This window comes from Phoenix dactylifera, chromosome 16 (genome assembly GCF_051530095.1).
Source record: "Phoenix dactylifera cultivar Ajwa chromosome 16, Ajwa_hap1_PhDact_Kaust_v1.1, whole genome shotgun sequence".
NCBI lineage: Eukaryota > Viridiplantae > Streptophyta > Magnoliopsida > Arecales > Arecaceae > Phoenix > Phoenix dactylifera.
The window spans coordinates 9,252,584-9,324,672 of record NC_143205.1 but is presented as its reverse complement, the minus strand read 5'-3'; the positions used below and the strand labels follow the sequence as shown (position 1 = coordinate 9,324,672).

The 72,089-nt window shown below is 40.9% G+C and overlaps 3 protein-coding genes, 3 long non-coding RNA genes and 1 other non-coding gene across 11 annotated transcripts; 3 read left to right on the top strand and 4 right to left on the bottom strand.

Moving 5' to 3' along the window:
- Window positions 1-10,729: 10,729 nt before the first annotated feature.
- LOC149751111 (uncharacterized) lies at window positions 10,730-11,696 on the bottom strand. Its single transcript, XR_016398611.1, has 2 exons — window positions 11,584-11,696; window positions 10,730-10,905 (listed from the first exon to the last, which is right to left on the bottom strand). It is a non-coding gene; the product is annotated as an uncharacterized LOC149751111 (long non-coding RNA).
- A 17,825-nt stretch (window positions 11,697-29,521) lies between these two features.
- On the top strand, window positions 29,522-46,013 carry LOC103723377 (uncharacterized). Of its 5 annotated transcripts, XR_016398680.1 has the most exons (5): window positions 44,130-44,144; window positions 44,221-44,329; window positions 44,809-44,935; window positions 45,174-45,465; window positions 45,578-46,013. It is a non-coding gene; the product is annotated as an uncharacterized LOC103723377 (long non-coding RNA). The 5 variants fall into 5 exon arrangements; XR_016398681.1 differs by lacking the exons at window positions 44,130-44,144; window positions 44,221-44,329 and adding an exon at window positions 29,522-30,016; XR_016398678.1 differs by having other exon boundaries at window positions 44,087-44,144; window positions 44,221-44,935.
- On the top strand, window positions 30,032-33,154 carry LOC149751110 (uncharacterized). Its single transcript, XR_016398682.1, has 2 exons — window positions 30,032-30,841; window positions 32,123-33,154. It is a non-coding gene; the product is annotated as an uncharacterized LOC149751110 (long non-coding RNA).
- LOC120105456 (small nucleolar RNA R71) lies at window positions 35,283-35,392 on the bottom strand. The gene has a single exon (XR_005507856.1). It is a non-coding gene; the product is annotated as a small nucleolar RNA R71 (small nucleolar RNA).
- Window positions 46,014-48,394: 2,381 nt separating the features above from the next.
- LOC103723376 (uncharacterized) lies at window positions 48,395-50,643 on the top strand. Its single transcript, XM_008814268.6, has one exon. The coding sequence runs from the start codon at window positions 48,595-48,597 to the stop codon at window positions 50,473-50,475; it is 1,881 nt and encodes a 626-aa protein (XP_008812490.3). The 5' UTR covers window positions 48,395-48,594; the 3' UTR covers window positions 50,476-50,643.
- Window positions 50,644-51,429: 786 nt separating this feature from the next.
- LOC103723382 (uncharacterized) lies at window positions 51,430-51,939 on the bottom strand. The gene has a single exon (XM_008814277.2). The coding sequence runs from the start codon at window positions 51,937-51,939 to the stop codon at window positions 51,430-51,432; it is 510 nt and encodes a 169-aa protein (XP_008812499.2).
- An 8,938-nt stretch (window positions 51,940-60,877) lies between these two features.
- Window positions 60,878-70,140, bottom strand: LOC103723375 (DEAD-box ATP-dependent RNA helicase 7-like). Its single transcript, XM_008814267.6, has 14 exons — window positions 69,406-70,140; window positions 66,548-66,682; window positions 66,312-66,452; window positions 66,088-66,199; window positions 63,714-63,784; window positions 63,467-63,621; window positions 63,266-63,377; window positions 63,013-63,114; window positions 62,831-62,891; window positions 62,578-62,749; window positions 62,394-62,490; window positions 62,201-62,295; window positions 61,822-61,955; window positions 60,878-61,337 (listed from the first exon to the last, which is right to left on the bottom strand). The coding sequence occupies exons 1-14, from the start codon at window positions 69,955-69,957 to the stop codon at window positions 61,120-61,122; spliced, it is 2,157 nt and encodes a 718-aa protein (XP_008812489.3). The 5' UTR covers window positions 69,958-70,140; the 3' UTR covers window positions 60,878-61,119.
- Window positions 70,141-72,089: the final 1,949 nt, after the last annotated feature.

Below are 72,089 nucleotides of genomic sequence, written 5' to 3'. Positions count from 1 at the left end.
CACCTCAAGGGGGTGATGGATCTTGCCAGATTTACGCAGAAACAACGACAATGAAACTACACTGCATTTGATGTCATATTTCTCTCTCAGTGATGTAACTAAGCTGCAGCACCTGGATCGAATGATCACACCCAAGAAATCATCCTTTATGGTACCAATGCAGAACTGCAAAGGCAAAAAGGCAAAATAATTTACTCCAAAATCAAGGATTAAGAGTAGTGCAAAATGTTGAAGCCTGTAAGGAATTGTAATATAAGTGCATCACATGGTGTTGATCACTTGAATATTTTAGGAAAATCAACAAAAGATACTTGTGTATCTGTCACGCCCCGAGCCCGAGGCGCGGCAGACGCCGCACGCCCGTACGGTGGGCACAGGCGTGCAAGGCATCGGATCATATCAAAGCAGATACAAATATTCAAAACTGACATAATTATTTAAATTGTTCAAAAGCGGTTTTACAAAATTTCAATTAACAAATGCTTACGTAAGTCAAATACTTTCATCAATCTAACTAAAGGACTAATAACTGAAGGAATCGTCGGAAAATCTAACGCACTCCCCAATCCCGTGCGATCAAGCCTCTGGATCTGAAAAATGAAGAAAACAGAATAATGAGCTACACTAGCCCAGTAAGCAACAAAATACCCCAGAGTGGGGTCAGAGCATATCAGATCAAAATACAGGATAATGTCTGGAATAAATCATAAATAACATCGTTTTGTTGTTTTCAAAACTTATTATCATTTTTCCAAAAACTCTTATACCAGAATCTCAACATAATAGGCTACGGCCACGTAACCCAGTGGCATGGGTTGCACAGAGTGCCAGAAACCACTATTGTTAGTCACCGGTGGAAACGGTGTCCAGAAACCACTATTCTAATCACCGGTGGCGCGGTGTCGAAACCGGTTCCTCACAGATTACAAGTCGACAGGTCCAACGTATAATCCCCATTGGCGGGGCCAGAACAGAACAGAACAGATCATAGCCATGCTGAGAATGCATAAATATAAAAATAGATTTCATAAACTGTACAGGCATGTTTCACGGAATTCAGAGCATATAATAAAATTTTCAAATAAAATTTAATATGCCAGACCCATTTTACTAAACACAAAACATATTTCAAAATTTAATCCAGTAATAAATTACTTTACCAAATAATTTGGAGAAATGCACTTTGAAGCATTAAGTTACTTACCTCTTCTCGCTTAACCCTTACTTCAGATAGGCGGATCAGGTTCACCTGTTTAAATTTAATTAATTCTTTGTTAATTTCAGAGCTAAGCAGAACTAAAAAAATAATACTATTGTACATGGCCCAACAGGGCCCAGAGTTGGCCCATAATGGGCATGGCCCGATAGGGCCCATATCGGACACGGCCCAATGGGCCCGCATAGACCCGACCAAATAGGGCCCCCAAAGTTGGTCTCTAATGGATTATTTATGTAATAATCTTTCTTATAGGGACCAAACATAAATTATAGAATACCCTTTTGTGAAATAATATACTGTCAAGGGCTTATCTGTAAAATTCCATTTATCGGCCAAATGGATTCGGATTTCGGGTTCTGGGTTTCAAGTTTCGGGTTTCGGGTTTCGGATTTTGGGTCTGAACTGGATTTCGGATTTCGGGTCTGAACTGGGTTTCGGGTTTTGGGTTTCGGATTTTGGATTCGGGTTCGGGTTCCGGGTTCGGGTTCGGATTCCGGGTTCGGGTTTAGAGTTGAACTGGGTTTCGGGTTCGGATTTCGGGTCTGAACTGGGTTTCGGGTTCGGGTTTCGGATATGAACTGGGTTTCGGGTTTTCTTTTTTTTTTTTTTTGTTTCGGGTTTCAAGTTTGAACCGGGTCCAAGTTGGGCCCACGGTGAACAGGGCCCAACGGCCCATCATACTGCTCACGGCCCACATGCAGTGGGCCTTCTTCTTCACCGAGCTCCCCATGAACAGGGGAGATGGGAGAACGGGAGAGGAAGAAGAAGGGGCCGGCTGGGGGGGGGGGTCAGCCAAGGCGGCCCGGGGGCTGTTGCCCGGCCGACAGCCGGCCGACTGCAGTGGCGGCCGGCAGCTTCTGCGACAACGGGCATCGAGGGAAAACCGAGTGATCTCGGTTTGGGGCCAAAACAAAGGGAGAACACAAGGATGTTTAGCAACGGAATAAAGAGAAAAAGAAGGGGCTTACCTGCGGTCGACGGAGGCGGCAGATCCCGGCCGCAGGTGGCTCGATCCGGCGGCTAGCAGCGGCGACGGTGGCGTTCGAAACCGAGATAATGGATCTCGGAACAGGGGATGGCCGCGATGGGGATCCGAACGGCGCTCGGTCGGGAAGAGGACGCCGGTCACTCGGGAGGCAAGAACAAAGGAAGAAGAGGGAGGAGAGGGAGGAGAGGGAGAGGAGGAGACGGAGGAGAGGGAGGAGGAAAGGGGGGTTTTATAACCCCATTTCAACAGCTCTCCGCCGCGAAAATCGCGGCGGTGGGGCAAAATCAACGGCCGCTCGTGCGGCCGTGGGGTGGCCGCGGAATGACCGCGGGGCTGCCGCGTAACGCCCACGGCGCCCCGCCCTCGCTGCGCCCGAAGAAGCCGGAGGGGATCGCGTCTGCGATCCCCTGCTCTGGCTCCTTCCAAAAAAAAGGAAAACGGGGCTGAAGTCGGCTGGGGCTGCCGACTTCAGCCCGTATCTCACAGTATCTATAAAAGAAGGCATGCAGAATCTGCATAAAACCAGATTTTTAAATGACCAAATCATCAAACTGGATTATTAAATGAAACCAAATCTATACATCCATATGACCTTCAAGCCAAATTGGCAATATTCATGGAGAAATAATATTTACAAGCTTCAAATTCAATCTTACATGGTGAAATTGCTGTCATGAAGATTGGATGCCACATTGCAGACACCAATCTTGATGTGCAAATAGAGATGGAGCTGTTCGCTATCAAAAAATGCAGACGGTAGCAACAGCAGTAGCAAAGATACCAAGAACAGCAAATAATATTTACAATATTAATAATACTTATTATAGTAGCAGTACTAATAGTATTATAGTTGGAATAATGAGAACAATATTAGATATAAATAATAAATCAATTATAGAGGTCGCGGTGGCGGGAATTAAATAGTATTAGAAAAATATGAAATTGTAGTAGCAGCAATGCAAAGCTGAAGGTTGTGCAAAAACAAAGTTATGGAGTGGCAGGGAGTTAGAATGCCAACTTCAACCATTTCCACAATGCTTCAAAAGAAAAATGTTCACGGACTGCTTGCTACACAATAAGTTAAATGAGGTATTTGAAGATTTCTGCAATATCACCAACATCCAAAATCCATTTGTGGGAATTAACAATTGATTTTTTGTATTCTTCATCCATGTCATTATTTATAATTACATGTTTCTTTCTAACATGTAAATTGTGTAATGCTTTTATAAATATGATCAACTTATTGATGCATCAACTATTTCTGCTCTACTTCCTCCAACAACTACTGGAAGAATTTATCTAAAATCTCCTTCAAAAAGTATGGTCTTCCTAGCGAATGATTTTTTTATCAATATCTGAATCTCCCATTTTCAAAATATCTTTCAAATATCTATCAGGTGCTTCATAACAATTTCTATGGTTCATTGGGGCTTCATTCAAAACTATCAAACTTATAAATTTAATTAATTTTGAAAGTTGAGTTCCCTTTTATATGTTGAGCAGTCATCAACATGAATTGGAATCTTGAATCTTGAATGTGCCGTTCGTTCACCAGGTAATAAAGGTGATGCTATTCCCAAAGAAGCAATAGTTCGAATAATTTTTTCATCAGAACAAATTTCAAAATTATTATTTGCTAAAGATAAGTTTTTCCATTCCCTCCATGGTCATTCAAAAAATAACTCTCCTTTGTTTTCATTTACAGCATTCAAAACATCATCATAAATAACCTTTTATTCATCATTTAATCCCTTGAATAATATTGACTGCTTTCATTGTTCTTCATGCACATTATAGTCTAACTCTTCTCTCAATAATTTATTATTTATTTCTTCTGTTATGATTCTATTGGGAAAGATTATGATCTGAATGAGGGCAGAAATTTTTGTTGAATAATTTCTCCAATTCAAATAAAACATAATTTTTCAATTGTGATTCATAAATTTGTAAATTAGACAGTTCTAAAATATTTCTTAACTTGCAAATAATATCATCTGTGAATAGTCTCCAATGTATTTCTAATAATTTAGTTGGATCAGCTACCTCGCAGTAAACAATCAAACACTACAGGAATAGTAACATTTGCCGGCGTTTTTCTTGACCTTTCCCGACGCTTATTAGCGTCGGCGAAAACCCAGCCGATGCAACAGCAAGCGTCGTAGATGCGTTGCCTATACCTGAGTGGAAAAGGTTTTGGCCGACGCAAGCGGAAAGCGTCGCCAAAGGCCAAGATTTACCGACGCTTAATAAAGCGTCGGTGTATCTTGTTTTGCCGACGCAATTTAGCGTCGGCATAGACCATCACGCGGGCTAGCCGGTGTTGCTGGGGTGGTTTTTGCCGACGCTTATAAGCGTCGGCTAAACAGTTTCAGCCCGTGCCACATGTGGTTTTTAACGACGCTTTAAAGCGTCGGGCATGAAATTTTTTTTAAAAAAAAATTAGAAAAACACATGCTTGTCATAAATCAGCATTTACATCAATATGAACCTGCATTACATTTACATCAACACAAATATTCAGATCATTCAAAACATTCATATTGTCATATATAATTAATAAGTTTAGAATTACAATGTACTTTGAAAAATATAAGAAAGATACATAGAAAACTCCTTAAATAACAGTCTAAAAAGTATCACGGACCGGATGTAGCGCCATCATTATCTCTACGAACTGTTGAAGTATCAGGAATCTACAAAAAAAAAAAAAACTTTAGAAGTTAGGAATATGAAAATCATTAACTCATGCAAAATAAATGATAATTATGTAGTCATCAAATATATATAGTTATTTACCTGAGGAGGGAGAAATCGCTGTAACATAGATGAAATATGCTCAAGCTAAGACTGCAAAGTTTGTTGGTCTGCTTCAACTCCGCCAACTCTGCCTGATGGCGATCCTTTATATCTTCAATTGTTGTCCGAAGTCTACTAACTTCTGCATTGCTACTGCCTTCTCCAGCATTTCTTGTATACATGCCCACTGCAGACAACTGAGTGGGGGTAACTCCAACGCCATAACCCCTCACTCTACCATAACGCTCTGGGCCCAATAATTCAGCGAGCACCTGAGCTTCGACATGACTGGTCGCGTTGGATGATGATGACTCCCCGACGCACTCTGAAATAAGAGTTGTTGCCCTGTCCTATATCTCTCAAAAGAAAAGGTCATATTAATGTATGCCAATAATATAACTAATAAAAATATCGTTGAAAGATTCAAAGATGAATACATACAACTATATCTCTTGACTCCTCCCGAACAAAACTGCCATCTCGGTGGGTGTGAGTCATCTTATAAAACTCCACCTTACCAGGCTCCCTTCCATTATCATCCACCTACAACAAAAGATATATTGGCAAGCTAGTTATCATGATACATGCTATATGATAGAACAGTTTAAAATAGTTTCAAAAAGTTTCAAAAAAACTGACGAATTCAGCTCTACGTCGAGCATAACTCATCGAGCCTGAAGTATGAGGAACAGTCTGAGAGGCTCGTGTAGCTCTACCAATGTTGGAATATGTCTTCCCAAAAAAGGAATAAACAATATAAATTTGTAATCTAAATTATTAATAAATATAATATAAGATATTGAAAAAAATATACACAACCTGAGCTTTCTCGGAAAACCAATAGTGGACAAGCTCCCTCCACTGATGAGGGATTATATCAGGAGGATAAACACGGGCAACCTCCTCTTCTGTCATACCATCATGCTTCCAATCCGCCTTTAACTTGGCCCTATATTCTTTCCACTTGCGATTGACGGACTTCAGCACCCAATCATGACTCTCTTTAGGGAGCAAAAACTTTTTCTACATCAAAGTAATTAAAGAATGTTATAACAATGTTAAATCAAAAAATAAAATTGTGATAGTAAGCAAATTCAATTCTTTACCTCAATAACTTTAAGAAGCTCAACCTTATACGAAGGAAGCATTTCATTCCATTTCGTATAGTTGAGCGGACACAACTGACCCTTCCGCGCAATCGATCCTAGAAAAGTCGATAAAATGCTTGCAACCCTCCTGATGGGTTGCCCCAGTACATTGCAATGTACCACGATCTTCTCATCCTCACGTAGGCTCCACACGTCCCGTGCTCGAGTGGGTCCTCGTGTCCTCCTCACTCTCCCCAGTCCATCTATAAAAATAAAATAAAATATCCTTTAATTAAAACATTAAAGGCAAATGATTTAATATAATTAGCTTGTAAAAAAAATTAATATATAAAATTAAATCAAATTACTCTGGATGTGCACGTCATCCATGTCTGGACAATCAGCAGGTGACACGTGCTCAGACTGCGACTCGTGCTGAGTATGAGACTCATGCTGAGCATGGGACTCGTGCTGCTGGGGCTCGTCGGGTTGCTGGGACCGCAGGGACTGATCGGAAGAAGATCCCACGGATGTGTGCTGAAACTCAACATCTCTGAATCGTTTTTCTCGCAGCATGTTGTTACCTAGTATGCACAAAAATAAGCAATATTAGTTAAATAATATAAAATCTAAATAAATTGCTAATTAATTCAATGCCAAGGCTGAATGGTAAAAGAGTTTAAAAATTGTTTGCACTGACTATCACCCACCCTCATAGGCAACCCCCATCACCAACAATATAAATAGATAGCTGATTTAATGTTCAAATTACTTTTATATCTGCCAACAGAATGACAGTCAATCATATGTGATTCGAGCCTATAAAATAATGTCTATGCAACTGATTCAAGCTCCTTGTGAGTGGATAGTGTTTGGCTTGACTCTTAGCTTTTTCAAGCATCAATCGGATGTAAACCAGCCAAGCTTGATCTTGGCTTCTAGGCTTAAAATTGATATCAAGCCAAGTCGAAGCAAACCCCAGCTCAATCCTTGTGATGGCTTATCTAGATAATATAATGGTTTTATATGTTTTCATTATGCATGGCTTTCATTATCTAACTTGTGATGCGTCAGCTAGTTATATACTTATGATGGTTTAAAAGATCATAGTCAATATTTGTGTAAAGATGACCTTGAGTCTGATACCCAGAATGGTTTTAAGGGTATCAACGCATTAGAAATAGGCCGATATTCTGCTTGGCTTGAACCTAGGCTTGATCAGCTAGTTTTAGTTACATTTCTAAGTCAGTCACAGTCAGGGGCTAGGGGATCAGTCATGTGGAGCTCATCCTCATGTACTCATTTTCTGATTTCCCATTGATTAGCCTCATTCAACTATTCCCTCATGGTTTTGGCTGCTTTAAATTCTGAAGTCTTCCAACTTAAACCAGTTGTTCAAACACTCTTTACTCGAATTTTGCTTGTAATGCATATGCTGTTTAGTTTTCACCAATTGTTTTTATGGATTCAAGGTTATCAACATTCCTAAGCTCATCCAAATGATCAACAGTCCCGGTTGTCTCTGTCAAGATTTAGATTTTGCTGCAGCTGTATTAATGGGCAACATTTACAGGAATATTCTACTTCACTTAGCGAAGCAGCGACATCCCCCTTACGTAAATTTAAATGATAAAATTTAGCTTAGCATCTTTCCCTCAAATAGTTAATGTCTTTGGGATGGTTACAATTTTGGTGATACACTTATTGTGAACAACAGTATGTCCATATGTTTGGTGATGCGCTAAGTTTTTTGATCCTGGTTGTTGATCTTACCATTTAAGTTACATGCAGAGCCTTAGTACCTGATTTCAGGAATAAGACAGTGAATCTTTTGAAAAGCATGACCAATTATTATAAGCAACTACAAGATGCTGTGAACTCAAGTAATTGAAGACATTGGGATTTGAAATCTGAGCATCTTACTGTTTAATATGTTAAGTTTTTGAACACTTGCATTATATGCCACAAAGGCTAGAATTGTATCATAGCTAAAGTAACAAGATTTGACGTTATATCAAGTGTTCATGAGGTCTTCGACATGAATATTATATAGCTTCATCTTTCTGCCTTTCATCCAATATTTTGGTTTTTAGTTTCCAAACAGCTTCCAAGTCTTCCACATTCTAGATATCTCATTCAACTTCAAAAAGAAAGAAAATAGGATGCTGAATATTAATTTACAGCGTAATATCTGTTTATTAAATTAGAACAGTTTCACTTAAACAACCAGAAAACTTGATCCAGTTTGAAACTTGCAACATATATATTCCCCTCATACATGCACATGCCTGTTCTATGAAACCAAAATAAGTATAGGGTAATACCAAGAATGATGCATGAAAACTACCATTACAGAGATGGATGTTCTTACCAAGAACACAGAGAATAGTATGCATCTAACCTTGCTTTGTTTCTAATCCCAACCTTTTGTGAGATTTGATTGTCTTTGCTAGCATACTTCCATTAGCATTACTCAAATTCAAGAAATGCAGTAATACCCGATAAAATTTTTTTGAATTACCTCTGTCTCAGGCAGAGGGAGATGGGGTCGGCTGGTCGGCGCCGCAGAGGAGGGAGGAGGAGAGAAGGGTGCGGACGGTCGCTCGGCGCCGGAGAGGAGGGAGAAGGAGAGGAGCTTGCCGTCGGACATCGCTCGGCGTCGGAGAGGACAAGGGCCGGCCGCTCGTCGTCGGAGAGAAGGGAGGAGGAGAGGACCTAGGGCTTGATCGATCGGGATGCCAAATGAGGAAGAGGGGGCCGGCCGCTTGGTTTTGTTATTAATTTGACTTTTGACGACGCGTATACGCATCGTCTTAGATTGCAATTACGACGACGCTAATAAGCGTCGTCTTTGCTTAAAAAGCGTCGGCTGTTCCTGTAACATTACGCCAACGCTCAAGAGCGTCGTCTGTTCTGGAGAATTACCGACGCTTAGTTAAAGCGTCGGCAAATCTTGGCCTCATTCAATTTTTTCCCGATGCTTATACCTAGCGTCGGAAAAAATGCGTCGGGAAATGCCATTTTTCCTGTAGTGAAAGTAACAAAAAGTTATTGTAAATCGGATGTTGTTGCCCAATGAGAAGCTTCATCCGTTGCTTCATACCATTCTTTATCATTACGCAACAAGCCAAACACATTACATGCATATTGAAATGTAGGATGCACAATATCGTTTACAATTTTGATTTCATCATAATTTTTTGGTCCTTTGATGATATTTAAAAGCATTATTAAATAATACAATTCACCCAAACTGGATGAACATAAACAATTCTTCCAATTCATTTTTTTCATTTTCTTCTAGTCCAGATTTTATCCTTAGAATTCCATACTCATTTTGTGGGGAACCCCATATGAGTTAGTTCTCGAGCATCTTCAGATGTCTCGTTAGCTTGCATCAATTCTATGAATACTATTTTTTTGCATCTTTCTTTTTAAGAACGGCTGTCAAATTTTGATTCCCATGATAAGTAACTACATTCATGAATGGGAGATGTACAACCAATCGTTCAACTACTAGCTCTCCAAAGGGAATATCAAACTAAAATAATCTCCATACAGCTTCATATGCCAATAAATATATACAGTTTAGATAGATCTTAATCTCATCAACTTGTTCATATCGCTGCTCTCCAATACTATCATTAATCGGCATATTTTCTGTTATTACAACTTTTATCCTGTCTGCACCTTTGTTGACATGTTTAAACAAAAATTTAATAATCCTTGATTGATTGCACCACTCAATATTAATATGTGCTCGATAGCATATAACCAGATCCAAATTATGCTTTTAGGATGACAAATCTATTATCAAGCTTCATCCCATTTTTTATAACATATTGTCCATCATTTCTACTTCTATAAATGGCAAATCCATTTTCATCTATTGTTGTTTGTCTGAAATTTTCTTAAAAAATGTCTTGAACAGTGTTATTTCAACATGCATGGTGATTTAAGATTAGCTAATCCACATGGACCATGCATCTTAAATTTTGCAACACTTTCATATCCCATTGGATCATTATTTTTGTTAGATATTTCTGTACAAATTATAGAATCTATGATCCCTTGCTATTGGATATCTGTGTTCTGGATCTAACCAAAGCAGGATATGAACATGGGGCAAACCACACTTTTGAAACTCTATTGTGTATAAAGTTGTAGGTAGTAAAAAGATTCTATAAAAATGTTAGTTAACTACAAATATGCCAATAAATAAATGCTAAGTAATTTGTTATAACAGATAGAAATATACCTGCCACAGTTTTTTTTCCGAAATGCTGTCTTTTTGTAATATCCAAAATTAATTCTTCGAGTTTTATTTTAAAAACTTTATTAATAATATAATATCTATCTTCATATCTTTGATCAGGAATTAGGTTCAAAGTAACTTGAATTTTTAGTCATTATGCATTGCAAGTAAATGTGATAAATAAAAAAAGAGGTCCATATCATCTGCAAATAGTTATTGCATCTTGATGGTTTTGAATCATATATCTAGGACTACTGATAAAACTTGCTGGTATTATGATTCTGTCACGCCCCGAGCCCGAGGCGCGGCAGACGCCGCACGCCCGCACGGCGGGCCGCACAAGCGTGCTAGGCATCGGATCATATCAAAGCAAATACAGATGTTCAAAACTGACATAATTATTTAAATTTATTCAAAAGCAGTCTTACAAAATTTCAAATAACATATGCTGACGTAAGTCAAATACTCTAATCAATCTAACAAAAGGACCAATAACTGATGGAATCATCGGAACATCTAACGCACTCCCCATTCCCGTGCGATCAAGCCTCTGGATCTGAAAAATAGAGAAAATAAAATAATGAGTTACACTAGCCGAGTAAGCAACAAAATACCCCAAAGTGTGGTCGGAGCATATCAGGTCAAAATACAGGATAATGACTGGAATAAATCATAAATAACATCGTTTTACTATTTTCAAAACTTATTATCATTTTTCCAAAAACTCTGATACCAGAATCTCAACATAATAGGCTACGGCTACGTAACCCAGTGGCATGGGTTGCACAAGGTGCCAAATCCATTATTTTTATCCACCGATGGCAGCCGGTGTTGCACAAAAGTGCCAAATCTACTATTTTTATCCACCGATGGCAGCCGGTGTTGCACAAAAGTGCCAAATCCATTATATTTACCCACTGATGGCAGCCGGTGTCGAAACCGGTTCCTCACAGATTACAAGTCGACAGGTCCAACGTATAATCCCCATTGGCAGGGCCAGAACAGAGCAGAATAGATCATAGCCATGCTGAGAATGCATATATACAGAAAAATAGATTTCATAAATTATCCAGTCATATTTTGCGAATTTCAGAGCATATAACAAAATTTTCAAATGAAATTTAACATGCCAGACTCATTTTACTAAATACAAAACATATTTCGAAATTAATCCACTAATAATTATTTTACCAAATAATTTCGAAAATGCACTTTGAAGCATTAAGTTACTTACCTCTTCTCGCTTAATTCCTACTTCAGATAGGCAGATCAGGTTCACCTGTTTAAATTTAATTAATTCCTTGTTAATTTCAGAACTAAGCAAAATCCAAAAATAATACTATTGGACACGGCCCAGAGTTGGCCCATAATGGGCATGGCCCGATAGGGCCCATATCGGACACGGCCCAATGGGCCCGCATAGACCCAGCTAAATAGGGCCCCCAAGGTTGGCTTCTAATTGGTTCATTTATACAATAAAATTAATTGCAGGGACTAATACTTAATTTACAGGGTACTATTTTATAAAGCTCGAGTGGGCTAAATAAAATATAGTTGGGGACCTTTATGTAATAAATCTTTTCTATAGGGATCAGATACAAATTACAGAAGGTCCTGAAATAACATAATGTCAAGGGCTTATCTGTAAAATTTCATTTATTGGCCAAATGGGTTCGGATTTCGGGTTCCGGGTTTCGGATCCGGTTCGGGTTCCAGGCTCGGATCTGAATAGGGCCCAAGTTGGGTTTCGGATTTTCTTCTTCTCTCTCTCTTTTTTTTAATAAAAAACTGGGCCCAAACTGGGCCTACCGTGAACTGGGCTCAAGTCGGGCCCACCGTGAACTGGGCCCAAGTCGGGCCTATAGAGGTTCAGCCCACCTGGGCCCATCCGGACTGGACTGGGCCCAAGTTGGGCCTGCAATGGATAGGGCCCAGCTTGGCCCGTGATGGGCCTCTTCCTTCCTCAAACCCCCCCCCCCCATGGACAGGGGGAGTAGGAGAGATGGAAGAGAGGGAGAGGGCCGGCGGGGTGGCCGGCCTGGGTGGCCGAAGGCCACCCCTCGGTCGATGGCTAGCCGGCCGCCATGGCGGCCGGCAACTGTCGCCGTGGCCGACGGGAAGGAGAAGCAACCGAGATCATCTCGGTTGCTTGGGTTGAAACAGAGGAGACCAAAACCCATGAAAGCAAGGAGGAGGGAGGCTTACCGGCGGTGGCAGAGGTAGTGGGAGGAAGATCTCGGCCGCCAGTGCTCGATTCGGTGGTCAAGCGGCGGTGGCGGCGCTCGAAATCTAGAGGATGAATCTCGGAACAGGTGGTGGCCGCGAGGGAGTCCGGGCGGCGCTCGGTCGGGAAGAGGACGCCGGTCACCAAGGAGAGGAGGAGGAGCGAAGGGGGAAAGAGGAGGAGGAGGAGGAGGAGGAGGAGGATGCGGAGGAGAGGAGGGCTTGGGGGTTTTTTATCACCCCTCGCGGCGACTCTCCGCCGCGTGAATCGCGGCGGCCGAGAGGATTCCGCGGCCGGGATTGGCCGCGGATCGGTCGGAGGGAGGGCGCCGCGGGATCCCCGCGGCGCCCTTGCCTGGTTTGTCCCCGGAAGAACCGGGGAGGATCGCAATCGCAATCCTCTGTTCCGGCCTTCCTAGAATGGGGACGGGGCTGAAGTCGGCTGGGGCTGCCGACTTCAGCCCCATATCTCACAGATTCTTTTTCCGATTGTATTACCATCAACACCATCTCTGGCAGTTGCATCTTTGATACCTTTATAAATTTCTGATCTAAGATTTTTTTGTTTTCTTCTAATCTAGTCTTGCCTTTCATTTTCAATGCATGAAAAAGCATCAACTATATTTTGTTGGAATAATCTTCCTCCACTTATCAATAATTTTCCTTCATTTACTCTTTGTTGCAGTCTATAAGCATAGAATTCTCTCATGATTATACGCTGCCTCGTCATTGAGTATTTGTGTAAACAACTTTTTTATTTGATGTTAATTCTAAAACAATCTTCATCAAATGGAAATAAAATTAGATATTGCATAGCCATAAAGCTAAGATGTAAGTCACTGATACATTTTAATCCTTCTATTTATATTCCACAACAAAATCAAGTTGACAATCTACCTGATCTAGGTCATTAATAATTAAACCTGCTATTTTAGGACACAAAGGAGCATTATAATATAAACTGTCTCTTTCGCATCTTCCTGCTAATTTTAATTGTATTGGCGATAATTCTGACTACGGTCTTTGGCCTTTCTAAAAGCTTTAATGATTTAATTTTTACAATCAAACATCTTAATTAATCGTTCTACAATGTCTCGGTCTATAGCTAATGAATCATCATCTGAGCTTAATGCTTGCATTAGTAGGAGGTGCACTTTTTCCTCTCGGCAACAAAGTAAATAGTGGTTTATACGTTCTTTGTACCAGAACAAAGCTCCACGAAATTGACATTGATATCCAGAGGCAGTCCGACATCTAATAGTTAATTATACTTTCCTACACCCAAAAAAAAAAGAAAATAATATTTTTTTTTAAATATTCCAACATCAAATGAATATTATAAAAGAGAATCTATCAATGTTAAATGACCTACTCAGATATTTAGAGGAGGATGTACTAGAGCCTGGTTGATGAAACAATTGCTAATCAGATGATATAGCAACATAATTTTCATTTCCATCAACTATGATTTTTCAAGTAAGAATAAACCTAAACATTAATAGATATTATAAAATATGTAAATTAATTATTTACTTTTGAAATGATTAAATTATACTTCATCTATCACTAATACAAGATCTTCTTGCAGACAAATACTGTTTGAAACGATTCTTGTATCTTAATATGCAAAACATGTCATAAATGCGTTCCTTCTATTATATGAAAATTAAAGGCTAGAATAATATATATTAAGATTTTTGGCATCTCCATAAGGTGTCACAACCTTAATCATCCATAACATTACCAAAAAAAATGCGTATTGTGCCGGCTAAAACCTATGAACAACAATGATGTCATGCCTAGTAGACCATTTTTTGAGACAAGCCCAATGAGATAACTAAGTGATATATATTTATCATTCACAAGGATACCAATTAAGCTAGTAAAAGATATTTATTAAATATTAGCCTTTATAAACTAAGTTAATGCCATATCTTGTAAAAAAATAAATTATATGGAAATACCATAAATACAACTATCTCGTGAGACCTATCTCCGAAATTGATAACCATTAATCCACTACAGGAAAAAGGACCTATCCCGACGCTTTTTTGGACCTTTGGTGATGCTATTTACCGTCGGCTAAACTACCGCCGATGCAGCGCCAAGCATCGGCAAAGCGTCGGAGATACCAGAGTGGCAAAAGTTTTTGCCGACGCAGAAGGAAAGCGTCGGCAAAACCCTGGCTTTACCGATGCTTATATAGCGTCGGCGATAGCCTGACGGACAATTTCGTCACGGGTTTCCTGCTGGTTTTCCCCGACGCTTTGTAGCTAACATAATCGTTTGAAGCGTCGGCATAAGTGTGCCGATGGTGCCACGTCGTAAAATTTTTACAACCCGGATATAGTTCTTTATCACAATCTTTCAGCAAGTTATGATATCGAGTTGTGTTATCTTCAGAGTCTATAGGTTCCTCAACATGTATAGATTCAGTAACGATATGCTCATCACCTATTGGAGCTCCTTCTTGCTCTCTACTAAAATCTGTTAAATTTCTAATATTATGTTCAAGAGCATCTCTGAGTAAGCCCCTCATATCATCTTGTACAACAGGATTTCTGTCTGTGTTACTAGATCCAATACTAGCAGTGTGTTCTATAATTAAGGGTTGGTTAGATGAAGATGACAATTTAGACGTTCCATGAAATATCCATTCTGTATAACCCTTCAGAAAATCATTCCATACCAAATGTTCTTCAACAATTTGTGGAGCGATAGCATAACAATTTACACATTTTTGATATGGACAAAAAATATTCCCATTCATTTCAGATTTCTCAAAAGCAAATTTAACGAAATTCTGAACTCCATTTAAATATTCGGCACTGGATCTCGACTTATTTATCCAACTTTTGTCCATTCTATCAAAATACTGATTGAACTGCAAGTAATATAAAAAAATAATAAACGAAATTAGGGTATGAATCACCAATACGAACTCATGGTACAAAAAGATCTTGGCGAATTTTATTAATACAAAATATAAGATTTCGAGAAGCATATGTTGTTCAGTAATTTGATCCAGAGCGGTCGAACCCCAAGCTAGATCATGAAAGATGATCAGGCAAAATTTTGGATCCAAACAATGCAAAAAGCTGTGTTGTCTCAAAACACCACCAAACATTCATAAGCTATCAAAACACTGATTCCACCATGTGAGAGTTTGCTATTGTGATAAAGTAGATTCTTGATGTGTGAGAGGGGGACTAAATATTTAGTGTAGTATTAACTTTTTCTTCTTTTCTTCTCTTCCGAGTGTATAACAGAGAAGTGGTATTTTGAATGACAACAACTATCTGTTTCTAGTACCATCTTCTCTGGCTCCAAATTCCCTTTGACAAACTCATCAAACTTATTAATGTGTCTCAGATATTGCATATGGGGAAACTTGTATTCTCTAATGCTGATAGTTTAAATCTATCCATGATGTTATCCTATAAGTTAGGCAAAAGAGATAACTTTGTACTTTAATTGGTGGATGAGGAACAATGTGCTGTTCCATACATGCTCAGAAATATTCGATTTAGATAGGAAAGTGAATTTGGTCCATATCCATTGCACAATGGCTTCCCTTTTCATGGAATCGATTCTAGGACCACCTGGTATTGGTTTTTTCCCTTTTTCGGGTAGGTTTCCAGTTAATTATATGTGACTTATGTTGGCAAATATTTGGTAATGAAACTTAGCTGCTGTGCAGGGGGTTTTTAAAGAGGGGAAGTATGAAAACTGCTTAGGCATAGCAATCGGTTTCAATATGACTGCATAGGATCAGTATATTTGGCACAAGAGGCACAGAATTAATTAGAGACTTAAAATGATGTAGACAAACTTATGACTTTGGGAATCTAATTGGGTTCACATTTTTATCCTTCTCTTGCTGATATACTAATTGTTGCCCAAGGTGACAAGCCAAGAGGGGGGGGGGGGGGGTGAATTGGTTTCTTTTACTTTTAACTATCTTACTTGTGTTAAATGATGAGTTAGTAAACTTAAACAAATCACAATACAAACAACAAGAAGTATAGTGGTTCGGTGCTCTCCTTAGCACCTACGTCCACTCTCCAAGCGACCCCTTGGGAATTCACTATAATCCCGCGGATTACAGTTGGATTGTTTTCCGGGCTCACAATCCAAAAACCTTTATACTTTGGTTTTCCGGGTTCACCAAAAACCTATATTGGTTTTACGGGCTCACCAACGAACCTATGTTGGTTTTTCGGGCTCACCAACGAACCTTTACAATCGGTTTTCCGGGTTCACCAATCAACCTATTCCGTTGGTTTTGCGGGCTAACCAACCAACCTTTACAAGTAGTTTAACAAATAAAGGAAGAAGATTTAAACTCCTAGATGAGCAAATGAAACAATATAATCAACAAAGAAGAGTTTAGAAAGTATTTATCGCTTGATGTGACTTCTCTCTTCTTTGTCAAGGATGCTTCTCTCTTTAAGGGTGGATGGAGCTCTTGATGACTCTTTGAATCTGCTCAACCACTTTTCTTTGATTCTTGAATGAAGCACTTGGATGAAGAAGATTAGGGCACTTTCTCTTTCTTGTGTACTCTTTGATATTCTTTGGAAAGGATGTTCTATCTGATGAATAGTGCCACTTTAAATAGTTTCCTACATCCATTGGACAAGTCCCAATGGTTAGAATTCAAAAACTAGCCGTTACTCACTGTTGGAAGGACAAAAAGTACATCTGCAGAACTAGCCGTTATGCTTCTGCCCGTGTTTGGGTCGGCTCAACCTGTCCTTGGGTCGACCCAACTTTCACTTGGGTCGACTCAAACTTTCCTTGGGTCGACCCTCTCAGAAACACAGAAACTTGCAATTCAGCCTTCCTTCACTTGGGTCGACCCAACCTTTCTTTGGGTCGACTCAAAGTTCAGTTGGGTCGACTCAACTTCTTCTTAGGTCGACCCTAACAGGGTTTTCAGAGAACCTTTTCTGTCTTCTGTTCTGTCTTGCCTTTGGGTCGACCCACTCAGGGTTTGGGTCGACTCAAGCTTGGGTCGACTCAACTTTATCTTGGGTCGACCCTCTCAGTAAATCCAGAGAACCATTTTCTGAGTTGTTTGAGGATCTTGATGTTTGGGTCGACTCATGCTTTCCTTGGGTCGACCCAACTCACTGTTCATCTGTGCCATTTTTGCAGAAGTGTGCCAAATGCTTTCTTGATGTGCCGGGGTCGACCCAATCATCCTTTGGGTCGACTCAATCCACACTTTGCTGCATCTCAAGGTTAGATTCATTCATATAAACAATGAAATGTATCTATATCAATTTATACAAATATACTGAGAGTAATAGACTTATAAATGAAGTATCGATTTAACTTATAACATACTCTAGATAATTGCTTGTTAATCATCAAAATAACACTATCATCCTCAATCTCCCCCTTTTTGATAATTACAAAATAAAGAGTATGAGCCTATTGATACTTATCTTAAAATTAGTTTTAAAAGGGCTTAACTTGCTGAAATTCAGCTTTTCAAACTATAAGAGTGAAGTCTCCCCCTATATCATTCAAATGTTGCCAATTTGACTTTTTGAATTGCTCCCCCTTTCATTTTTAATTCTTTAAAGATGAAACTCCAAAAATTTGAGATAAAACATGAGTTTCAGGTTATGTATCGAGGTGTGAAAGGTGCGTGCCAAATTCTGAAGTTCTATGTGCCAAATTCTGAAATTTGATAGAAATATTTGATTTGATCATTTTCATTGTTACAAATTGCTCCCCCTTGGATGTATATGATTTTCAATTTGTTTTACAAGTTATTTCTCTTTCTTTCTTTACTTCTCCTCTTATTGCTCTATCTTTACTTCTCCCCCTATTACTCTTTCTTTACTTCTCCCCCTTTTTGTTATCATCAAATGGGTGCATGGGAAAAGACACAATAAATAACAAACATTCAAACTTCATTGATCAAAATAGGAACATCTTAGTACATTCATGTCAAAAACAAAAGCAAATACAATGTTCCTCAGTCAAAGTTTAAAGATACATAATAAACACAAAATACATATGAGAACTAGATATCTAGCCTAGGCTCTAAACAGAAATGCTAATATCAGCCTAGGGAGTATCTAATGGCTGGGATCTAGTCCTCATCCTCCTAGTGTACGTGGTGAGGGGAGGTCGAGCCTGGTGAGACTGTGTCTGGCGTGGAGCACGACGAGCTGGATGACTCTGTGCTGAAATCTCTAACTCAGCAGCCTGTGGCACAGATGGTCCATGGGTCTCTCTCTCTCCAGAGTGCTCCGATCTGCTGCCTCAGCTCACTGATCTCAGCAGACATGATGTCCAATCGGCTCGTCAGCCCATCAGTAATAGTCCTCGCCTGAGCTGATATACTGTCTAATCTGCTCGTCAGCCCGTCTGTGATAGTCCTCGCCTGAGCTGACACAAGCTCAGTCATCCTACTCCAGAACTCATCTGTGTCTCTCGGAGGAACAGATGACGATGGTCCAGCCTCCGAAGGTGCAGTAGGATGATCCATATGCTCCTCATCCTCAGGGATATGGTCTCCAATATCTGGTGCATCACCCTCTGGTCCCTCACCCTAAATCCCTGCTCCAGTATGAACCCACTGCCCGTTCACTTTCTCATAGCCCATACGTATAAGTGTCCGTGCAGTGTATGTATCAGTATGAAGCAGATACCTGGATACCTCCCCCTCGACAGATATGCCGTGCTGTCGAAAAATCAAAGTGAGTATCATACCATAAGGTAGGGATACTCTGGAGTTGCAGATCACCTTCCTCATCTGCCTCAGTATCATGGCCGGGAGATTCTGGGGAATACCCTGAATAATGTGCTCCATCACTACAAGATCTCGCTCAGTGATGAGATCGAATCTCCCGCTCTTCGGAAATAAAATTCTATTTATAATACTGAGCAGTAATCTCATTTCAGCAGATAGAGAGCTTGCTATTACCTTCTCCGAAAAGTCGAAGTCTTCATTTTCCATTATCAACTGCAGGGCTCTCATCTTGTTTTCTGGCTTTTCCAGAGTGGCTCCTTCACATGGAAGATGAAGTAGCTCACTCAAACTCTCCTCGGAAACTCGAAGCCTAACTCCTCGAACTTCCGAAATAAGCCCTCCCATTCCAGTTTTGAGGAAGGCATAGAACTCCCGAACTAATCCGGGGTAGATCATCACATCTAGGGAGCAAAGATACTCCCAACCTTGCCTTTGGATCCATTCCCTCAAACGAAACCCTTCTTGATCAAAGAACTCGAAGTGGATCCTTCTCCCCGTTGTAACTGGTCTCCCCGCAAATCTTGCAAGTATTACTGAGGGGGAAGGAGGAGGAGGTGGCTCTGCACGTGCCTCACATTGTGGAGACACTGTAGATGGCTCCGTAGGTTGCCTTTCCTCACGTTGGATCCGTGAGACTCTTCCGGATCTCTTGGCTACGGCTCTTTTGGGTCCCATTTCTCCAAGATCTTAAGGTAATCTACTGTTTGGAGATGTTTGGAGGAGTTTGGAGAGTGGAGAATAGAGTATTCAGAAGAGGACAAGGGCAAACAGTGCCCTAATAGAGCTCTCGGGTCCCCCTTTTAACAGTGGGGTCCCGACGTTGGGTCGACTCAAGAAATTTCTTGGGTCGACTCAATGTTGGGTCGACCCTATTCTGGGTTGGGTCGACCCAAGTGCAGAATTTTTTTCTTTTCTCTTCCTTTTTGCTTCTAAAAATTTTTCTTGCTTCCAATCCTTATAAATTCTTTCTGGGACAATGATACATGAGTAAGGAATCTATAGATGACAAGTTTGACTCATGTTTCATGGATTTTTAGAAATTGGAGGAATGTATCATGAGACTACTTGCTCCCTTTTATATTTCTTCGATAAAAAGGATCACATATGCCTAATTTCCTCCTTAGCGTGCAGAATCTATCTTCACTCAATGGTTTTGTGAATATGTCGGCTAATTGTTTTTCAGTGCATATATGCTCAATACATATGTTTCCATTTTGCACATGATCCCTAATAAAATGATATCGTATTTCTATGTGTTTGGCTTTAGAATGCTGAACCGGATTTTTAGTAAGATTGATGGCACTAGTATTATCACACTTAATAGGAATATTATCTAGCTTAACTCTATAGTCCTCTAGTTGTTGCTTAAGCCATAGTACTTGAGCACAACAACTACCAGCAGCTATATATTCAGCTTCAGCTGTTGACAGTGCCACTGAATTCTGCTTTTTGCTAAACCATGATACTAAGTTGTTTCCTAAGAATTGACATGTGCCACTTGTGCTCTTCCTATCTAATTTGCATCCAGCAAAATCAGCATCTGAGTATGCAAGCAAATCTAGATAGGAGTCTCTAGAGTACCATAATCCAATATTTGTAGTTCCTCTTAAATATCTAAGGATTCTTTTAACAGCACTTAGATGTGATTCCTTAGGATCTGATTGGTATCTAGCACATATTCCTACACTAAATACGATGTCTGGTCTACTAACTGTAAGGTAGAGCAAGGATCCAATTAGTCCTCTATAAAGCTTAATATCAATACTCTTCCCTTTTTCATCTTTGTCTAGCTTACTAGTGGGATTCATTGGAGTGCCTACTCCCTTATAATTTTCATTCCCAAACTTCTTTAGTATTTCCTTTGTATACTTAGTTTGATGAATGAAGATTCCTTTTTTAGTTTGTTTGATTTGTAATCCTAGAAAGAAACTTAGTTCTCCCATCAAACTCATTTCGAATTCTCCATGCATTAAATCAGCAAATTCTTTGCAAAGAGTATCATTTGTGGCACCCAAGATTATGTCATCTACATATATTTGTACCACTAATAGATTTTTGTCCTTTCTTTTGAGAAATAGTGTTTTATCTACATTTCCTCTACTAAAGTCATTATTAAGCAGAAATTTGCTTAATCGATCATACCAAGCCCTAGGTGCTTGCTTTAATCCATATAATGCCTTATGTAGTCTAAACACATGATTTGACAATTCATGATTCTCAAAACCAGGAGGTTGCTCTACATATACTTCTTCCTCTATTAAACCATTTAAGAATGCACTTTTCACATCCATTTGATATAATTTGAAATCCATGAAACATGCAAATGCTAGAAGTAATCTAATAGCCTCTAATCTTGCTACAGGAGCAAATGTTTCGTCAAAATCTATTCCTTCTTCTTGATTGTATCCCTTAGCTACAAGTCTAGCCTTATTTCTTATAACTAACCCATTTTCATCTAATTTATTTCTAAATATCCATTTTGTTCCAATTACTGAGTTATGCTTTGGTCTTTCAGTTAATGTCCATACATTACTTCTTTTGAATTGATTTAATTCATCTTACATGGCATTTATCCAATTAGTATCTTTTTCAGCTTCTTCATAAGTCTTAGGTTCTAATTGTGAAACAAAAGCAAGATAATCATTTAAGTTTCTAAGAGATGATCGAGTTCTTACCCCTTGAGATGGATCACCAATGATTAAGTCTTTAGGGTGTCCATATGCATACCTCCATTCCTTTGGCAAGCTTTGGGATTGTAGTGGCACGCAATCATCTCCCTTATCTTGAATTGGCACGTCATCAATATTCAACTTTTCAAAGTCGATAATTCCTATATCATCATCAACAATATTTTCTTTCCTAGCAGACTCACTATCAGACTCATCAAATATAATATTGACTGACTCTTCCACTACTAGAGTTCTTTTATTGAATACTCTGTATGTCCTGCTAGATGTGGAGTATCCTAAGAAGATACCTTCATCTGACTTGGCATCAAATTTACTTAGATCCTCCTTGCCATTGTTTAAGATGAAACATCTACATCCAAATACTTTAAGATATTTAGCAGTTGGTTTCTTATTCTTCCAAAGTTCATAAGGAGTTTTCTTGGTTATTGGTCGTATTAAAACTCGATTTAGAATATGGCAAGCAGTACTTATAGCTTCAGCCCAAAAGTACTTTGGAAGATTTGACTCACACAACATCGTGCGTGCCATTGCTGCCAATGTCCTATTTTTTCTTTCAACAACCCCATTTTGTTGAGACGTTCTAGGTGCTGAAAATTGATGTGAAATACCATATTTAGTACAAAATTCTTCAAAGTGTTGATTTTCAAATTCAGTACCATGATCACTTCGAATTGCTACTAAGGTGAGTTTCTTTTCATTTATGATATTATTATATAGTTTCAAGAATTCTGAAAATGCTTCATTCTTATGTGCCAAAAATGAAACCCATGTATATCTTGAAAAATCATCAACAATAACTAGTCCATACTTCTTCCCTCCTAGACTCGCAGTTCTAGTGGGTCCAAATAAATCCATGTGTATGAGTTCAAAAGGCCTAGTTGTTGATACTATATTCTTTGATTTGAAAGATGATTTAGTTTGTTTTTCCAATGAACATGGTCCACAGATTTTGTCCTTTTCAAAAATCAATTTTGGCACATCCTTTATTAATTCCATCTTGACTAGTTTTGAAATTAATTCCATACTAGCATGTCCTAGTCTACGATGCCAAAGCCAACTTGTTTCATTTTTCTTTTCTTCATTAGTAATTAAGCATAATCCATTTTTCTTGCCTAAATCATGAAGATCTACCAAGTAAATATTTCTTTGCCTTCGTCCTACAAGTACAATGCTATTATTTTTAGGATTTGTGATTATGCATACAGATGCTTGAAATGTGACTTTAAACCCTTTATCACAAAATTGACTTATGCTAAGCAGATTATGTTTCAATTCCTTAACTAATAAGACATTTTCTATAAAAATAGATGGAGTAATGAAAATTTTATCCTTTCCAATGATATGCCCTTTACCATTGTCTCCATAGGTTACTACTCCACCCTTCTTTGATTCCAAGGTGACAAATTGATCTACGTCACCGGTCATGTGTCTTGAACAGCCGCTATCTAGATACCATCGTTTTTTCACTTTATCAGCTGCAAGACACCCCTGCAATCAAGATCAAGAAAGAGCTTTAGGTACCCAAACTATGTTGGGTCCTTTAGGGTTAGTACTTGATGTTCCTTTTGGAACCCAAACTTTCTTGAATTTAATCTTTTGATTATTACTTAATTTGTTTTGACTGGACTTTCTATAGTTACATTCATATGCTCTATGTCCTAATTTATTGCAGCAATGACAAGTAATATTTTCACTTTTAGCTTTTACAAAAATGTTCTTTAAAAATTTTTGTTTCCTATTTGTTTTATATCTTAATCCAGCCTTATCATATACAGCTTTTTGACTATCAAGAATCATATTTAATTTGGTAGAGCTAAGTGTAAATTTATCTACCAAGGATTTATATTTTTCAGCATCTTCTTTTAACTTGATGGTTTCAGCAATTAGATTCTTGGTTTCATTTGTAAGTTTCCTACTTAATGTTTCATAGTTATGAGACAGTTTTAACTTATCTTGGATAAGAGATTGATTTTCTTCTTTTAGAATTTTATTTTTATTGATTAGTTTCTTATGTTCTTTCATGAGTTCTAAAAATGCATCATGCAATTCATCAACAGTAAAATCACAGTCAAGTTCAGAATTTACCTCATCGTCATTGGCCATATGACACATTTGGGCCGTCTCTTGATGATCTTCCTCTTCCGAACTTGACTCCTCACTTTCACTCCATTCAGCCATGAAGTTCTTCTTTTTCAGTTTTCTTGCCATCCATTTCAAATCTGGGCAATCTATCTTATAATGCCCGGGTTTGTTACACTCATAGCAAATAGGAGTTTTTTTTTCCTTTTCTTTGTCCTTACCCTTTTTTTTGCTTGAGCTACCTTTGAGGAAGGGTTTCTTTCTATAAAATCTATTCTTACCTCTCATAAATTTTCTGAATTTTCTTTCAAGCATAGCCATTCCTTCTTCATCAAATTCATCATCATCATCTGAATCTTCTGATTCAGTTTGTTGTTTAGGGGTGGTAGTCTTTAGGGCAATGGGCTTTCTTCTCTTAACCTCATCTTCCGAATTTTGCCTCATTGTCAACTCATGGGTCATGAGTGATCCTAGAAGCTCCTCTAATTGCAGTGTGTTGAGGTCCTTAGCTTCTTGAATTGCGGTTACCTTGGCCTCGCAAATTCTTGGTAGAGACTTGAGAATTTTTCGCACCAATTCAGAGTTAGTGTAAGACTTTCCTAAACTCTTAAGCCCATTTATAATGTCAGTAAAACGAGTAAACATATCAGTTATGGACTCAGTAGATTTCATTTTAAACAATTCATACTTGTGTACTAATATGTTTATCTTTGACTCCTTAACTTGATTAGTCCCTTCATGAGTGACCTCAAGTTTGTCCCAAATTTTTTTAGCAGAGATGCAAGTAGATATTCTATTAAATTCACTTACATCTAATGAGCAATAAAGAACATTTATAGCTTTAGCATTTAACTGTGCCAATCTTCTATCACTTTCATTCCAATCCATTTCTGGTTTGGGTATGATAGTGCCCTCTATATTAAGTGTGGGTGTGTGAGGTCCTCTAGTAATGATGTACCATAATTCATAATCTGAAGCTTGAATGAATATCCTCATCCTAGCTTTCCAATATGTGTAGTTTGTGCCATTAAATAGAGGTGGTCTATTTGTGGATTGCCCCTCACTCATAGAACATCCCACTTGGATTGTCATGATCTTTAACTCTTGATTGTGAGATCAATGAGTACTATTGGAGCACCTTGCTCTGATACCACTTGTTGCCCAAGGTGACAAGCCAAGAGGGGGGGTGAATTGGTTTCTTTTACTTTTAACTATCTTACTTGTGTTAAATGATGAGTTAGTAAACTTAAACAAATCACAATACAAACAACAAGAAGTATAGTGGTTCGGTGCTCTCCTTAGCACCTACGTCCACTCCCCAAGCGATCCCTTAGGAATTCACTATAATCCCGCGGATTACAGTTGGATTGTTTTCCGGGCTCACAATCCAAAAACCTTTACACTTTGGTTTTCCGGGTTCACCAAAAACCTATGTTGGTTTTACGGGCTCACCAACGAACCTATGTTGGTTTTTCGGGCTCACCAACGAACCTTTACAATTGGTTTTCCGGGTTCACCAATCAACCTATTCCGTTGGTTTTGCGGGCTAACCAACCAACCTTTACAAGTAGTTTAACAAATAAAGGAAGAAGATTTAAACTCCTAGATGAGCAAATGAAACAATATAATCAACAAAGAAGAGTTTAGAAAGTATTTATCGCTTGATGTGACTTCTCTCTTCTTTGTCAAGGATGCTTCTCTCTTTAAAGGTGGATGGAGCTCTTGATGACTCTTTGAATCTGCTCAACCACTTTTCTTTGATTCTTAAATGAAGCACTTGGATGAAGAAGATTAGGGCACTTTCTCTTTCTTGTGTACTCTTTGATATTCTTTGGAAAGGATGTTCTATCTGATGAATAGTGCCACTTTAAATAGTTTCCTACATCCATTGGACAAGCCCCAATGGTTAGAATTCAAAAACTAGCCGTTACTCACTGTTGGAAGGACAAAAAGTACATCTGCAGAACTAGCCGTTATGCTTCTGCCCGTGTTTGGGTCGGCTCAACCTGTCCTTGGGTCGACCCAACTTTCACTTGGGTCGACTCAAACTTTCCTTGGGTCGACCCTCTCAGAAACACAGAAACTTGCAATTCAGCCTTCCTTCACTTGGGTCGACCCAACCTTTCTTTGGATCGACTCAAGGTTCAGTTGGGTCGACTCAACTTCCTCTTGGGTCGACCCTAATAGGGTTTCCAGAGAACCTTTTCTGTCTTCTGTTCTGTCTTGCCTTTGGGTCGACCCACTCAGGGTTTGGGTCGACTCAAGCTTGGGTCGACTCAACTTTATCTTGGGTCGACCCTCTCAGTAAATTCAGAGAACCATTTTCTGAGTTGTTTGAGGATCTTGATGTTTGGGTCGACTCATGCTTTCCTTGGGTCGACCCAACTCACTGTTCATCTGTGCCATTTTTGCAGAAGTGTGCCAAATGCTTTCTTGATGTGCCGGGGTCGACCCAATCATCCTTTGGGTCGACTCAATCCACACTTTGCTACATCTCAAGGTTAGATTCATTCATATAAACAATGAAATGTATCTATATCAATTTATACAAATATACTGAGAGTAATAGACTTATAAATGAAGTATCGATTTAACTTATAACATACTCTAGATAATTGCTTGTTAATCATCAAAATAACACTATCATCCTCACTAATTGCCTGTGATTTAAAAAAGGTTGTAAAGAGTAACTTTTTGGTCATGAACAGATACCTATCATGCCTTCTAAGGTACTTATTATTGGTAATATAGACATTTGGGTAATATTTGTCCCAAGACATCCATAGGTTAGATGGTACCCATCAATATCATATCTTATGGTTTTATTCAAAAGGGGAAACAGGTGATTGATTGCATGCTGAGCATGTACAATGCAGGTGCCTAACATATATGCATTTGAACTGAAATGTTTGCAAGAAAGCAACAGAAGGCTTTTATATTTCAACCATATGGCTCTTGATGTGAACTTTAAAAAGATCCCTGGACTGAGGCAAAAATATTCAGATTGATGATATGAAAAGATGGATGGATAACAAAGGACTAATTCATGCCCATTGGCCATCTTGTTTGAACAGTTCTGCTGCTTGGCATCACTCCTGAACAACCTTTCTCTTTGGGTAGACAAAGTGACACTATCAGCCCCGGCCAAATCACTTTTCTGTTTTCTTAGATATAATACAATCTCTATCTATTTATCTATCTATCTATATATATATATATATGGCTTAGCTAATTTTTGGTTGTTTATAGTGGCTTCCTCAATTCGATAGGTTCTTACCATAGCTGAAGAGCGCACCAAGGTCAAACAAATAGGCGACTCATAACTAGAACGGCATAATGTTTTGAACCATATAGGTAGAGGAAAATGGACAAAACTTGTTTCTTGTAACTAGTTGGTCATTTTTTGTCAGCAAACAAGGTCGGCGATTATAACACTTGCCATCAAAGGAGTCAAATAGAGTTCAGCCTCTTGGAGGTGATCTTTGATGCGAGTGGAAAGAATCGAAAAGACATTCATAAAGCTAAGCTAAATAGTCAGAACATAGAACATTGTTACCATTTTAATTTTATTAAAACCCTTTGACCCCAATTTTACCATTTTACGTTGGTGGGTAAGGAAAGGAAATGATGAACCTTAAATACAGGAAAAATGATGAACCTTAAATACAGGAAATGATGAACCTTAAATACGTTGATGGTGCCCATTTTTCATAAAGCTCTCTTTATCTGTGTCCTGCTCTTTTCTTGTTTGTCCACGAATTTTATACATATATCTGATTATGTTGCAATGATGTCCAAAACGATCCTTAACTGCAATTAAGAGTACTCTTTCCTAAATCAACTAGTGCATATCATTCATTTGGAAGTATATTTATTTGTAAAGACATATAAGATGGTGTCAATATAAATGAACGACTCTTGAATCAGAAGTACCAACTACCAATCAAGTAACTACCTAATATCACACCAACACCATAACAAGTCTGCATCAATTATCAAGCCCAATCAGATTAGTCATTCATACTCCCTGAGCTACTCTTGTCATTGCCTACCAAAATCAACAAAAATATCTTTAAATGCATCCAAATTCAGAATCTGCAACAACAATCTAAAAGCTTCGACTAGAGATGACAATTAAGCAAAAAGGCAAGCAGTTATGCAGATTAACGGAGAGTATGAGGATCACTTACCTCAGATGACGGCGATGTCGACGGCGCCGAAGTAGCTAGGGCTCGCTCGGGATGGAGGTGAGATGTCGGCGCGCAGCTAGGGCATCGAATGGCAGAGGATGAAGAGACGGGACCGGGCGAGAGTTAAAGACAAGAAGAAAACAAAGAGGGGGAGGAGGAGGAGGAGGAGGAGGAGGAGGAGAAGGAGGAGTAGGAAGCTTACCTCAGACAACGGCAAGGTCGACGGCGGCGGAGAAGCGGAATCTTCGATCGCCGATCGGGGCTATGGATGGAGGTGAGATTAGTTTGAGGAGGAGAAGGAGGAGGAGAAGGAGGAGGCTTACCTCAGACAAGGGCGAGGTCGACGGCAGCGGGGAAGTCGGCGATGGAGGTGAGAAGTCGGCTAGGGCATCGACCGATAGAAATGAGGAGAGGGGGCCGAGCGAAGGGGTTTTATGTTGTTTAACGACGCTTATAAGCATCGTCGTTTCTAAAAGTTTTAATGACGCTTCAGAGCGTTATTGTTTCTTGAGATTTACCGACGCTAGAAAAAAGCGTCGGCAAAGGTGGGCACTGAACCAAACTTTTCCGACGCTTTCTCCTAGCGTCGGAAAAAGATAGTCGGCAAAACCCACATTTGTTGTGGTGATCATTGCTACATTTATAATTAACTATTCATAACTCCATTTAGAACAGAGTGGCCAATGCAGGTAGGTTATTCCATAGTTTCATTTTACAAAACCAAATCCAACTGGCCCATTCCAATATTCAGTTACGGTCACTGGCATTTTTTTTTTTTTGTGCTAGACAAAAGGGAGGAGGGGGGGTGAGGAGAACCTCACCCGCGTAGTAACCCCAACTAGGCTCCCTCCCAATTGGAGAATGTTCGATGCGGGTAGAACCTTTTTAACTCATACCCTCCCCACCCGTGGCAGGGCTCCACCAGCTAGGGGTGGAAAAATATGACCCGACCCGCCAACCCAACCCGTGTTCGACCCGCCATAAACATATTTGGGTTTGGTCTAAACGGGTTCGGGTCGTAAACAGGTTGACCCGTTTAACTTGTTTATTAATTGGGTCGGATACAGGTTTATATCATGCTGACCCGTGTAACCCGTTTAACCCATTTAACTATTAGGCTGATAGACCCGCCTCAGCCCGTTTTATTTGCATCGGCCCAACTTCCCCCATCGGCCCAATTTCAGCACGACCCGTTTAACCCGTCCACCGCCCGCGACTTCTCAACTTCATGGTTACTGGTTAGGGACTTAGGCCTTAGGGAGTTAGGGTTTGTGCTGCCGTCGCCTCTCAAGTTTCTTCCCTAGTCCCCTCTCCTCTCCTCCAGACCTCCGCCTCCCAAGCCCTCTCCGCCAGACCTCCGCCTCCACCCTCTCCTCCTCCGTGCGGACAAGTTCGGCCTCTCCGTCGACAGCCACCGCGGCGGCTCGAGGACCACACTCCACCGTCCGCGACTTCTCCTTAGTTAGGGACTTAGGGTTAGGGCTTGTGCTGCCCGAGCTCTATTCCGTCTCTCTCGAGTCTCTCCCCTCTCCTCTCCTCCGGATTCTTCGCCTCCCGAGTCCTCTCCTCCAGACCTCCGCCTCCGCCCTCTCCTCCCCCGTGCCGACAACTTCGGCCTCCCCGTCGACGGCGACCGCAGCGGCTCGACGGATCCTAGGAACCAAGGTTGAACGGAAGAGCTCATAAAGAGGTCGGATCCTCTGCTCTACCGAGGTAAGAAAATCCACCTTTTCTTCTTTCGGCCGGGGTGATCTTTTCTCTCTTCTTCTCTTTCTTTTTTCTGTTCCTCCCTTCTTCTATTCTCAGTGGGGTTTATCCTAGGCTAGCTTCTTCTATTCTCTATGGGGTCTGAAATTTTGGCTCTGTTTCCTTCATTTATTTTTTTATTTTTTTTTTTGTTTATAGATTTGAGTTGCAAATGCTTTTTGGTATAAACAGTCTAGTAGAGTAGTAGTTCTTGTGGAAGATTCTACATAGATTCTGCACAAGAATAATTATTTTTAAATAATATTTTTTTGAATGCTGGTAAAATGCCAAGATGCATGCCGTCATGTTATACAAAATACTGTAGCTTTCTTAGAATGAGAGTGTCATTTTTTGGGGGAAATAATAGTAAGATTTATGCTTAAAGCTTTGATCCTCTTAGTAAGACTGTAAGAGGGGCTTTCTTTGGCCTTAAAATCATTGGTTATAATAAGTTACTCAGACTATTGTATGGTAATGACTGTTGCTATCTGACAAAACCATATTATAACATCAACTTACCTTTTGTTGATTTGTAATTTTGTATACTTCAACACAGGGTGTGCTTTACATATTTGAGGATGTAACTGCAGAAGCAAGTATCACTAATGATGTCTATTTGAAGATTACAGACTTTCTAACTGTTATTGCTTAACTTTGATAAGAGTTTCCGAAGATTCATGTTTTTAACATTATTATTTTATTTTTTTGCAGTGCATTTACAGTTGTTGGAAAGTAGAAGCAGTTGAACATCTAAGTTTTCGAGATTATTTTGATAAATCTGACTCAGCAAAAGTAAATGCATTTACAGTTGTTTCCATTCTCTTTTCAAATTATTTTCTTTCTAAATTGGTATTATGATATAATTTTAAATTATATGATATAGATGGATAAACAGTTCGTGAATATAGATTTAGAGAGTGATGGTGATAGGGCAAATGAATCGACGCCCTTAGGTTCTAATGCAGTTGTATGCAACTCCACACATGGAAAACGTAAAAGAAAATTGACTTCCCTTGTCTATCGATATTATCATATAAATGAAACAACTGAAAAATGTAAGTGTATAAAGTGTGGTGTAGAATATTCATTTGGTGGTAAGGTTGGGACCGAAAATCTGAAACGTCATTTAGAGAATTGCAGAAAGAACCGTGACATAGGACAGATGATCTTATCACAAGCTTAAGGGTCCATATCAATGTGTTCTACTAAGTTTAATCCTGACAAATTTCGTGAATTGCTAACACTTTTAATTATTAAGCATGATCTACCATTACAATTTGTTGAGTATGAAGGCATTAGATCTTTATTTGCTTATGTTCGTGAGGAGGCCAAGTTAGTATCAAGGAATACTGTAAAGGCTGATTTGTTGAAATTATATAAAAAAGAGAAGGAAAAATTAGTATTGTGGCTACATTCAATTCCTTCTAGGATAAGTTTAACTTCGGATTTGTGGACCTCCATTACTACCAATGGGTATTTATGTTTAACTGCCCATTTTATTGATGATGAATGGGTGTTACAAAATAAAGTTCTTAACTTTCGCTTCATGCCTCCTCCACATAATGGCATATCTTTATGTGAAATAATTTACAATTTGTTGATTGATTGGGGAATTGAAAAGAAATTGTATTACATGATTTTGGATAATGCATCGGTAAATGATGTTTTTGTTGACATGCTAAAGATCCAACTTAATTTGAACAATGCACTTTACTCAGATGGTGAGTTCTTTCATGTCCGATGTTGTGCTCATATTCTTAACTTAATTGTACAAGAGGGATTAAAGGAGATAGATGAACCCATCTCTAAAATTCGTGAAAGTATTAAATATGTGAGAGGTTCACAAGTTCGGAAACAAAAATTTTTGGAATGTGTTAGACAAGTTTCTTTAGAAAGTAAAAAAGGCTTAAGGCAAAATGTTCCTACAAGATGGAATTCAACTTTTTGATGCTAGATAGTAGTGCTCTTGATGAGAGCACAAAAGTGCGATCTACATACCACATAAATTAGTATTATCGCTAACAAGATCATGATAATCTCACTAGATTAATATTATATTTTTGTTAAGTATAGGTGATCGTAAATCGAGGCCAAAATACGTATTCAGTACAGATTGGGCTTAGACAGATGCATAACTCAGACCGCATATGCCCAACCCCGTCATGGTCTGATCGAATTCACCATTCATTGAGTATACTTGCACCGGAGCTACACATGTCTACATGCCACAGCTTCTAGAGCACATTGGGGATCAAAATAAAGAAAGATCATGTGTAGTTGGGGAAGAATTCCAAAAACTTTCCAAATCGGGCGTTCCCTTCCCCAGCCGTCCGTGATGTTTTTGTGCTTCCACCTCCCTCCGCGTGCGCCTCTTCCCAGCATCCGCACGACCCAGCAATCCGCGATCACCTCCGAAGCATTCGTCCCATGTCCGTGATCATCTCCCGGACCTCCCAGCAGCCGCGATCACCGCCCGGCCGTCTGCCACCGCCCAGCTTCTTCCCGGCCGTCCGCTCCTCTCGCACAACCAGATCTGCAACGCGTCCCAGCTACCCCGTAATCATCCCGCGATCAACGCTCCCATGCCCGCGATCAGCTCCAGCGCCCGAGCCTGTGAAGCCTCCCAGCATCCCGTCTCCACCGTGTCCGCTTCTCCCGTGCTCTCAGCCATCTGCCGTGATACGCCCTCAATCTCCTCCACAGCATCCGCCCGAGCCGAAGATCACAGCATTCCGTGAAGCGTCGCACCCATCAGCGCCGGATTCACTCCGTTGTCACCTCCTCTCCACGCGCGATCAGGGGAATCCTAGCTTGTCCATGGGCTCCGGGGCGATCTATATGAAGAGGGCCTTCTCGGCTGGGAGGGGGGGCCGGCATCCGAAGAGAAAAGAAGAGTGAAAACAGAGGAAGAAAGAGAGGGAAACAGGGTATGCCCTGTTTCCGGAAATAAAAAAAAGAGAGAAATAGAAAAAAAAAATATGAGGAGGCTTATTTCTTTGATGGAGGGCTGATATCCTAGGTGATGGGTGAAGGGAGATCATTTGGTGTACCAAATTCTTGATGTAAATTCTAATCCTTTGCTTTATACGATTTATCTTTTGATTATGCCATGATTCTTATATGTTGAAAATTCTTTTATGATTTATGCTTATTGATACATGTCTTCCTCGATTATTTGATTCATCGTTGACGTTATAAGGCACGTTGAATGCTTAAAAAAAAAAAAATTCATGTTATCAAGAACATACTCCATAATTAAATTTTCTGCTTATAATTCTTAAAGAAAACAAAAGAATCATAGAATTTATCGCATGAATTTGATATTATCAAAGGAGATTCTGGATCCCTGCACCATCTTAATCTATCCTAACTTCGATTCTCTATTTATTGATTTATTTTCTATTTGCAAAACATCATCTTAATCCACAAGTTTATTGTATTTATTAAATCTGAAATTACGCTAATAATCCATATTTCGTTCCCTGAGGAATCGACCTCGGACTCTCGAGTTATACTACTTGTGCGATTCTCCTGCACTTGGAAGAACAGTTTTTCAAAAGCACCAAGTTTTTGGCGCCGTTGCCGGGGAACGGCTGAGTTATTAGTATAATTTTAGATTTAATTTTTACCTTAGTAGTTAGTATTTTTCTTTTGAAAAAAAAAAAATTTGCATCTTTACTACTATTTTTAATTCCCTGCACAGTTTGCATCAAACTCTGATATCATAGAAATTAGCCGTCTGATTTGACTCAAATTTGGTCAGCTAGTGCAAGAACAATGTTCGATAATCTGAACGGTCTGATTGACATTCTAATATTTTTAAGACCATCAGATTAATACGAAACCTTGCTGCTTTCTACTTTAAATTTTCAGCATTTATTTTTTTTAGAATCAGAATTTTATCGTTATCATATCTCATTAACCCTTGTTGCTAATTGAAAATTTAAGGAAAAAAAAAACTTTAAGAAAAGATCAAAGGTGATTATTCAAAACTAAAAAAAAAAAAAACCTAAAATTTCAAATTTCAAATTTCAGAATTCAAATTTCAAATGTCAACTCATAAAATTTTAAAAAAAATAAATAAATAATTTGCTTGATCACCTATTCAATGAAATTTAATGTCATGCCATAAAATATTTAAAAAAAATCTCTTGATTGTTGCATATAGTGTAAGGCATCAACATAAAATATTCTAAGGGCTGAACCTATTTAAAAAGATAAGGTCGGGATTTCATCACTCGTCCTTAGCCCAAAAATCACCCCAGTGCATAAATGTCCCAAGCTTAACTAAAATCAACTAGACGTTGGCCCCTAAGGACATTCGAGCTCAATAGGACGAAGACCACCGAAAGTTGCACTAATTTCGCTCTGTGGCTTAGTTGATGTCTAGGCAAGCTTTGTCCCTATAAGGGAGACAGTTCATCTGTTCGAGGCAAGTGGGTTTTAAGTGGGACCTTTGCGAACGCATCGTGACCCCTCCACTTACCTGGGAGCTTACCTGGTCAACTAGGTTCATTAGACCGGATTGGAGGCTTAGGTGTCCTCTTCAAACCAGTTAGGAGCTGTCTAGAAATTTAAGAAAAACATTAGAAATTGAGGTGTACTGTTTTGTTGCATGATTAATTGAGAATAGATTTTTGAATTAAGGTGTCGTTTTAGGTTATCTTTAGTTGGTACTTATAATTTAAAAAAAAAAAAGAGGGAAATATTTTGCATGCTAAAGTGGAATAGGGACGACACTGGTCGATTAAGTCGTACAACTTTAGATCATCCCTTAGGACATACCCCTGAAATTCCTTCTCAATATCTCACACCTTGTGAGATGGCTGATTTAAATGAAGATGCGGGGAGTCACCACAATCAAGAACGAGAACCCCATGTTATGACTCTAAGACAATACCTACAACCGGCTAGGACTAGTCAGCCTTCATGCATAATTTTTTTTGATAATGTAGGACATTTTGACATCAAACCAGGGGTAATCCAATTGCTGCCCAAGTTTCATGGGTTAGAGTCCGAAAGTCCGTATCTTCATTTAAAGGATTTTGAAGAATTGAGCATTACATTTAGAGTGCCAAATGTCACCGAGGATGTTCTCAAGTTGACATTGTTTCCTTTCTCTCTAAAGGATAAGGCCAAAACATGGCTAAACTCTTTGCGACCTAGATCAATAAGGAATTGGCAAGATATGCAGAGAGAATTTTTGAAAAAGTTCTTTCCCACACAAAGGACCAACTTTTTAAAAAGACATATTAGCAATTTCCAACAAAAAGATAATGAAACATTTTATGAATGTTGGGAAAGATTTAAAGACCTTCTTCTCTCATGCCCTCATCACGGGTTCGAAACTTGGAGAACCATTAGCTTCTTTTATGAAGGTTTATCTCCACAGTTGAAACAGTTTGTAGAGACCATGTGTAATGGTAGATTTTTAGAAAAACACCCTGATGAAGCATGGGAATATTTGGATTCCCTTGCGGAGACTGCCCAACTTTGGGATAACGGGGATAGAAATAACAAGTCTTTGCCTAAGCCTACTAGCTCTGTACTTTACAACCTCAGAACTGAGGATGATCTTCATGCTAAAATGGCAGCCCTCACTAGGAAGGTAGAAGAAATTGAGCTTAGGAAGGCTGAGCCTGTCAAAACTATAGAGGTTAGAAACGAGTGTTGTAGTATCTGCGATATGTCGGGTCATACCACTACAGATTGCCCCCACCATACCGGCATTCAAAGAAGTCTTGCACGATCAAGCAAATGCTATGAACTCCTACCAAAAGCCTTATAACGATCCATACTCGAATACCTATAACCCTGGTTGGAAGAATCATCCAAACTTTAGGTGGAGAAATGATCATCCTCAACAGTCACACCATTCAGCTCCTCCACCTGCACATCCTACTTTTGCATCACCACCCTCTCAAAAGCCAAATATCGAGGATACCTTGCAATCCATACAAACTTTTCTACAAGGTCAAGCTAATATCAATGCTCAAAATAATCGAAATTTTGAAGACATAAGGAACCAATTGTCAATGTTGACTACCGTCCTAAGTACCCAAGAGAAGGGTAAGCTTCCAGCTCAACCCCAACCTAACCCACAAGTGCACGGTAGTAATAATACGGCTCCTTCTAGTTCGCATACAGAGCATGCAAAGTGCATCATGACGTTGCGTAATGGGAAAATCATTGATCAGACCGTTCCATTAAGACCGCAGGTCACTTCTAATTCTGATGCTCCCAAAGTTGATGAAAGAGACAAAGAAGAAGTTGAGGTCCCAACTTCTACTAAGAAAGTTGAATGTCCTTTTCCTCCACCTTTTCCACAACGGTTAAAGCCGTTGCAAAAGCTCGAACCTAATTCTGAAATTCTTGAGCTTTTTAAACAAGTAAAGATCAACATACCTCTTCTTGATGCAATCAAACAAGTACCCTCATATGCCAAATTTTTGAAGGACTTGTGTACTGTCAAACGCCGATTAAATGTTAAGAAGAAGGCATTTTTAACTGAAAATGTGAGTGCTATTTTGCAGCACAACATTCTCCCTAAATATAAAAATCCAGGTTGCCCAATCATCTCATGCATCATAGGTGACTTTAGGATAGAGCGAGCATTGTTAGATTTAGGGGCGAGTGTGAATTTATTGCCATATTCTGTATATGAGCAACTTGGTTTAGGTGAGTTGAAGCCAACCTCCGTCACTTTGCAATTAGCTGACAGATCAGTTAAAATTCCAAGGGGGATTATCGAGGATGTATTAGTCCAAGTAGACAAGTTCTACTTTTCTGTCGATTTTATTGTATTGGACACACATCCGGCTTCGAACTCACAGTCTCAGATTCCGGTCATTTTAGGACGTCCATTCCTTGCAACTTCTAATGCATTGATTAATTGTAGGAATGGCGTCATGAAGCTTTCTTTCGGTAATATGACCTTAGAACTAAACATTTTTAATGTGTGCAAACAACCCAATGATTCCGAAGAGAGTAAGGAGGTTGATTGGGTTGAAACCATCGCAGAAGATTATTTGTTAGCTAAAGCAATTAACGACCCATTCAATGATAGCTTAATTGATTGGTGTCCTAATGGAACCAATGGTAATAATTTGTCAGTCACACCTATTGTGGATAATCTAGATATCAAGATGGTCAATGGGTGGAGACCAAAAGAAGGAGAATTTGAGAGATTGTCGCCTCGAGAGGTGAAAATAGAACCATCCCATGAGCAAGCACCCAAGCTCGAATTGAAACCCTTACCAAAGGAACTTAAGTATGCTTTTCTTGGACCCGAAGATACTTTTCCTGTAATCATCTCGTCTGGACTTGATCATACCCAAGAAGGAAAATTAATTGATGTTTTAAAGAATCATAAAGGAGCCTTAGGGTGGTCTATTGCCGATTTGAAGGGAATTAGCTCCTTAATTTGCACGCACCGGATATATTTGGAGGACAATGCCAAAACCACAAGGCAAATGCAACGAAGGTTAAATCCTACAATGAGAGATGTGGTTAAGGCAGAAGTCCTCAAGTTGCTTGACGTGGGTATTATTTACCCAATTTCCGACAGCAAGTGGGTAAGCCCTACTCAAGTCATTTCTAAGAAATCGGGTTTGACGGTAGTAGAAAATGAACAAGGTGAACTAGTTCCAACTCGTGTCCCGACGAGTTGGCGCATGTGTGTTGACTACCGAAAGCTGAATTTGGTCACACGAAAGGATCACTTTTCTCTACCCTTCCTAGACCAAGTGTTGGAGAGAGTTGCAGGGCATGATTTCTATTGTTTTCTCGATGGCTATTCGGGATATTATCAAATTGAAATTTCACCAGAAGATCAAGAGAAGACTACCTTCACTTGTCCTTTTGGCACATTTGCTTTCCGATGAATGCCATTCGGGTTGTGTAATGCACCTGCAACATTCCAAAGATGCATGCTCAGCATCTTTGAAAACATGAACGAGAAATTTTTGGAAGTGTTCATGGACGACTTCTCTATTTTTGGTGACTCATTTGATGATTGCTTGTCACATTTACAAGCAGTCTTAGCTCGATGTATAGAAAAGAATTTGATACTGAATTGGGAGAAATGCCACTTCATGGTGCCAAAAGAAATTGTCTTAGGACATATTGTTTCATCGAAGGGCATGGAAGTAGATAGAGCTAAGACTGATTTAATTGCTAAGCTACCTGCACCCAAGACGGTTAGAGATGTTAGATCATTTTTGGGTCATGCCGGATTCTATAGGAGGTTCATCAAGGACTTTAGTGTCATAGCTCGACCATTATGTAACCTCCTATCCCTTGATACACCGTTCAATTGGACTGAAACCTGTCAGGAGGCATTTGAAAAGTTGAAGTCTATGCTTAGCACTGCACCCATCGTGCGACCACCCGATTGGTCATTACCGTTTGAGATTATGTGTGACGCTAGCGACTATGCGATAGGAGCTGTCCTAGGACAACGCAAGGATAATAAGCCATATGTCATTTACTATGCAAGCAAAACCTTAAACGATGCTCAAATGAATTACACCACCACCGAGAAGGAATTGCTTGCAGTAGTATTTGCCTTAGATAAATTTCGCTCTTACATCCTTGGTGCTCCTATTGTTATCTTCACAGACCATGCAGCGCTAAAATATTTGTTGGATAAGAAAGAGGCCAAACCACGCTTAATACGATGGATACTTCTACTCCAAGAATTTGACATCACTATTAAAGATAAAAAAGGAGTAGAGAATGTGGTTGCTGACCATTTATCACGGCTAGTTTTTCATGATTCAGTGCCAAAATTTTCCATCAAGGACTCATTCCCTGAAGAGCAGTTGTTTGCACTTTCTAGTATGCCATGGTATGCAGATATTGTAAATTTTCTTGTTACAAACCGGATGCCAGAGCATTGGGGGTCGACAGATAGAAAAATTTTCTTGTGCGAAGTAAAGAATTATTACTATGACGAACCCTATTTATTTAAATATTGCAACGATCAAATCTTTAGACGATGCATACCGGATCATGATATACAAAGCGTACTTTCTTTCTGCCACACTGATGCTTGCGGTGGATACTTTGCCTCTAAGAAAACTGTTGCAAAGGTCTTGCAATGTGGTTTCTATTGGCCTACTATGTTCAAAGATGCCCACGAGTTCTGCAGAACATGTGATCCATGTCAACGTATTGGAAGTCTAACTCGTAGGCAAATGATGCCTCTTCAACCCATTACTATTATCGAAATTTTCGATTGTTGGGGCATCGATTTTATGGGCCCATTCCCACCATCTTTTGGATATGAGTACATCTTAGTCGGTGTCGAATATGTGTCCAAATGGGTAGAAGCTATTGCTTGTAAGACCAATGATCACAAACCTGTCCTAAAGTTTTTAAAAGAAAATATTTTTTCACGATTTGGGATGCCTAAAATCATAATTAGTGACGGTGGAAAACACTTTTGTAATAAGCCTTTCGAAACCTTATTGAAAAAATATGGTGTCACCCATAGAATTGCTACCCCATATCATCCGCAAACCAGTGGCCAGGTAGAGTTAGCCAATCGAGAGATCAAACGTATTTTAGAGAAAACGGTGAACCCATCACGGAAAGATTGGTCCTTGAAACTATCAGATGCATTATGGGCTTATCGTACTGCATACAAAACCAATCTTGGCATGTCTCCCTACCGGCTAGTCTACGAAAAAGCGTGTCATTTGCCCGTAGAAATAGAACATAAATCGTATTGGGCAATTAGAAAATTGAATTTTGATTTACAAGATGCCTGTCTAGCTAGAAAATTGCAATTAAACGAGCTTAATGAGATTCGCAGAGATGCTTATGACAATGCTAAAATTTGCAAAGAACGAATGAAGATCTTACATGATAAATCAATTTTAAAAAAATCTTTTGAACCTTTGCAAAAAATTCTTTTATATGATTCCCGCTTACATCTATTTCCTGGTAAGTTGCGATCGAGATGGACAGGTCCTTACATTATAAAAATTGTTTTTCCACATGGGGCGGTTGAGATTGAGAATCCACGGGATGGTAGAATTTTTAAGGTAAATGGACACAGACTTAAACCTTTTCTTGAGAATTTTGCAGATGAAGAAGACTCCTTTTTCTTGGGGGAGCCTTCTTATGACTGAACATGAAGGCAAAGGTATGTGTATATTAGTCAGAATTATTTTTCTAGTTTTGTAGGTCTTATTTTTTGGATATCAGCAGCTCAAGGTATTCCTCTTCTCTCCAATATATTTTCTCTACTGTCTCTCGTATATAGTTTTCTTGTATCTATTACATTGAGGACAATGCAATGTTTAAGTTGGGGGGAGGGAAATATTTTGATTAAAAAAAAAAAAAAACTTGTTTTTGCATTTGATTTATTACCAATGCACATGTATTTTTCATATTAAGTTTGTGCAACTATTAAGGCAAGAAACATATGCATACTATGACTGATTAGAGATCTATTATTAGATCCCCGCACATGAACTTAATGACTATAGGAAGGCCTCAGGAGTTCACGTTTGTTTAGTGCATTTTTATTAAGCCATATCTGTAAAAGAAGTATGAGTATCCTTGTCCGTATTATAAGGTTCATGATTTGGTTTTCACATAAAGTTAGAAGTTGAATACCCTAGCTAGATCACCTAAGTGCCTTATGTTCCGACCTTGGTTGACCTATAGCCACAATGCAGTCGCGTTATATGGTTCAGTTTACCTTCTCTTTTTATTGCAAAAAAAAAAAAGAAGATGACAAGTCTGACCTCGTGGTGTAGTCTGGTTCGAGCAATTAAGCCCGAGGGGTGTTTCACCTAATGCCTTGAGCCAACTGGATCAGGAGTCATTGGCCGAAAACTCGCTACATGGACCTTACTAGAGCCTAAGGAGGTTGGATTATTGTAATCGTCATATGTGTTTAAAAATAAAAATAAGCATGAATAGGGTTGGTCAGACTGAACCCAGTGATATGTGGTAATGGCTGGTTTGACTCCATTAATTTGGAACTCTGTGTACTTTGGATGTTTAGATGGGATTGATAGCTCCTTCTTTATATGCGAACCATTCTTGACAAAATTTAGACAACATGAGATATTCTGAAAATTTGATGGATCAGGCTCCAATAAACTGTAATAAACACCTGTGAACTTGAGTAGTGCACCTAAAAGTCAAGTGGTACCATGTTGTGGTGGAGGTATTAGTGCTCTAAAAAAGTCATCTGTTTATGCATACTACACTTTAGTATTACCCTTGCTTTGATAGTTGCCATGCTTGAGAAAAATATATATCACGTGTGCATTGACTTAAATTTCATTATATATCATTTCATGAATGATGTTTGTGGGTAACATCACTGCAAACCCTCACGAGACAACACTCGTCCACTAGGGTAACCTAGGGGTTTAACGGCTTGTTGCACATGCTAAGTGCAATCGTGATTCCTACGAAAGTGAGTACTTATCTTAATTTTATGCAATTAGTTCTAATAAAACATCAAAGGATCAACCAACACTTTTTGTACTCTCATGATATTGTTTACTCTAAATTGCTAGAGACTAGCAATAAGCTAGTTGGGGGGTGTGATGAGAGCACAAAAGTGCGATCTACATACCACATAAATTAGTATTATCGCTAACAAGATAATGATAATCTCACTAGATTAATATTATATTTTTGTTAAGTATAGGTGATCGTAAATCGAGGCCAAAATACGTATTCAGTACAGATTGGGCTTAGACAGATGCATAACTCAGACCGCGTATGCCCAACCCCGTCATGGTCTGATCGAATTCACCATTCATTGAGTATACTTGCACCGGAGCTACACATGTCTACATGCCACAGCTTCTAGAGCACATTGGGGAAGAATTCCAAAAACTTTCCAAATCGGGCGTTCCCTTCCCCAGCCGTCCGTGATGTTTTTGTGCTTCCACCTCCCTCCGCATGCGCCTCTTCCCAGCATCCGCACGACCCAGCAATCCGCGATCACCTCCGAAGCATTCGTCCCATGTCCGTGATCATCTCCCGGACCTCCCAGCAGCCGCGATCACCGCCCGGCCGTCTGCCACCGCCCAGCTTCTTCCCGGCCGTCCGCTCCTCTCGCACAACCAGATCTGCAACGCGTCCCAGCTACCCCGTAATCATCCCGCGATCAACGCTCCCATGCCCGCGATCAGCTCCAGCGCCCGAGCCTGTGAAGCCTCCCAGCATCCCGTCTCCACCGTGTCCGCTTCTCCCGTGCTCTCAACCATCTGCCGTGATACGCCCTCAATCTCCTCCACAGCATCCGCCCGAGCCGAAGATCACAGCATTCCGTGAAGCGTCGCACCCATCAGCGCCGGATTCACTCCGTTGTCACCTCCTCTCCACGCGCGATCAGGGGAATCCTAGCTTGTCCATGGGCTCCGGGGCGATCTATATGAAGAGGGCCTTCTCGGCTGGGAGGGGGGGGCGGCATCCGAAGAGAAAAGAAGAGTGAAAACAGAGGAAGAAAGAGAGGGAAACAGGGTATGCCCTATTTCCGGAAATAAAAAAAAAGAGAGAAATAGAAAAAAAAAATATGAGGAGGCTTATTTCTTTGATGGAGGGCTGATATCCTAGGTGATGGGTGAAGGGAGATCATTTGGTGTACCAAATTCTTGATGTAAATTCTAATCCTTTGCTTTATACGATTTTTCTTTTGATTATGCCATGATTCTTATATGTTGAAAATTCTTTTATGATTTATGCTTATTGATACATGTCTTCCTCGATTATTTGATTCATCGTTGACGTTATAAGGCACGTTGAATGCTTAAAAAAAAAGAATTCATGTTATCAAGAACATACTCTATAATTAAATTTTCTGCTTATAATTCTTAAAGAAAACAAAAGAATCATAGAATTTATCGCATGAATTTGATATTATCAAAGGAGATTCTGGATCCCTGCACCATCTTAATATATCCTAACTTCGATTCTCTATTTATTGATTTATTTTCTATTTGCAAAACATCATCTTAATCCACAAGTTTATTGTATTTATTAAATCTGAAATTACGCTAATAATCCATATTTCGTTCTCTGAGGAATCGACCTCGGACTCCCGAGTTATACTGCTTGTGCGATTCTCCTGCACTTGGGAGAACAGTTTTTCAAAAGCACCAGCTCTCTTTTACCGTCGTGCCTTTCTTCATTTGAAATTAAGTGACTCTAATTACAAGCATTGTCCATCTGAAGAGGAGTGGGGTAAAGTTGAGAAGATTAGCAGGTTGTTGAGTGTATTCTATGATGCTACTTTAGTATTCTCCGGAGCTAAATATCCTACATCAAACCTATATTTTTCTCAAGTTTTCTTGATTGAGCTTACTCTAAGGCAAGAGATGCAGAGTGCAGATGCTTTCATACAAAGAATGACACGGCAGATGTATCAAAAATTTGAAAAGTATTGGTCGGATCATAGCTTAATCTTGTCCATGGCAGTAATTTTGGATCCTCGGTACAAATTTCAGTTTGTGGAGTATTGTTATAAGAAGTTGAATGGGTATGGTTCTACTGAGAGCATGCACATCCGTGATTGTATGTTTTCTCTCTTTAATCAGTATATGCTTGCTTCTTCTAAAACTCCAACTACTATCACATCAACTCATGGAGATATGGAAACCGGTACTTCTTCTAAAACTTCTGAGGCATTTAGAAAAGCAGATGCTTTTAAGGTAATATAAAACTTTTTTTTATCTAAAATAAATGTATTGTGCTTGTATATGGTATTGTTTCTTATAAATAACTTATTCCATTTTTTCAATAATGTAGGATTTTGATACATTTGAAAGCTTTGATTTTGTGACTACTGCACAGAAGTCTCAATTGGAACTATATTTGGATGAGCCTAGAGTTGATAGGATGTCCAATTTGGATATCTTTGATTTTTGGAAAACCAAGCAGTCTCATTATCCTCAACTTTCTCTTATGGCACGTGATATTCTAACTATTCCAATATCTACAGTCGCCTCTGAATCTGCTTTTAGTATCGGTGGGTGAGTACTTGATAAGTATCGTAGTTCTCTTAAACCGGATATTGCCGAGGCCTTGATTTGTACTCGAGATTGGGTGTTCGAAAAGAAAGGTATATGTTTTATCAATTATATTTCTATTATTTTTTGAATGAATTTATTATTAATTATTGCAATATTTCAATGTAGATGTTGAGGAGGCCGAGTTAGATGAGACTGTAGAAGATATCATAAACTCAAGTTCCTACAATGAAACTCAATCAACTCAATGCTCGGCCAATGTTGAACCTAATTCATAGTGAGATGAATCATGATCATGGAAACTCCTTTTTGGTTTTGGTTTAGATATGGATGTTGTTAGTGTTTCTTTCTTTTTTTAGTTTTGCTTTGACTATGGATGGTGTCATTGGACTTATGGAGTTATGGACCTTATGATGGTGGTTATACAATATTAAGTTGATATTTATAGCTATTTGGTAGTTTCTTATTCAATATATGAATCCTTTATAGAAACTATGAATCTTGTTGTTTTCATCTATCTCATTCTTATGTTATAATGAGACAGGTTCATTCTTATGTTATTCAATATAGTTATTTGGTAGCTATTCTTATGTCCCACTTGGTTCCTCATCCTGTCTGGATGTATATAAGGTAACCATTCATGTAGCTATAAATGAATGGAGATCTAATCATTTAGCTTGAGACTAGATTCCACTGGGTTCCTCATCCTGTTTGGTTTATCTATTTAGCTTGAAATCTGATTATTTAGACGTTCAGGCGAACTCTCCCAGTGTTGGCGTGACTCATTTGTGCCCGATATGAACTTAAATTGTGATCTGAAGTTGGTGCAGGCAACTGGTACTTGATCTGTTCGATCACATAACTTTTGTCCTCTTATATTGAGGTACCAACCTCTTTTCTCTCCTTATCTTTTCATTAATTTTCTGCCATCTGTTGAAGCAACTTTTCTGCGATACAGGCTCTTTGATTTGTATTAATCAAGTTGTATTAATCAACTTTTCTGCGATACGCTGCTGCTTTCTGGGTTATGGAAATATCATATTTTAGCAGCCACATTTTTATCAGTGTTTATATATCTGTTATTGAAAACTGACTATCTGTTCTCTTTACCACTTCTACAGTAAGTTACGGAGTGATGTTTTGAGGGAAGCAATTTCTCTCAGATTGCAAATGATTCTAGGGAGAAGAAGCGCAATTTTACTGAAACCATTGAGCTACAAATTGGTCTGAAAAACTATAACCCCCAAAAAGATAAGCATTTCAGTGGATCTTATGTTTACCTAATGTGATTTTTAATGGCAAACATCAAACAAATAACTTGTCTAATGCATTTATATTCAGGGCCTGGTTGTTCTTCTATTGGCAATTGGAGCTGATGCTTAGGGCTACACAGCAATATAAATTTAATTGGAGGTAGGATTCTTCTAATTTTGCCGACACTGGCAAGAAAAAAAGTAGGGGTGTTGCAGGAGATGATTCTCAGATTACCACTTACTAACTTCATTCCGTTGCTGGACGATTGTAGATATATCGATGCGCGACCTTTTAGTTGTTTATGACAATGTTAAGCAGCGGATTGGATGGGCCAGCGCAGAGCCGCAGACTGTAGCAGGGCTTTCAAGTCTGTAACTTACCCGTTGGAATGATTTGAGTCCTTCTTGAAAGGGTTGACAATAAGACGAAGACATGAGCATCCATTGTCTCTGACTCGATGTTTGCATGCATACATGCAGAACTTAGAATGAAACCTTTCTTACTCTACCATCCGATGATGTAATATTAAATACATCAAAATTCTCATCTTTTCTCTGTGAGTATTTTGTTGCTGTGCTATCTTTACACTGTAAGCTCTTTGAATAAGGGAATGGGAGCAGCGCTTTGCATTGTGCGCTGAACATAAAAACATGGCCTCTTTTTGTACAAACTGTAAGGAATGGGATCTGTTTTCTTGATTTTTGTAATGAATGGGATCTTTTTTTTTGATTTTTTTCTTATGCTGCTTAATGTATAAAATAGGTTGGATCGGATTGGGTTGGTTTAAGGCCTAAGGCTAGCAGCCTGAGAGGTTATCTATTTATTATATAGGTTAAACTGATTGGGTTGGGCAGATTAAACGGGTCGGGTTAGGCAGGTTAAACAGGTTGGGTTGGGCAGGTTAAACAGGTCTAAATAGGTTAAATGGGTCGGATTGGGTAAACAGATTAAACAGGTCGGGTCGGGTTAGGCAAACAGGTTTACCTGTTTATTAAACAGATTAAACGGGTCGGGTCGGGTTACCAATTTATTAAACAGGATAGGTTCAGGTTCTAATTTCTGACCCGTTTAATAAACAGGTCGAGTTCAGGTTTATGATTTTCTAACCCGACCTACATGTGACCCGACCTGTTTATGATCCGACCCAACCCGATTGCCACCCCTACCACCAGCGTGGCAGCCCTATCCTCATATGAGTACGTCACACCAGCACCATCTAACTAAACGGCAGACCAGATAGCGACTCCACCGGGCAAAATAGGCGGAGGGCATCCAGTCTCCGCATTTAATCGACACCCGTGTGTTTCGAACCTGGGCCACTTCGGTGGAATCAAAGCCCCGTTCCCCCCGTGCTACCACCTCGGTGGTCTGGCAATAAATTTTGAGTCCTTCATCTGCATGCCTATTAAATGCAAAGGAGATTGAAAGCTTAACTCTTTTTTACAATTCAGAAAAATTTAAAAAATATAAAAATATCAGTTCTTCTTAATTATTTTTGAAAGTCATAAAAAAATTGCTTATATTTTCATCCACACACACACAAAAATCATTTTTAAAAACGGTTGCTGGCACTGGAGGCCTCTTAGGTGATCCGGTCGGATAGACCTTTGACAGTTTGGGACATCTGGAGCTCCACATCTGCTCGTGGAGTGCTCCATTTGGTGTTTTTCACTTGAGAGCCCCCACCTCCGAGTTTCCTCAAAGTCAACTTCGATGGATGCGTCTTGCAGGACAGTAGGAGGGGAGGTGCGGGCTTCATTATTAGGGGCCCAGATTCCAGGGTGATTGCGGCCGGGGGTTGCCACTTGTTTGACACATCGGTGTCAGGAAAGGAGTTGAGAGCGGCTTGGTTGGGCTTGTGCTATGTTTGGCGTGCCCTGCAGGAGAGAGACGTCCTCTTGGAGGATGACTCTGCGATGGCTATTAGATGGATTCGACAGACTTCTGGGGGGCTTGGCGACTACCATCTGCTGGTAAGAGACATCCGAGCCATAGTTTCCAACGGGCTGGTGCTTTAAGCGAAGCATGTGTTTAGAGAGGCTAATGAGGCAGCTGATTGGGTAGCTTATTTTGTTGTTAACCATTCTGGAGACCACCTATGGGAGGGAGAGACGGAGTTGCCTACAGCTCTCCATGATGTACTGCTTTTTGATTTTCTTGGTTGTATTCGTACACATTATGTATGAGACTTCCATTTTCAACAAAAAGAAAATCTGTAAAAAAGAAAAAAAATTCCATTTTGTAGCCATATAAAATATATATATATATATATATATATATATATATAATCACTAATATTTTCCTCCTGGAACTTTTGATAATAATTTTATCTAAATATTATTTAAAATCCAATATAAGTTTTAGTGGCAAGGAAAATTCTCCATATTAGGTTCCTCATATTTCTTTTCACATGCATGAATTTCAGTGGAATTTTTCATAATAAATTTGGGAAGTCCGCATGCAAAAATAATAATAATAATAATAATCCAAAATAATTTTGCTTTTTAATTATTTAAGAGAAATAATTTGAAATAAATTTGAATTTGAGTAAAACTTTTCATGGGTTGAAACAGTCATAAGATGAGCCTGCTTCAAGCTCCAACTAATGCGACAATAATAGCTCAAAATCAAAAAAGAAGGAACAAAATCCTATGCATCGAATCAAAAGAGATCAGATGCCGAGCAAAATCGTGTGCATGGAATCAAAGGAGAAGACGAGAAGAATGTTCGATGCGGACAGAAATGACCGTGTATTGGACATTCCGGCCGATCTTACTTATACCCTCTCCATCTATGGGTCCGGCTCAGCTATCCCTCTAGGCTCTAGCACGAACTCTCCGTCTGAGTACGTCACACCTGGCACCACCGAGACTACCGGAGGACCAATAAGCCCTCCCACCCCACGTATCCGAACGAAGAGCATCCGATCTCCACATTTTATCTACGCCCGTGTGTTTCGGACTCAAACCGTGCGGGTGCAAGTAAAGGCCCAATTTTATTGTGCGACGACCTCAGTGGCAACCTCCACAAATTTTTTATTAATGAGATCTTGAAAGTAAAATGGTCAATGATTATTAATATATTTCAATTAGTATACTTTTCATTCCATTGTTTAAGTATTAAAGAGAAACTTGCGTCCGAAGAAAACTCCACGCTTTACATAACCCCGTCGTCCTCCTCTACCACACAAGCCCTTCGTCCATCTCTCTCCCTGTATCACCGCCTCACACCGAACATCCCATCTCACTGTTTGACCGCCTCACGCCCGAGCCCCCTTGCGATCCGGCGATGGCCCCTCCGTCCCTCGGCCTCGTTGGCCCGCCGGAGATCCACCTCGCCGCCGCCGCGGTGAAGCCGGACGCCTGCACCAGCGAACCCTTCCTCGACATCATGGATGCCGGCTTCAACGCCGCCGCCCCTGCCCTGGCGCCGATGGGCCGGACGGAGAACTTTTCACCGACCTTCCTTTCCTCCGGCAACCCCTGCCTCGATTTCTTCTTCCAGGTCGTACCCGACACCCCCGCTGGAACCTTAACATCCCTCCTCGCCGCCGCCTGGGCCCGCGACCCCCTCACCGCCCTTAAGCTCGCCTGCCACCTCCGCGGCGTCCGCGGCACCGGCAAGTCCGACCGCGAGGGCTTCTACTCCGCCGCCCTCTGGCTCCACCGCCACCACCCCAAAACCCTCGCCCTCAACCTCCTTCCCATCGCTGTATTCGGCTACCTCAAGGACCTTCCGGAGATCCTCCACCGCCTCGTCGATGGCGACGACACCCGCCAGCGCGCCAAGGCCAACCACCGGCTGTCCAGACCCAACCTCCGGTGGGCCCGCTGCCGCCCGACGGCCAACCGGGACCGCCTGCGGGAGGGCACGAGGGAGGAGAGGCTCGCCGCCGAAGCGGCCCGGGTCAAGATCGAGAAGGAGAAGGCGGAGGAGCTCAGGCGGAAGAAGCGATCGGAGATGGCGGTCCGGGCGGTCCAGCGGTACGAACGCGACCCGGAATACCGGTTCCTCCACGACAGCGTCGCCGACGTGTTCGCCGAACTCCTCCGCACCGACCTCGGCCACCTGAACTCAGGCGAGTTCGACGAGTTGTCGCTCGCCGCCAAGTGGTGCCCCTCCCTGGACTCCTCCTACGACCGCTCCACTCTCCTCTGCGAGGCAATCGCCCGCCGCCTCTTCCCCCGCGACTCCGAACCGGAGTACGCCGCCCTGGAGAACCGCCACTACGCCTACCGCGTCCGCGACCGCCTCCGGCGGGCGGCGCTGGTCCCCCTCCGCGGTGCCCTCGAGCTCCCGGAGGTCTACATGAGCGCCGGCCGGTGGGACTCCCTGCCCTACAACCGCGTCGCCTCCGTCGCCATGAAGAACTACAAAAAGCTCTTCACGAAGCACGACGCCGCCCGCTTCTCCGAGTACCTGGAGAATGTCCGGCGGGGGACGGCCAAGGTCGCCGCCGGCGCGCTCCTCCCCCACGAGATCATCTCCGACGCCGGAGACGAGGTGGCGGAGCTCCAGTGGAAGAGGATGGTGGAGGACCTCTCCAAGAAGGGAAGCCTCCGCAACTGCATTGCCGTCTGCGACGTCTCCGGCAGCATGCACGGAGCTCCGATGGAGGTCAGCGTGGCTCTGGGCCTGCTGATCTCCGAGCTCAGCGAGGAGCCGTGGAAGGGGAGGGTGATAACATTCAGCGCGGACCCCGAAATGCATCGGATCGGAGGGGATTCTCTCGAAGAGAAGACCTTGTTCATCCGGACGATGCAGTGGGGGATGAACACCGACTTTCAGAAGGTGTTCGATAAAATGCTCGCGGTGGCGGTGGAGGGCAGATTGCCTGCGGAAAAGATGGTGAGGAGGGTGTTTGTGTTCAGCGACATGGAGTTTGACACGGCGTCGGCGAATGATTGGGAGACGGACTACGAGGCGATCCGGAGGAAGTTCGGGGAGAGCGGGTATGGGGAGGCGGTGCCGGAGGTGGTGTTTTGGAATCTGAGGGACTCGAGGTCGACGCCGGTGCCATCAGTGCAGAAGGGGGTGGCACTCGTAAGTGGCTTCTCCAAGAATTTATTGAAGCTGTTCTTGGAGGGGGATGGGGTGTTGATCCCGGAGGCGGTCATGGAGGAGGCGATATCGGGGGAGGAGTATAAGAAGCTGGTGGTGTTCGATTGAATGCTGTGAATGGAGAAGAGATGCGGAAGGCAAAGGATTTTTCCTGTTCAAGGTCTTTGTGGGGTCTTATTCTCTATAAAAAAGTAGTCTCTGTCTGTCTGGAATGAAGTTGGACTTTTTGAATGAAGGAAACTCATAGTTTTGGATGGGCTGCCACCGTCCCTGTTATGCGCTCCTTGGTTAACTTGAATGGTGCAATTTGGATCATTTCCAAGCCTCTTAGTTGTGGTTTCTAATTTGTTTCCTCATAATCGATGAAAATTGATACATTTCCGCGTCTAGTTTATGCGATATCCCCACCCCTCCATCCAACCTTTTTGTTTCCGAAAATAGAGAGTTAAATGAGTTGGATTATACTTTCGAAAGAAAGCATGCCTTGATTCAGTTCTCATTTGATAAAACTTGGACTCGATCCGTATTTGGAGATCTGTGAATTGAATTAGATTCAAAAATTAGACCTGATCTATATTTTGAGCTGGATGTTGGTCTTGTTTTTTTAACACAATCTAACCTAGCTTAGCCTATATATGATCCAGGTCTAATTTAAGTGAACAAAATGGGCCCCCTCGATCTGATCCAATCCTAATTTAAGTTCGATCTAAAAATTTAAATCATATAAATCTCTTTTTCACTCTAAACTTCTTTTTCAGTTCATTGGATGATCTCAACAACTACATTTTCTCTCATCTATTTTTATTTAATTATATTAAAATATTCATGTATTATTTTTCGCAGATCAAAACTTGTGGAAAGGCCCTGCTCCGCTGAAACTGAAGTAAGTTATAAGTTAAAAAGTGAAACAGCTGATTGGTTGTTGACTTTTGCCCCACCCCCTCCCAAACAAATATTAATAATAAATTCCATTCAAATATTTAAGTTTTATTTTGGCAATCCCAATGTTAAAGCTTCACTTAATTCTTTTTTTTTTTTTTGAGAACCAGCGTCCCACTTATACTAGATGTGAGTATGCCCCGAGAAATCAAAAGACAAAACACGATCGAGGCTCTGGGGGATAAGGCCACTTCCCTCCCACATAAGGGCCTCGGAATGATGAGCTACAGAGGAGGCGATCCAGTCCGCTGCATTGTTCACCTCCCGAAAAATATGTGTGACCCAAAAAGAATCAAAACTGTCTAGAAGATGGCAAACATCCCTGACTAGTGGGTGTAGATTTGGTCTGGCATGCCCGCACATGATCCACTCAATCAATGTGGCAGAGTCATCCTCCAAGAATATCCGCTGGGCCTCCAAGTATACACTAGCATATACGAGACCCTCATATGCCGCACGTAGCTCTGCCACTAGGATGAACTCATCGAAAATGCGTCGTCCCCCTGCCGCAATCAACCTGAGCTCCTGGTCTCTGATCACGAAGTTCACACCACATCTACTACCGCCCTCTGAAATACTGCCGTCAAAGTTCATCTTGAGAAAACCAGAAGGTGAGAGCTCCCAGGATACCATGGCTACCATAGCATGTCTGGGCGCTAAAGAGCTAAGGAGGGGCCCAGATGTCCCTATCCTCTCTAGCGCTCACCAGCTCAGCTGCATGTGCAAAAACTCTGTCCACCACTGATATCGGATAAAATCTTCAACCCTCAAAAATCCACGTATTTCTGTCTAGCCAGATGTGATATGCCATATAAGCCCATAGTGTCCCTCTCTCTGCTTCGCCAGGTCTCTGACCTAAGTCCTGTTAGCATCCCTCATATACTATGAAAATTTCGAAATAATTTTCAGATTGCAGCGGAAAAAACATATGCGGGATCCGTTTATCGCATGAACGTGTTTTAAAACCTTTCGTTTGTAGATAGATTAGAAATAAATTATTTTAAATGATTTTAAAATTATTAAGAAGATCAGATTTTCACCTTGTGCGGGTAGATGGTCTCCGCAAATCTGATTTACGTGGTATTTGATCAAGGCTCAGTAGAAGCCGCACACGCGTCCGGCCTCTATAGGTATCCACACGAAGTAGTGAGTCGATCGAAGCCTTTGGATCTCCCCGGGGTGCTAGTTCCCTTGCAGAGAAGGCTGTGGATGGCTGAAGTCCTCTCCTTTGAATCAACCTTTGATTGGCTTGAGAGGAAGAAGAAGAAGGAAGTGCCAAGGAAGAAGAAACGAAGGCTCTTCGCAGCCTTTTACTTTTCCTTGCGCTAGAACCAAAAGAAGAGGAGGAAGGAGATCACGTCGCCCTTGGTTTCTTCCCTTGTTCTTGTGGCTGAAGAGAGGAATGAGAGGAGGTTTCTTGCTGCCAAAAATCCCAAGGAAAAACCATGAAAAATTCGTAGCCCTTTTGAACCCCTCTTTTATGGTGTGTGGATAGAGATGAGCTCCTAAATTTTAGGAGCTCATCTTTATCCCTTTGTGAATTCAAAATAGGAGGGGCATGGCCCCTCCTTTTTTCTTCACGCCACCGGCCAAGGGAGAGGCATGGGCCCCTCCCTCTTCTCCCATATGGTCAGCCCCTAGTTGATCAAATCAAGTAGGGAGGGTTGGGTCCAATCCTATTCAAAATAGGATTATGTGCACCCATTTTAATTTCTCCAAATTCTAATCCAATTAGAATTTAATTGAACCATGACTCAATTGAACTCTTCAATCCTAATCCAATTAGGAGTCATTTAATTAATTAGATTAAAATTAAAATTAATTAGGACATGAGAAAATCCTAATCTAATCAGGACTTATTCAAATTTCAGCCCTAAGACAATTAGGACTTTAGAAATCCTATTCCAAGTAGGATTCTAATTTAATTTGAAATCCTAATCCAATTAGGACTTCATGAATCCCACTCCAAGTAGGACTCATGATCAAGTCCAATAAATTAAATCCAATTAATTAAATTAAATTGCAATCCGATTGCAATTATTTCTTCTTCTAACCACTAACTCTTAGCGGGTTTTCAATTTATCAATCTAATTGATCATATGTGATTCTTAATCACAATTCAGCCATCGGATCGGTCAATATTTCTAATGTGTGTGACCCCATAAGTTCTACTCTGACTGGTAGTGAGATATATTGCGATCTCTATCACAATATCATTGAAAACTCCTTTCAATGGGTTGAAACAATTCCAACTCAACTTGCCAGGGATCATCGACCATCAAGATGATCCCTGTGAGTCTCACCATCCACCAGTGACACCTAGCAGTATGTAGTGGCCACCCAGCAGAATAGAATGATGAACCTCTAGGTGTAGTTATCGTATGATACAGTCCTTTTATCGTGGATCCCTACAGACCGGAGGTCATAGATAACTCGTCAAACCCCGTTGTCTGTCATATGTCTAGATTTATTCGACTTGAGTTCGAGAGTAGAAAACTCTTTTTCACTATATATTCTGCCCTGGCCAAGGTCTTAGAACTCAGTCTTATAAATCACATAGGATCTCTCCTCATCTATCAAGGTCGATAGATTCCATGTAAGTGCATACCCTACTCCTACAGTGAACCTACTGCAGCCAATCTACACAACAAGGACCCATATGACTAGAGACCATGTATATGTGCAGTCAAACTACAATAACCTCACTGTGAATAGCCGAAGCACCGCAGGTCAAAGGACCAGTCATACTACTGCAACATCAAGCAAGTCACTGACGAGTGGATAGACATCCAAGTGACTTCTTGTCTTGGTCACGCTCAGTACCCTTGTTCTCTAACAAGCACCTGCACTATCACTTCAGTGTCCCTACACTGTGGACTCGAGTCTCGTCCATCCATAAGGAAAGCGATCTGTGCACTGATCGGATCGATCACCGTTCTCGTAATGATTTATTGATCAGAAGTATTTAGAAATTAACACCAATGATACATGGCTCAAATTCTCAACTCTTGAGAATATGTACCATCATCTTATTAATTTTTTGGATGATTCATAGACACATAAACAATATGAATGAAAAGATGCCCTTTTATTATTCACTAATAATAAAGTCAAGTACAAATTTATGTTCCAGAATTAATAATGTGTCCGCCAGATTGGCTTCTAGGGCATACATCTAACAAGTCCCTCAACTGGCTCAGGAATGCGTCTGTGGAGGTGAAAGTCCATCGGTGGGAAGAAGCCAGGCCCCATACCTGAAGCGCCTGCGGACATGAGAACAAGGCATGACTGATAGTCTTCTCTTCCCCCGAGAATCCCTCACAATCAACTGGAACCCGAACCCCTCTCCTAGCTAGAGTCCCTCTAGTCGGTAGAATGCCCCATGCCACCTTCCACAGAAAGAGGGCCATTCGCAAATGTACCCGTAGCCTCCAAATCCACTACCCCTCCAGCCGGCTGGCTGACCCCGAGTCCACTATAGCCTGGAGATCACTAGCTGTGGCTCTCGCTCGTCCTGTCAAGCTCCATATCCTCCTATCAACCATCCCCACATGTGGTAGGGAGGTAGCCAATACCCTCTCAGCCAAAGCATCACCAAAAAGCCTGTGAATCCGGTCCTCATCCCATCTAATCTCCCCCGAGGTGAAAAGATCACTCACTCTAATCCCATCCAGCATAACTGGGTTGAAAAAGGTCAGCCATCTGGACAAAGGCAGTCCTGTCAGCCATCTGTCCTCTACAACATCAATGCAGCGGCCATCCCCCACTGCCCAGCAAATCCAGGGGTGCACTAATGGGTCCCGTGCACACATCTCTCGCCAGATGTAGGAGCACTGCCGCCCAGGTATAAAGACATCTCCCTCAATCCACCCCCCATACTTGGCTCTCATCAATCTACTCCATAGTCCATCTTCCTCCAAAAGATATCTGGCCACATGCCTGGTCGCCAGTGCCTCTCTCCTAGTGGTGAGGGAATGTATACCCAATCCCCCACTACTTGTCGGCTGACAAAGAACCTCCCAGGCGAGCAAATGATTGCCTCCTCCACGTGCTTGACCACCCCATACAAAGCTCTGAATCAATTGTTCCAGTGACCTTAACAAGGCAATAGGAACCATGGTATTTGAAAGTAAGTATATGGGTATGGAGCTTAGCACTGACCTGACCAAGATAATCATGCCCATCATGGATAGGGTGCTCGCCTGCCACCCCTCCAGCCTCTATCGGAAACTCGGCTCCAACTCCGAGCAATCCCTCCTGCGTAGCCGCCGATCGGTGATGGGAATCCCGAGATACCGCAGAGTGCCCTCCTGCTCACCAATCCCTAGTATCTCCGAAATGGCACCTCTCAGCTATGGATCAGTCCTCGAGCTGAAGTAGATTGCCTACTTGGCCAAATTGATCTGCCGTCGAGAAGCCCTGCGATACTCCTCAATGATCCTATGAAGAACCTGTGCCGACTCCCTACTCGCCCTTGCCATCAGGAGGCAATCATCAGTAAACAATAAATGAGAGATCTGGAAAGTACCTGTCGTCGGCCTGTAGGGCTCCACCACCTGTGCCTCAGAGGCGCTACAAAGAGCTTTGGATAGGGCGTCCGAGGTAAGGATGAAAAGTAGAGGTGACAACGGGCATCCCTATCGCAGGCCCACTGAGGACTTAAAGAATCGCGTAGGCATGCCGTTCACCAGAATAGCAAAGGAGGGTGCCTGAATGCAGCACACCATCCATCTGATCCACTGATGATGGAACCAAAAAAGCTCCATAGATTGTATCAAGAAATTCCAATTCATTCTATCATATGCTCTCTCCATGTCCAATTTGATGCCCATCAGCCCCCTCCTGCCCGAAGCATGTCTAAGATCACACATGAACTCCTATGTTATCAGTACATTATCAGAAATACTCCGTTCCCCAATAAAGGCTCCCTGCTCAGGGCTAATCAGCTCAGCTAGTATACCTCTGACTCTCCTCACTAGGATCTTAGCAATGATCTTGTAGAGAGTGGTGCGCAAGCTGATCGGTCGGTAGTGACATGGCTCCGTAGCGTCCTACCTCTTAAGAATAAGAGTAATAAAAGTTCTTTTCCACTCACAAGGCATCCTGGTTGAACTGAAGCACTGTAAGATAGCCTCGGTCACATCTACCCTGACTATGTGCCAATACCGTCTGAAGAAAATCGAGGGAAAACCATCTGGGCTAGGAGCCTTGTCCTCAGCCAGGGTCCAAAGACTCTCCTGAATTTCTGCTGCCGTCACTGGCCTGATCAGCTCATAGTTCTCCTAATATGAGACTCTCCTCCCTGGGGTAAGCTAGGTGGTAGCCCACTGTTACTAGTCTGCTCTGTCCATCTGGACCTGAAGAACTCCTCCAAAATCCCCCTAACCAAGCCTGGATCATCTGTCATCTGGCTACTGCTCTTCCTGATGCTATGGATTCTGTTCCGCTGCCTCCGAATAATAGTGTCCTAGTGAAAAAAAACTTGTGTTGCGATCACCCTCTAAGATCCATTGAACCCGCAATTTTTGTCTCCAAAAAATCTCCTGCTGTCGCAAAAGGGAGTGATGCATAGACAACTCTGCTTGAAGCTCCATCTGCTCACCATCAGTCAACCCACCCCTCTGCTCCTCTTTGGCCTGAAGATCGCCGATAGCTATTTTGGCTACTTCAATCTTTCTAAAGATATTCCCCACCTCAAATCTGTTCCATCTCCTCAGGGCCTTTTTGTCATCTCCAACCTGCGGGTGACCCTATGCACTGCATCTCCGCGCACCAGTATCTACCACGCCTCCCTCACCACCTCCCAGGATCGTGGATAAGAGAGCCAGAGCTTCTCAAACCAAAAAGGGTCACTAATCCGAGTATGAGGAGAGGTGCTGATCAATACATGGCAATGACCTGATGCAATGCATGGCAAATGGCTTACCCTGAATTCCGGCCAATTCTGAATCCATCCCGCCGTAGCGAAGACCCTGTCAATCTGCTCCCATACCCTAGCACAACCCAGCCTGTTGTTACACCATGTAAACCTCGGCCCGGAGAAACCTAGGTCCACCAGTCCATTCTCCATAATAAATTCCTGAAACTCCCTCACCTCCAACTTGTGAGTGAAAGGCTTGCTCCCCCTCTTCTCCATAAGACTATCTATGCAGTTAAAATCACCAGCCACTATTATTGGGTATCCTTGATTGATTAGACAACTCACCTCCTCCCATAGTCTCCTCCTTTCTCTGAAGTCAGTGCTAGCATAGATGGCTAACAAAACCCATGGCGGCCCACTTCTATCAAATATGACCATAACTACATTCTGCCTGCATTGATTGAAGACATCAATTTTACAACCTTTCAACTTCCATGTAATAATGATCCCACCTGACATCCCCCGAGATTTAATTGCATAGAATCCCCATGATAGGGGCACCCTTCTTCTAGCTTTCTGCGAGCTTCTTCCTAACAATCCAGTCTCTAGGAGCACACAAATAGTTGAGTCATACAGGTTAACTAACCTTCGGAAGGCTAGGCTGAAGGACAGCTTCTCTGCCCCCCGGTAATTCCACAAGAGAATCTTAATGACTGGGGAGCTAATGGGGACCAGTTGCCCTCCCCTGGCCTAGAACCCCCCGAGCTAGAAGCCCCTTCCCAACCTTGGATAGCCTTCCTAATCTTCACCACCAATAGTTCATGTGCCTCACCCGTGTTACTCCCAGGGACTGCCACGGCTTTCCCCTGTGAACCAGCTCTCCCTTTCACCTTGCTTTCACCCTCCAAAACCTCCCCATGGGGCCCCGCCATTTAGCCTCCCCTCGGTCAGCCTTGGGTTCTGCCGCACCTTTTCTTTCCTCACCGGATCACCCTGTTGTCCCCACAGTGGATGTTCCCGTGAGCCTACCCCCTGTTCAAATAGGGATCTGTCCGCAGAAGCTCCTCCCAGCTCCTCCCCCACTATCACATCCTCCTCCCTCCGTCGACTATGTCCAATTTTCCGTTCATCCCTCGCTGCCCTCTGGTTAGATTTCACCACCAGCTCCATCCAACCAACAGCTGCCGGCTCCTCTACTCCGCCCTTCGGGGCATTGGTGCGCTGGGCGTGAGCTCTTGGCTTGGATTGCCGGCTCCCTGTCGCCGGCAGTGGAGGGGAGGAGTTCGGGAGTGACAGGCTGGCCTCCTCGGATGCAGGTGGTGTGGCCGAAAGGCAGGGGTCCGACCTGATTCGATGCTTTGGAACCGTGGACCCATTGTTGGCACAGCCTCTCAGCGGGCTCCGGGCCCGTTGTTTGGATGGCCTAGGCTCACTGACGGCCTTGGACCAACCCAGCTCATCCTAGGCCTCCAGGGCTGGGCCCATTAAGACATGCGGAGGCCCATCCTCCTTCTTGCCGAGTTGACTCGGCTCCAACTCAGGAATATAAACTGGGTCAAAGACACTAACCTTGCCCAAGTTGACCGAGTCGCCACCATAGCCCTCTGTCGCCAGCGCTTTCCCCCGAGCTGTCTTGGTTGGCTTCCTCCATTCGCCCGTCTCCACCTCATGCACCTCCGCAAACCGTCTGGGCTCCCGTGAATTGTGGCCCTGGCTGTCGGCTGGTGAGCACTGAGTTGGCTTTGGCCCCAACTCGATTGTCTTCTGCTTCTGCTCCACCACCGGGGCCGCCGGCTTCGGCTTCCATAGATGGTTTGTTGTCATCCACGAACCAAAGGCCGGCCTCATGTTATGGCCGGATCCCTCCTCTACCGGTTCCAAATGGGCCACCTCCACCATTGTTGCCTCTTCAGCCCCCCGGCATCGTCCGGCAGTGGGGATGCGCATCTTCCCCCACCATGGCCGATGCACCCGCAAGAGTAGCATAGCTCGGGCAGGTTTTCGTAGGTGAAATCCTACCAGATTTTCGCCGCTACCCCTTGAAGGTAGATCCCAGGCTATAGCGGTTTTAGAGCGTCGACCTCAATCTTTGCCCTAGCAAACCCTAGCCGCTGCATTTGGTCTGTTATCGCATCAATCGCCAGAGGGCATCCCACGGCTCCGGTGATGTCCAAGATCGACTCCTTCTCCCAAAACTCTGGCGAGAGCGCCGGCATACGCACCCAGACGGCAACCTTGCTGACATGGTAGACGCCGGCTACAAAATCGAGGCGCCACCTTTCCATGGCCACCAGTTGTCCGAGGATGTACCACGGACCGCTACGAAGCATCGCGTCTCTCTCGTCCTCCTTGAAATAGAGAGCCAGGTGCCCTACCGCTAGCGGGAAGCCCTCTACATCGCCACTGAGCTTCGCCTGGGTTTTGATTTTTCTCAGAATCCGATTGGTAGGAATGGGACGGCCGAGGCTCCAGGCCAGCACAGCCGTCGCCGACCAGGCTTCCCGAGCTCTATTGACCCTTTCCAGTGGTAGCTCCAAGACCTCCGAGAACACCTTCTGATTTTGCCGAAGCTTTGCCTGGGGGATTACATGTGAGAACCACTGTGGTCAACGGGAGGCCTGGGCCACTTCCGACCACAGAGGCTTCACCGTCGTCACGGATCGCCCGCCCGCTCCCGCGCTGCCCCCTCCACTCCCTTCTCCCGCCAGGTCCCATCTACCACGCCGTCGCCCGCCGTGGCCTGCCGGTCCTCCTCCATCATTTATTCTTTAAGAATTCAACTCTAGCCACTTTCTCCCTTCAAAAGTTAAAAGAAACAAAAACCAAAAAACAGACACTTTATTCTTTGACATCAGAAAAGTACACCGACCATCGATGCATTGGTTGCTGCTCAACGAGATTGAAACTTGGTCAAGCGTTTAATATCACCGAATGCGGAATGACTTATTTGCTTCTATTTTGGGTGGTTCTGTAGGTTGTCATAGATGTACAATCAATTGTCCATAGTTGGACTGTAGATAGTTATCAAGTCATAGGAGATTGTTGCACTAGTTTTTTCACTTTCTCAAGAGATTCATGTCGGCTTTTTACCAAAACATTCTCAATTCTGATATTGGAAGACGATCTCCCTCAAAACAAATCGCTACTTTCTTTCGGGCAACATTGCTTACAAGAATGAGAGTTCTAGTATCAATTATCAAAATATTCAATCTGCCAAAGAAGGACCTATCAGATTATGCAAACCATGTTCTGAACTAGGCTTCATGATTTTGATCACCCAGACCTTGCTTGCTGACATTTCTATGGCTGAAAGGCCAATGTAATGATCAATGGATGACACCATTCAGAGTGATATTCCTGTAAGCTGCAAACAATGGAGCAAAGTCCTAACGGGACACCCCATGGCTCAGGTTGACTCCAGTGCCCAGAATCATCTAGGGGAGCAAATCGGCAAGGCAGATGTCATTCACGAAGAACCATTGAGTCCGATGAATGGCTCCGTCGTGTCGTGGTAGGCCATTCACATGCACTAAGATGGGAATCAAAACCACATCTGCTTAACAATACACCTGTCTTTCCCATCTCAGCAATCAATTATACTTAATTTTTCTTCATGTATAAACAAAGTACTATTCCTGATAGTACATGCAATCACATACACTTTCCGATATTCCAACCATTCTTGTCGACATTTTATCAAGTGCAAATCCCTTTTATAGCAATCTTGTAAGCATTAACCATTTTCAATTCATTCAAATAAAAGCTGTAAGCACTTGTTACAGTTACATAAGCAAAAAAATTGAATGGTTGCAGCCAATTTTAAACCAATTCTATGAAATAAATCATTTGATGTAATGACTGTAGAATTCATAAGCGAAAAAGGTCTGAAAAAATTTTCAGTCACACAAACTAGAGTAAGCGTTTTTCAGATTGCCCCGACAACACAAATCGCTTTACCTCCTGTTAAATCTGTTTCTGCCGCCACCATTTCCCTTCCCACGACCCCCTCCATCTCTTCTGCCGAAGCCGCCACGACCACCTCTACCGCCAGAGGATCTGCCACCACCAAACCTGCCTCGTCCTGTATTACCGCCTCTTGACTGATCTTTATCTTGCAAACAAGGCAAGCTTTTCAAGACCTCAATGGTCACCATGTTAGCATTTTCTTGACCTGAGCACCAAAACAATACATCAGAAATCTTGGGAGTTCATATTCAGGCTAGAATATAATGTTATTTTGGTATAAAACCAAGTACATGTAAGGAATGATGCATTGCAAATAGCTTGCACTACCAATCACCAATCTCTGGATGTTGTTAGCATATCAACAATGGCAAAGTCTGAATTGTAAATTGTTTCAGAATCCCCATAATTCGTTTGTTGAGGTCAATTATGTATTGCATAACTGATATATTTTATTGTAGTAGTTTACTTGAATGATTAATGCGTGTGTACCAGGATTAACTTTTCTGACAACCACCTAGACCAAACTTTGCCAAGAGCCTGCCTACGACCAAGTAGTTCATATGTTGGCACCCAAGTACCAAAAGCAATAAACAAACAGGAAAATTTCATTTTTCAGTTCATTCCAATGATTCAGTAGCACTAGTAACATTGAAATCAGAGACCTTTTCTAAATAGCAAATTTGATATACCTTCAATGAAGGCATCCACATCATCAGCAGGCACATCAAACACCGCCCCCATTCCATCAGCTGTAAGAGAAAGGCCCTTCACCCCTTCAATCTTTTCATCAGGCATGAATCTTTTCAAGATACTAAAAGCAACCCTGAGATAGCGATCAGATCAAGTAGAATTAGATAAGGATCATCAATAAGGCAGTTTTTCTACGAATTGATTATGGATCTGTCATTTTGTCAACCAGTTATTAATGCTTTTAGCAAGGAACTTAATTCCATTTAGTGCTCTCAACTGGTGATTTTAGGAAAGTACAATATTGGGCCTTATACATGGTAGCAACAACCAACACCAGCTTAAAACCTGTAATTGATGGGATTCAAGCTCTATACTTACGATGGAGAATAGATAGTCTTTCCTGCCTCAAGAAGTAGAGTTACATAGTTCTCCATAGAAGAAAGCAGCGATCTCTTCTTTATGTCGGTGTATCCCTAGACAGGGAACAAACAAAAGAAACTTATTATAATGGTTGGAGGACTTTAGAATGCAATGCCAAAAGCTGTAAAGAGAATATAACAAAATTTCTTACTGCAGCCTTTGCCAGTGCTTTTGCAAGTAAATCCACAGCTGATAAGCCAGAGGAGCTCAAAAGTTCCTCTGCTTGTGACCGGAAAACTGGAACGACACTGCAAAAACCACATGTACACATCGAGGGAACGCTCAATATAAATTTATTACGTGCAATTTTCCCTAAAAATGTAACACAAGCATACCTGTCAGAGACATTTGAGATAGAATCAGCAGCTTCAGAACCAGCTGATTCAGCAACATCAGCAGGTTGAGGTGCAGAGATGTGCTCAAATTTGACACCTGATTCTCTTTCTAATCTAGAAATGCTATATGAATATCTGGGCTCATACAGTAATATAGAAACTCCAGTATTGCCTGAAAGTAACTTCCATATGTTAGCAACTCATCAAACTCCAAAAATCATTATTGAAATGGAAAGGATATTATTAAATATACCAGCCCTTCCAGTACGTCCTGATCGATGGATGTAGGCTTCAACATCACGTGGGGGCTCACACTGAGAAATGAAAACAAAGTAATTAGCACCTGGCTAATTTACACTAGCACCTTTTATTATGAAGGTTAAAACTTATAGATCAATAACCAACATGACATGTTTCCAAGATTTAAGTGCATACCTGAATAATCAACTGCACATCATGGATATCCAAGCCGCGCGCTGCCACATTTGTAGCCACCAAACCCAAAAACCTGCCTGACCTAAATCCAGCAAGTATGACCTGCATACAATCAACTCCTACTAATTATAAAGAAACACATTGCTCATAAACAATGCCAATAACTAAGGTAGGTGGTGAAATTTAGGTGCCTTATATGCATTCAACCTAAACCCAGGTGAAGCATACTTTCTATATCATCATTGACACGTACTTCCCGTTGAGATTGCACTATGTCTCCATGCAAAGCCCTTGATCCAGGTAACAGTCCAGCAAGTTGGGATGCAGATTCCTTTGTCTCAGTGAAGATAATGGTACGGCCTCCACTGAGTAAAGACAATTTGACATCGAAACCATTTAGAAAATGTAAAGCAGAGGAGGCAACAGTAAAGTTATGGCTACAAAAGATACAGACCGGCTATAACAGCGAATAATATCAGGAATAAGTTGTGCTCTTGCTTGACGTGTACAGGGAAGAACAAGATGTCTAACACTAGCACTAGCCTTCAGCTTCTCGTTGCCAACAAGATCAGCAGTTTTCTTATTAGGTTTTAGAAACCTTGCAGAGATCTGGCAATGTGTACAAAACATCAAAATGTCAGAAAAGAGATGTATGAATGCATTTTATCCTTGGATTTCTCAGAAGCAACAGACAAACATACCTTCTTCACCCAATCCGGCAGGGTAGCACTAAAAAGAAGTGTTTGAACTTTGCTTACATCCTCAACCTTACCTATACGAGGTAGAAGAAAAAACATCCAATTAATATTAGCTGCATACAATTAATTTTTACTCATGCAGTTACTTATTGCCCATACTCAGCTTCTAAGAAGGGTACAAGATGTACCTATATAGAATGAAATAAAGGGCCTTACTTTAAAACCAAAGATCATCTAGATGTGAAAAATAGCCAATTCTAACGTTCATATATTCTACAACATAAATATGGCTAGTGGCTAGAAATATATAATTAAAGTGACATTCTTCACCAAATTGAATATATCATTTGCATTAAAATGTCCGGATGTATATAAAACTACAATGGTATTTTATCTTAGCATACAACAAGATTAAGTTTAAGCAGTGCTTCAACTGTGCTTCTCAAACAGGGGAAGAAAAGAAATATAAAATCTTCCATCAATATTTCATGTTTGATGGAGTACAAAGCTTTTATGTTATAGTAAGATAGATGCTGATGATGCACTATACTGAGACTGGTAAATAAGTACATGCAAATGCATGTGATCTATAAACAAAAACAAAAAATGTGAATGACATAAAACATAACAAACTGCATATTTATATATTGCATTATCTTATCAGGAAATACAAAGGATCTTGTGGGTTGATACCATTAAATACATCGAACTTCCTTCTGCTTGCAAGTAATCTGATGTCTCCATCTACCTTATCAATTTTTGCTAATCCTCTCTCCTCATCCCCCTCCCAATCTTTGTTGAAGAAGACATCTAATTTCTACTAGAGATCGTCTAGGACTTTGAGATTCACAAGTAGAGAAAAATTAACTTTGAGTGCACCATTAAGGACTCATATTATCTAGCATTTTGAGCACTATTCTTAAAGATAACTGCATAGCTTCATGCATTGTCATGAGGGATGAAAATCTCTGAGACAATACCAAGGAGCAAATCCAATCATGCAGACATTGTTTGATATGGAGTTAAACATTGAGTCAGTTAACAAAGCAAATTAGGAAGGCAAAGCATTCTAAAGTTTCCACTTAGACTCAGCTCACTGCCTGGCATAACCCTTGCATCGCAATAGCAAAGTACGAAATAAACACTAAGACAGTTCTTATAAAAACAAAAATCAAATTCTCAACAACTGTATGGAAAGAGGATTCAGCAGTTTGTGATTGGAATGAATTTGGATCACAATGCATTTCCGATGAGATCAATACCCCTCATGTATTGCATTGATTTCCTGAATCTATAGGAGGTGCCATTCACGAGGGTTTTGGATCTTTATCAGTGCCCCCAATCCCCTGTTGAGACAGCTATTGTGATAGTAATACCTTGCAATCTAAATGGTTTCCTTTGTGATTTGGGTTGAACATAAGCAACTGAAACATATGTAATAAATGCATTACGATACTATACATAAAAATCACACACAACCGAAAATGCTAGAAGACCTCTCTCCTTTCAACTTGTCTTATTCTGCTACCAGATTTGTTCCGTCCTAATTCAATTTTTGTATGAAAATATCAATTTCCTTTTGATTGTTACAATTTTATTTCCGTGATGTTTTTCGACTCAGCTATTCTATGGAACCACCCAATCCACATCTATGGGCTATTCCTTATCTAATTTTAAGTTGGACATAGATCATTAATAAGCGTCCATTAAAGGAGATTTGTTGCCCACCTCTAAGTTTTATCATAAGGTTGGATCAAAGACAGAGGCAGCTATTGATCAATTCCTAATAAATGGACCATTAAGGATTTTTTGGTTAGGATAAGTCAAAGGAACAGTTTCTTCAAACCGGAAACCCTAGGGAAAAAATAAATAAAAGATAAGGGAAGGAAGAAAACCTTGGGCTTCATGACAAAACCGCTTGTATGGTTGGTCACTGTAAGGTTCCAAGTCAGTTTGAAACTTTTGACTTATTTTGGTTTATACCTGTCTTTGTTATGTAGAAATCTAAAGACTTTTTGTCTATGAAGCATATAAGGAACCTTTTTTGTTTTGGAATCATAGAACTAAATTAAATGGTTAGGAACTTAGGATAAACCAGTACAAATCAAAAGGCCATGAATGCTTATGGACATAAATGTCATTCGTGCTTCTATATACAGTACAGATCAAAATTCATCAAAATATCGGTCCTATTGATTGCCTACCATCAAATCGTATAATCTTTTGGCAGAAATAGATTTGTCTATCAGTAACAATTTACTCACCTTGCCTACAATCAAGCCCAATTAACCTATCATAACAGTGTCAACCTACAAGCTGAAAAAAAAGAAGAAAACTTAAATAACAAGTATACAAGCTGTGAAAAGAGAATTCTTACCTAGAATTAGTTCAACATCATCAACAAAGCCCATATTCAACATTTCATCAGCTTCATCAAGAACACGAAATTTCAAAAATTTTAGATCAAGAGTTCCCCTCTCTAAATGATCCTGTAGAAGGTAAACATCACATGTGATTAATAGTCAAAGTAGTTAGTCTGATGAAATAAGCTCAAAAACCTAAATGAGCCACGCAAATTTTGGAAGAACAAAATATGATTACCTTTATCCGCCCAGGTGTTCCAACAACTATATCAACTCCTCGTTTTAGAGCAAGCTCTTGACCACGATAAGGAGATCCTCCATATAAACAGCATGAAGATAACCCCACTGCCCCACCATAAACCTCAAAGTCTGCAGATACCTGAAAGTGTAAAGATGTCAAACGGTTGCCTGGCACTAAGAAAGACAATGTAGTTGAAGTTTCTATGTAAATCTTCAACCTAGGTCCCACTTCACCTGATTTGCAAGCTCTCTAGTTGGTAGAAGTACCAAAACACTCGGAGGCCTTCCATAACCAGTTTTCCTAGATGCCTTGTGTTGCCCATTTGTCAACGACTCCAAAATAGGCAGCACAAATGCTAAGGTTTTACCCTATGAAAATGAAAAGGCATATTTACAGTATTAGCATCAACAATAAGGAAAAACAGAGATAAGTAAGAAGAATGTGACCAATAAAAAAGAAAAATATGTCAAAAACTGACAATAATTCCATGACAGAACAATCATTAACAAGAAACTGAAAGTCAAGACAATAATTCAATGAAAAGAAGACTCATTAAGTTACGATCTAGATATTTAAAAAGACAACTTAAAAGCATCAAACTAGTTTAGGTTCAGAAATATTTAACATGTGAGATGTTCAAAGATGAGGAACCAATAAAAATTAGGATAATACTAGATTAGATCAAATTTTGCAAAGCTGACTCGTGCATTGCCAAAAACAGAAATTAAAAGATAAAAATATAAATGTAATTCAATTATTAGCGCAAATGAGCAACAGTGAAGTTCAATAGTGTTATATGATAAAAAGAACATGGGATGGGTTAGGAGGCAAGGGCAAGTACAGGTGTGATAGCTTTCAGGTAAAGAATGCAGAAAAGTTAAAGATCAGTTTGGCTGAAATATCACATGGGTGTGACCAACAAGTCAAGGTTAACAGTATAAGCAAGCAGCAGGTATGAGTGTGATGAAGCATAAGTATGAAGAAAAGTTAAAGGGTAGTGCTAATATGAGGGTGACAAATTTCAAACAGATAATGAATAATATTTTTAAGATAAGATCCCATAAAGGGAGCAATTATATAAGGTAGCAAAATTTAGATGAGGAGATTGTAGGAAAGGGGTCACCAGTTTGGACTGGAACATCGTAGATAAAGGGGGAATCTCTAGGTTGGCACATAAAACAGTAAACAGAGGATTAATGATTGAAATAAATGTAAAAAAGGATGGGATATTTGTTTTGCAATACATTAAGGCACGGCAAGAAACATAGATAATATTATGAGTTTTTAACATTAGACACCCCAAATACTATTCTCTCGAGGGTGTCCAGATAATCTCAAACAATGTTTGAAGGTTATGTTTTAGTTCTGCCCTGCCTAAATGTAAGTCGGTTTCAATTTTTGATGGTTTCAGTGGTTTTGGCTTTAGTTTGACAATTTAACTAGATGGTCATAAAAAAAATAAACTTTCTCCCTGGAATTAGAAATAAAATCAAAAAATAGAGAAAATTAAATTAATTAATACCCCAAACTTCATTTTGAAGAATATTTTATATATTTGAACCTCCAGATGTATCATTTGATGGTTCAGACTGAGAGGTCAAAAAAAAACTAATATAAACATTGCAATATTTGGTGATGATCTGAGTTCCTATGAGATTTGAGTTCTAAAATACACAAAACTGTATCAAAAACTTCATTTTCTTCCAAATCCCTTTGAAATGTAATATGATGATGGTTTTAAATCCACCTGAAACACATAAAGTATAAATTTATATAAATAAAAAGATTCCAAAATTCCAAAATTCATACACACAGAATTTGGCCTCCTTGGTTTATCATGGCCAAAACTACAGGATGAGTCCCAGTTTCAGATTGTTTTCAGCAAAACCAGCATTTTTAAGTTTTCAAGTTTCCAGCAAAGCTCCAAACTCTGTCTCACAAACAGTATTGTTAAAAGCAGTCCCCTACATGCCGAGGTAGTCACCTAGATGCTTAATTTGGCTGGGTTTCCTACACCAAGCTTGCTTGAACTCTTACCTTTTTAAAGGTTTCTTTTCCCATTTCTTCCCTATTTAAGCCCCATATAAGACATGTGGGAGGGTAATGAAGGCTACCACCAACATGGTAATAACTAGAGAGCTGGTCAACAGCTACTGACGGGTTAGTCGATAATCATGAGTGGCAATGATAGCTGCAGTGGCCAGCACATCTCTTCTGAATCTCACCATTCTTTCAATTTCTCCCTAAATTTCTTTTCATTCTAAGTTGCTAGCCATAGTCTACTGTCTTGTCCTCCTGCTTTCTACTAGGTGCTGGCTACCTGGCTGTGTTCTGCAGCTTGTTGGAAGCTACAGTTGCAGCGATGCTATTTACTACTATTCTTGTGGATTTTGAGACTTCCAAAAATAGGTTCATTATCCTATATATGACGAAAAAAAGATTATGTATAATACATGCACATGCTTATTTATATATATGGTTAAAAATACATATACAGTAAAAGCTTGGAAAGCTTTCCTCCATAGCCAGTTGGCTAAACAACTAGGTGTCTCACTTGGTCATACAAGGTGTCCACCCACTGGCCTCTCCTAAGTAATTTGACAACTGCATTTGCAGAGTACCTACAGATGTGAAACATTTGACTAGCAACACCTACAGATGTGAAAATAGAAACAGGTATATGATGCCATGGTTATTTGAGAAAATTAGTATTGTATGGGTAATCTGATAAGTTGACAGTGAAAATTAGTATTCAGGTTTTCTTTTACACGTATATGAACTAGATGATGTTAAAAATTAATATTAATCAAATAATTTAGACTTGATTACCTGTCTTACTTTCTTTATGCATTCTTTCCAACTATCTTTTTAAAACTCACATATTTTCACCATTAATTCTCTACAAAATTCGTTGCAAATACAAATTGGGCAAATTAATTGAATTCACACTTAAAAATCGGATCAGGATGAATGTTATACAGCCACTGTCAAAATGTTTCTTTTAACCCATAGAAATAACAATTGCATGCTTAGCATGTGGAAGGTGATTTGCCTCAGAGCGGAACAATATAAAAAAGGAACACATTTCTACCTGACCAGTCCGTGCCCGGCCGACCAAATCAGACCCATCAAGTATAAGATTGAAGGTCATCGCCTGAATAGGGAACAGCGACTCGATCCCCTTCGACTTCAACTTCTCTCTCAGCACCTTCGATATCCTGAATTTGGACACGGCGTTGGGGTTCGGGTTCGCGGCGCCAGACTCCTCTCGGCTCGCAATCACCTCTCCATCCTCATCCTCCTGCATCAGCTTTGGCTTCTTCAAAGCGGAACCATTCACCGCTGCCACCTTGCGATCCAGAATAGGATCGCTTCCGTCAGAGCTGGTTTCGCTCGTCTCCTCATCAGAAGCCTTTCTCTTCTTCTTGCTCTTCTTCTTCTCCGAGCCTTCTCCGTCGCTGTTGTCGATCTCCTCGTCATCGGATTCAAGCTTCTTGTGCTTCTTCTTCTTGCTCTTCTTCTCCGCCTCTATGAAGCCGTTCTGCTCAAGCTCGGCGGCCATGGATTCGGCCTTCTTGGACTTCTTCTTCGACTTTTTGAGATCTTCGAGCTCCGAAGGGGAGGAGAAGAGAAGAGAAGGCATAGCGGATGGGAGAGGGAAAGACAGACAGAGAGAGGGTTGGAGGGGGAGGTAAGGGAAGGGCGCCGTTTCTCCTAAGAAAGGGGGTGGCGCAAGAGGCGGAAAGAGGGTTGAGGAAGTGCTAGGGTTTTGGCTTTTATAGGATTGGTGAGGGGAAACAAGAAACCTAGGGGAGTCGGCACAACTCACACGAGTGATTGGCGGGCTGACTTGGGTGAGGCGTGAGGGCTGTGGCTTAGGATGCAAATGGGTCGGATCGAGTCGAATCCTGAGTGACCTCAATTCAATCCGATTTTTTTGTTCGGATTCTAATTTTGGATCCAGATCTGACTCGATTGAAGATCGGATCGGATCGGATCCATACTTACAATTTTTGACGCAACGGATCATTCGGATCGAATCGGGTCGCATCTACTTTGGGTCGGATAGGGATCCAAGTGAGATGTTACCATTTTCTTTATGCTTTTGGAAAATATAATCTTTCACATTCTTTCATATTGATGGTGGATGTGGTTAGGTTACTTAGCTGTAGGCAGAACCAATAAAGCCATGATAAAGCCATATCATAATCATTACCGTCCACCCTTCTGCTGACTATCAAGAGTTGGGTTTATCCTATGTATATCATTTGCCAAATGCTGTAGTTTAGAGCTACCTTTGATGTTATTTTTCGAAGCTGTACAATCATGTCATAATCACTTGAAACTACATTTTTGATCACCATCAATCTGTCAATGGATGGTGAAGTTGTGCAGGCTTTGAGGCTAAGGAATTGTTTGATTGCCTCAGTTTCATCTAGATGCAGATACAATTAAAAATATTGCATTTGTATTTGCAAATATCTATTTCGTTTGCTTGTATCTAAAAATTATATCTGCAAGCTTTGTTTTTGGTTGTTTAATCTAGTACAATAATAATACAATACAATACAACACTATCTTATATAATATATACTATAAGATAATATATAATAAAACATGATATACAGTATTATTCAATATAATTAAAAATGTTATGTATGTCAAAGGACAGCAAATGACAAAAGCGAACACTGACATTAATTCCGGAGAATAGCAGCTCACGAAAATTTGAACAGTAACAATTTCAACTGGTCCTAGGCACGTAATGGGTTCAGGTCGGCTCTTCGGGTCGGGATGAGGTTCAGATTTAGTAAACCTGAAATAGACCCAAAAAAAATAATGGGTCGGGTCGGGTCCAGATTTAGTAAACCCAGACCTGACCCAGAAAATGGTTCGAGTCCAATTTTAGGACCCGACTCGGACTTGCAGGTCCTAAAATTCAAGTTGGGTCGAGTCTACATGGGTCGGATCGAGTCGGGTCATGGGTCAACCTGACCCATTTGCAGCCTTAGCTGTGGCCGACATCCAACAGACAGCCACGCGTGCTGCAGGAACTACAATGTTACAACAGAGTCCAATAGAAAGATCCTTATTTATTTACCATCTTACTTACTCACTTATTTATTTATTTATTAATAAAGATCAAATAATCTGGTCTAGCCGCGCTACCTTGGATTAGGTTCGGGGCCTAGAGCGAGAAGCTTTGGATCAAGGTGGGAACTCAAATTTGAAAGGTTGATTTGATTTCAAACTTGGCTCGGGCTCAAAATTGGTTGTATTTAGGTCTATCTTGAAGCTCGAGCTTCGCGTCTAGCCTAAAGCTTGCTCAGTGAGATGAGCCTCATCCCAATCCCTATCCACTTAAAATTCTCACCACAAGGTTGATAAGTGAACAAGTAGTGTTAAAATATTTGCAGAAGAAGAAGAAAACAAAAAAAAAGAAAAAAATAATTTTATTTCTCTGTTCTATCATATTCGGTACATTTCAGGAGTTATATATACTCGTGTACAGACTCCATACAAGAAAAATAATATGGACTGATACAGATTGTTACATGATCTCTAAAATTATGCTAACAACCAATTCGCAAGCTAGCTTAAGTTTTCAACCCAAAATATGGCTCGAGTTCAACTTGTGTGGTTAAGAAATGACCCGATCTAGAACTAGAGCTATGCTTAGCTTGCTCAAGATTGTCTCAAGTCATAATACTAATATATAAATAATTTATATATATTATATTATTTTGAATATTATTACTATATAAATAATTATTT

Coding starts and splice junctions, on each gene's coding strand:
- LOC103723376 (XM_008814268.6), top strand. CDS start 48,595: ATGGCCCCTCCGTCCCTCGGCCTCGTTGGCCCGCCGGAGATCCACCTC.
- LOC103723375 (XM_008814267.6), bottom strand. CDS start 69,957: ATGCCTTCTCTTCTCTTCTCCTCCCCTTCGGAGCTCGAAGATCTCAAA. Junction 63,622..63,713: donor TGCCGGATTGGGTGAAGAAG/GTATGTTTGTCT, acceptor ACACATTGCCAG/ATCTCTGCAAGGTTTCTAAA. Junction 63,115..63,265: donor TAGTGCAATCTCAACGGGAA/GTACGTGTCAAT, acceptor GATTGTATGCAG/GTCATACTTGCTGGATTTAG.
- LOC103723382 (XM_008814277.2), bottom strand. CDS start 51,939: ATGGTATCCTGGGAGCTCTCACCTTCTGGTTTTCTCAAGATGAACTTT.